Here is a 72,089-nt window from a genome sequence, read left to right as displayed (position 1 = left end):
CCAGGCAGAAATAGCAGACAAGCAGGAGGAGATGCGAGAGGGTATGAGAGGGTCGGAAGAGGGAAAAGACAGGAGGATCTGGGCATCATCAGCGTAGAAGTGGTAGGAGAAACCATGGGATGCGATGAGGGGGCCCAGGGAGCGAGTGTAGAGAGAGAACAGGAGCGGGCCCAGGATGGAGCCTTGGGGAACGCCTGTGAGGAGAGGTTGTGGGGTGGATGAGGAGCCTCGCCATGTCACTTGGTAGGACCGGTCACTGAGGTAGGAGGAGAACCAGTTGAGAGCAGTCCCAGAGATCCCAAGGTCAGCGAGGCAGGAGATGAGGATGGAGTGATCAATGGTGTCAAATGCTGCGGAGAGGTCAAGGAGGATGAGGACTGAGGAGAGGGAGGCCGCTCGAGCACAGCTGAGGGAATCAGTGACTGCCAGGAGAGCCGTCTCAGTGGAGTGAGCTGTGCGGAAGCTGGATTGCAGAGGATCAAGGAGTGAGTGTTGGGACAGAAAGTCAGAGAGCTGACGGTGGACCGCCCGCTCGAGAGTCTTGGAGAGGAAGTGGAGTAGGGAGACAGGGCGTAGTTCTGAGGAGAGATGGCGTCAAGGGTTGGTTTCTTGAGCAGAGGGATGACATCAGCTTGTTTAAATGCAGAGGGGAAACAGCCAGAGAGGAGGGAGGAGATGAAGGGGAGAAGATCAGGAGCGGTTGCTTGGAAGAGGTGAGAAGGGAGAGGATCCAGGGCACACATTGTAGGTTTGTGACGTGGGAGGAGAGCAGAAACTTCAGCATCTGAGAGAGGTGAGAACGAAGAAAAGGAAGCTTGATCGGTGGGAGGTTTGGGTGAGATGGTAGATGAGGGTGGAGTATTGAAGACCCTGAGGATGTCTGCAATCTTGGAGGAGAAGGAGGCGAAATCATCAGCAGTGAGAGATGGGGGAGGAGGAGGAATATATATACTTTGGGAGGAATTTTCTGAAACTTACACTAACACACTCAAACACAAGGTGTGGTATAAAGTCAACCCACTGTGTGTGCATTCTGTAAAAGATGTGCAGAAAGGATACAAGATTGATATGCTAATACAAATATTAATAAAGACAAGTAAATAATTATCTTTAGTCCTCTTGTCCAATATAAATGTCTGTCATTAAAACAATTCACAAAAACATATCTACTGATACTATTCATGTTTTATTTCTTGTGTTACAGAAACTATAGTAAAACTGTAGGAAGAGCTACAGTAATTGTAATTTAAACTATATTCTTAGAACAGGTAGAATAATATTAAAACTATGTTGATGGCTCCTTTTTAGTGTGCTTTCTCTCACAACTACACGTATTGTGTTGGTAATCCCACCATGCTGCATATTTAGTGACTATAGATAGAGAGATTTAGATAGATGGATTGTTTCACAGTGTCTGAAATACAAAGTATGCCAAGCAGTTTTCTTCTATGTCTGTGTCATTGGCAGACCTATCACAGGGTTTTCTTCTGTTCCAAAGAGATGTGCTCTCATCCTTAGATCTTCCCAAGCCCACATTGACAGCAGCACCACAGGTTTTAAGATTGCAAGAACAAACCCAGCTGACCTGCCAGGTGCCCCGGATCCCTGCCACAGTGAAATGTCATTTTGATGCAGATGGAAGTCAGCTGTCTGTGCAGGTCCCAACCTGTGGGACCACGGTGACTGGGGCAATGTTGCTTGGAGGGAGAGATACCAGTTTGGACAACACAGTCCATCTGTTCTGCACTTACACCCCGAACGATATGGGGCATGAGTTGTGCTCTGCATGTAGTGAGATTGTGACAGTACGAGTGAAGGGTAAGAAGTTCAGAAAGCTCCCTGGCCTGAAAATAATGCTTGCACCACTTTCATTCATAATTAATCTCATCAGCATTTACAATTGTGAAGTCATGAGGTGGACACCAATATGTATTTGTGGTTAGAGGCTGGATTGAGGATCTATATAATTGTTCCTCAAATGTCATCAGGTATTGTTTAGTGTTCCATGTGAGCTAATTGAATGTATAGTCTACTTAATTGAACTAATGTTCATCTGAGATCTAATAGTGTTGATTATATCAATACATCTACAAGATCAATGTTCTCTCTCCTAAAGGAAAGGTTCCAAAGCCCAGAATATCTGTGAGCCCGAATGTCACCAGTCTTGTCGGATTGCTGACCCTGACCTGTGAAGTGTCCAGACAGCACTCTGATGTGACGTGTATTTTCTATGGAGAACACAGTCACAACTCAGGGGGGAGACAGCAAGTGGGCACAACACAGGGGAGGTTGTGCAAAATGTACATTGAGGGGAAGAAGCTGCTGGGTAAACCAACCACTGAGATCCTCACAACAACTGGACTGAGCTGTGAGTACAAAGTGTTGGTGGAAGGAATACATCTCCAGAGCAGTCCCAGTGACCTTGTGGATTTGCGTCTGTGGGGTGAGTTGCAACACACTTCTATATATTCTTTGCTATTCCAAAGATGGAAAAATGTGGAAAGTAAATTAACATAATTTGGTCCTAATAGACCTGTGTCATCTGCTTAAAACACCAAATGTGCACTAACTTAGGTATTTCATACAACAGCTCTTCAGTTATCTACCCTATTGACTTCAGTTCTTGGAGCAACACTTTTATGAATACCCACATTCAAGGATCAATTAAGATCCTCCTGCACCAGGAATCTCCTCCACTGACCAAAGAGGACAATTAAGATTTTTAATGCAACTGGTCTCTCAGTCAAAGCACAGCGAAGTACCTCAGACAAGTTAATGCCATTGGACCAAATATGAATCTTTGCATGTCATTCGTCTCTGTGAACATGCTGTGTTTCAGACCTGAGGAAGCCAGCCATCTCCTTCTCCCAAGGGTCTGGAGTCTCTATTGTCTGTGAAGCCCCTCCCGAATGCCCTGGATCCAGGTTTGTGCTTTTTGAGGGAGTGGACAAGTACATCCAGCACAAAGGAGTGGCAGCAGGGAAGACGACAGCCACTTTTCAAGTGGATCTACCGGGGAATAAAGAACCAAATACCTACTTCTGCCAATATTGGTTTATGGGAATTAACTCACCCAGCAGTGATACTCTCATTGTTCCAGGTAAGAAGCATCACTGAAGGTCTAGAAGGTGATTGGCTCTAGATCACCTGTGAGGCAAGGGAAACCTGACAGAAACTAAAACAACATCTCTTGCAGCCCTTCAGCATGTGACAGAGAGCTACCTGTGGCGTCACATTCTCAGTGCCCTGCTGTGTTTCGCCATGGTGGGATTTGTGGCAGAGTATTTCTACTCTAAGAAAGGTTAATCCGGTGAGTGGTCAGTCTTTAAACTTTCTCACATGTAGGACATAATCTGTAGTTCTTGCTTCTAAATGTACCATGAGTATGAACATTCCCTGGCCAATACCATGGGGTTAGAACATATACTGCACATCCAACCGAATTAGTTGTGAATTGTTTATTTTTTGTAGATTTTTTTTGTAATGAATCATAAGCAAATTGTGACAAGAGTACAACAGTTGAGAACAACAGCGCAGCCAAAGAGATGGGTCACTTTTGGGTCATGTTGCAGATCAGCTTAGAAGTAATCAGGATGTAGTTGACGAAGTCAAGTTATTTGATGTCACCGCCCTCTGCATAGCATTTTAATAGGCAGTATGTGGGGTTTGTGAATTCATGTGCACACACATGCACATCCAGAACACATTAAGGTGCATACCCACACCCTCAATCCATCAGTTCCACAAATATTGTATCAAAAGCACTTATACAGAAAATGCCATGAATATATTGTGTTAGATCTATCATCTATGTCCTGATTTAGACCAATGAAATGTTGAATTGTGCTTTAATAAACATTTTGGAGCTGATGGGTTTAAAAGTGTGTTTATTCAAGGGCATAACTTTATTTTGGGTGGTACAGCCAACTAGCCGTCCTCGTGGGGGAAGGTTGCATCTGGAAGAGTATTACTAGTATTATAGAGTTATGTAAGAAATACAATAGTATTACAGAATAAGTATTACGTAATTAAAAAGGTTTAATCATATGCAGATGCCATGTGTTATGACTTATGAGTAAAACCCATATAGGAACTCTACTAACAAAATATAGTAAACCAAACATAAAATACTTCTGCTATACTATAAAAATAACCATTTCAATGTTCTGAAACCCCAAACGTGACATGTTAAAAGTGATAAATGGATATGTCATGGGTGTGCTTTAAAACACTACTTTTGTCCAAGTTAATTTTTAATTATGTAAGGAACAGGAGGTTGCCAATATATATCCATATAATGTTATAATAGGCACATGTCCCTGCATGCATTGCAACAACTGAAATGCCTAATGTCTTTGTTGGGAGTTTAAATGGGTACAGGTAAAGTCATGTTGTATTTGTATCCCTGTGAACTATAACTCACTCCAATCTCTCTGTATAGTCTCTATACATTCTCTTTCCAAATGAGCTGTCCCACTGTTCCCCAAAATCAGCTCCTCCCCTTGTTCTGTTTTACCTCCATAATACTGATCTCAATTTTATTCTATTTACCAACATATTTACATAAAACAGCATTATGGAGTATGGCTCTCACAAAAGCAATAACTACACTGTTTTGGGCTGTCTGAGGTTGAAAGTGAGCAAACTAACGAATGTACAGATTATGGACAAATGAAGAAAAACTACAAAATTATTCATTTTCTCACTGTGTGAGAGTCCTAAACTGCTTTCACACTAGACAGTCCAGTGCTGCTCCGGGTCCTCATTAGATGGTGTGAAAGCTGAATGTGCTGAACTGTGTTGGCTATGTTAGAAGTCATACCTATTTTGTTACTCACTTTTTTCTTTTCTCCTCTCCTTAGTCTCTTGCTCAGCCCCGCCTCCAAACACATCCTTCGTTCTGAACCAATATTCTGGTTGCATTCTTGTAGCGCAGATTCTGTAGTTATGTGCATATCTGCAGAATCCCAGTGATCCCATTGGTGGAGCAGGGCAGATCTGCGCAGAACTACGGAAAACTGTGCAGCAAGAATGTAGCCAATTTTCCTCTCTGTTCCTTAATTTACACACTTTATCGAGGGATGGCTGGTGCTCCTTTATGTCCCTCACATAAATTACACACGTGTGTTGAATACATACATTAAAAATGTCATTCAAAATATCAGGAAATGTGCTTGCAGTTCAGTGCTCGTATAACTCATTAGCAGCATTGTTACAAATCAGTGTAATGTAAGTGCATGTATTATTATTAATACTACTACTAAAATGTATAGTGTCACTGCACTAACAATATATTATAAAGTACATCTACCACATTTGTTATGTTCCTGATTTGGTTTTGTTTGTGGTTTCTTCTTTCCAGGTGGAGAAAGTTCAGAGTATGAACAAATAACAGGATCCACAGGAAGATTCTAAGCCTTTAGCTTTTCCACATAAAACCTGATATCAAAAAATATTAATACATCAAAATATTATGCAATTTTGTATGAAAGGCTGCCCAGATATTTACAATTGTATTCATAGAAATATGTTCTATGCTATGCTGCTACCCTTATATAGAAGCTATGCAAATCTAAACTTTAAGATGACCTTCTACTTGGTGTATACTTACACACACATATACATATATACAGTCCCTATAAAATGTCTATCCCCCTTTTCAAAATGTTCACCTTGTGTTGCAATTAAAATGCATTAAAATATTACTACACATTCTACTCCACAACTTCCAAATGAAAAAAAATATTCTAGAAGTGTGTAGGAAATGTATTACTAATAAAAACTGAACTAGGTAGGTTGGATAAGAGTCCACCCTCTAGATCAAGATCAAGACCCTGGCGCATGAACAGATCAAGGCTTTTTATTTTCATGAACAGCATCATACATGTGCATGTAAATTCAGTACAACGCAGAGCAAAGTTGAGTTAATATAGTAAAGTGAAATTGAAAAAAGATCAGTTGGGCACAATCTGGTGCTTCTCCAGATTAGTCTAGTTCATTCTCAGTGTATTGGAGCCCCTTAATTAGTCACTGAGATTCATATTGAAAGGAGATTGACAACAGGTTCAGGATGAACCCAGGATCAGATTACATCAATACTTCAAACGCCTCTCCCCTCCATCTGCCAATCACACACTCCTGCACCAGTACTTTATGCTGTTTTTCCATTGGACAGCAGGAGGAGATTCTGTCCAATAGGAAGTGAGCAGTCAGGGTCTGTGATTGGTTGGTGGAAGTTTTATTTTTTTCTATTTCATCCTTCAGAGTTGAGTGCAGACAAGATGTTAGGTCACAGTCAAGGGAAAGGGAGCATAGGGGAAATCAAAATAACAATACAAGTACTAGTAACACAAGGCAAGTAGTATGATAAAACATTGTAAAGTGCTATCTTACAGGAGACTAAAGGACTTAATTACAAGTACTGTCTGAAAAATGCTTAGACGTCATCAATAAGAGATAAGAGAAATAGGTTCAGAACAGAATTAGAAATGTTTATTTCTCAGTACTTTGATAAACATTTGCTTTCTACGTCACCCATTTAAACACTTTGTAACAAAATGCCCTCCCCATTGTAAAATGATTGATGCCACAGTAAGGATAATCTGCTGCACAAGAGACTGTGTAGGGAATGGCCTCCTCTGCACAGGGGAGCTACAGTGAAGTTTGTGCAGCAGGTTAGACTGGGAGAGTGACACTCTGGGACAGAGATGTGTGGATTAATATGTACAGGATGTGTTGCATCTTGGGTCTCTGTCTGTCTGTCTGTCTGTCTGTCTGTCTGTCTGTCTGTCTGTCTGTCTGTCTGAGATATTTAGGCAGTATAGTGCATTGCCAAACCCCTGTGTGTCCCTCAGAATGTAGTGACAGTATGACTCCCAGTGTCTGTATTCTCTGTCATCTCCTGCTCAGCTCTGGGTGTCCAGCAGATGGTCAGTGTGAACAGCCTCTGAAAGCAGGGGAGACAGCACAGTGTGCGTCTGAAGTCTGACGATGTACAGCACAGGGTCCACAAGGATATTTAGCCTAAAAATATTGAATGTGAACAAATGTAATTTGTATGAAAATAACATGTTGTGAGAGATTAATATTTTTCCATCAACAACACCATTCTGAATGGGAGGAAGAGCACAGTGTAGGAGCCCAGGACGAGGGCCAGTATGTGCAGAATCCTCCTCTTTTCTGCGTCTTGTACAGAGGTGGCACCAGCAATGGCAATATTTTTCCATCAACAACACCATTCTGAATGGGAGTAAGAGCACAGTGTAGGAGCCCAGGACGAGGGCCATTATGTGCAGAATCCTCCTCTTTTCTGCATCTCGTACAGAGGTGGCACCAGCAATGGTTCTCCATGTGCCAATAAAGAAGAAAAAAAGAAGGGGGAACGGCAGGAGGAAGAAGACAGGAATTTGAATCAGAGATGCTGTTATAGGGCGAACACTTGTAATTACAAGAGCGTTGAGGACAGCAATTACCAAAGATAGCACCCATCCTGCTGCAGACATCAGTGCGGTGTGCCTGGCGCTGTGGTGGTTACGGTACCACACAGGATGGGCAACCACCAGGTATCTCTCCAGGGCGATGCACACCATGAACTACACACTGGCACTCACACCAGGAAACAACAGCACAAAATTAAATATCTGATCAATTAAATCCTATTCGAAAAGCCCTAAAAATATTGCAACCAACTGCAGGAGGTCGGCGACAAGGAGGTTGATGATATAGATGGGCACCAGCACGTTGGACCTGATCATGCGGTTCAAGCCGTAGATGGCCAGGAGGTTTGCCGGCAGCCCGATGCACACAATGAAAGTGTTAAGTAAGATCACAAAGGTTGTCAAAGGACCATAAGTGTCTGAATTATCAAGGATGTCTGTAGAGTTCATGGTGTTGTTTTGAATCATGCTAGTGGAGTACATGATGGGCCCATTATCGTTGCTGTTGTAGTCCATGCTGTCCTGATCTGGTCAGTGGGAGGTGTGTGGTCCCTGTCCTGTCCTTGTCAATGGGGAGGTGCCTGGGGTTTAGAGAACAGAAACCCAATAGAGATCAGAGAGTGTGTAGACCAATACAACTTTAAAATATCATATGTATGAACAATAATCATGGTAAATATATGTGATACTGTGAAAAATGTTCCCAGCTTCATTATTTGAACTGCTCTTATTTGAGACCATAATGAGAAAAGGCGTCTCCTCAGATGACGTCAGACCGAAGAGCCCACTGGAAAGTAAGTTCACTTTCACGACTTCTTAAAATATTTAAATTTACTGTTGTTTAAATGTTCTGAAAAGTAGAATGTTTCATTGTCTGAAGTACCCGGTTGTATGTATGACACATTAACTGTGGTTGTTTTCAAAATAACATTTTTAAAATATTGTAATGGACTTTGAACCCCTTTTATTATTATTATTTTTATTTCTTGGCAGACGCCCTTATCCAGGCCAGTGTGTGCAGGACTTACAACATAAGTGCAAAACAAAGTGCAAAAATACTGTTAAGTAAAAGGCATCAATCATTACAAATTAAATTTAACTAAAACATAGCAATTCAAAATATAATACATTTTACAAATTCCAATTTACAATTTACACAGGCAAGTACAGTAAGTGAGGTCCTACATCCTGGACGGTGAAAGTGCAGTCAAGATGAAGGGTCACAGTCAAGGGCTACGGGAAAGGGAGCAAGGAGGAAAACAATCAAGAACGCAAGAAGCATAATAAAACTGTGAAGTGCTATCTAGCAGGGATAGAGGACTAATATTACAAGTACTGTCAGAAAAGATGCGTCTTGAGTAAACGCCGTAAGGAGGTCAAGGACTCTGCTGTTTTGACTTCGGTGGGCAGGTCGTTCCACCATTTAGGGGCCTTTAAGTGCTTGATTGACATTGGGACAGCTGGACACAATTACTGATGTACACTTTAAAAGGACGTGCAAACGGTGAAGCCGGAGGACTGCAGGCGCTTGCTTTGAGATATTGATAAAGGGATTGATAGCGAGGGAGACGCTAGGGAAGCGTTTCCCTTTTAAAATTATTATATGGTAACCAGCATATTTTATATTCTTTATTTGTATTGTCTATTTTAAAACTTCTACTATTTAAGTGTATTGAGTTGTGCGCCGATCAGGAAGGAGCAGACCCATCCAGACTGTGGTGGGGTTTGTTTTTATATTGTTTTGTTGTGGCTTTTTATTTTCTGTATATTACATATTGATATTCTCTGTGCATATGGTTTGTTTGTATGGGTGATTTATTGCACTTGTTTTATTCTGCATCTGTTGGATGACATTTTGATTTAATACACTTTTCTTGGTTTGGGAATGTACTGGGGTGATTGTCTTCTCCTTCCTGAACTGATATCTTTGCATCGGTCCAGATGCTTTGCTTGGATTTTAATATTTGACTTCTCAAGATAATGCATACCTAATACGGCTTGATGCTCTTAGTGTCCTTTTGTGGTGTGAAATTCCCCTCCTCTCATTCAACTATTTTATTCCGGACCCGCCGGGTGAACAAAGGTGGTGGCCCCCAGTAACAAAGGTTTGTTACAATATCAAGGGTAGTCTTTTAATTTTCTGTATCGCGGAATGGCTTAGTCAATGCAAATTACAATATACAGCCAAATTGGGTAATTTATGTAGGGAATGTATTTCAATTTGTAACTATTTCTCAGCAGTGAAAAACAGAAGTGTTCACATTTTCTTCGCATTGTATTTTTCTTCAGTGAGCCGGTTTCATTAAGTACAGGCTTTGTGTGCGAAGAAACTAGTTTGTTTGTATTTCAAGAGGCCACTGAATTAACCACAAATGTAACTTAATGGCTACAGGACAGAAGGGAACAGTCGCATAACGGTTTTAAAAGTGGTCAATACTGGCAATTAAAATTAGTTATCAGAATTAATGCGGCTTGAATTGAATGTAGTTTAGTTATTTTGTTTCTCTGTCTATCTAGAATTGAGCCAAATGTGCCCAGATGATTCAGTAACTCGATCACTGAGAAGCAAGATCAGTATGGCAAGCCAAATTATCATTTAGAGAGATCTTCAAATATTTAAAGATATCTCTAAATCATCTCTAAATGATTTGTAAATATCTCTGAATGAACAGGAAGTCATTTGCAGATATCTCTAAATGTACTTTAATGATTTGCAGATATCTTTAAATGATTTAGAGATCTCTAAATGATAATTTGGCTTGCCATAGATCAGACGTGTGTCGTTTGTTTCATCTATTATTTGTGAATAAAATTGGTGCTTGTTATTCCTTAATAATGGCTCTGATTTGAATATACGATCTTGCATGTCTTACTGTTGTGTTTTGATCTGGGGATCTGTGGCTACTGCACATTTATTTATTACATTCATTATTTAATTAAACTTTCTGTTGAGCGTTTATAAGACGTCAGCTTTTTAAATAACTGTATTGGATAATACAATTCTTAGAAATACTGTGTCAAGCTTCCCGCATCCATACCTTACGGGGAGAGAGAATGAAACCGCATTGACACAGTGTGACTGCAGTTCTGCTCTCCTGCAATATATTTCTACAAGATCAAGAGCGGCTCTGAAACACTGAGGCTACAGGACGAGCACAGCGAAGCAACGAGCAACACTGGATACAGGAGAAGAGCAAAGGATACTTTTGGGGATGAACATTTGCAGGTCAAAACACGGATGAACCGACATCGTCGTGTTGCTCGTCGGGCCACTCATCATCCGTCGGGCCAATCACTGCTGTGCTCTGGGGTAGTTTGGATCAAAAAGTGGACTTGTGATGTGTGATTTTTCACTGGATGTGTCCCATAGTGATGTGTGGTTGTGAAACAAATCTGCCTGATTTCAAAGGCGCTCAGACCCCATGCGAATTCCTGATTACGCCACTTATAATAATATACCGAAACATAATGCTGACACAAACTCTGAACTGTAGAAGGGAGTCTTTTTATTATAGTTAACCCAAATGTTAAGGTTACTGTGTGCCGGTGTCTTGAGTATTTACTACTTTCAATATAGTTGTCTTTTTTTTTAATGTTTCTGAACATTTCCCTTTGTCCCTAGTCCTGCCCCCTGCAGCTGAGTGAACAACCAATAAAGTACACACACAAACCGAGGCGATTCAAGGGTATGTGGGGGACCCCAGGCAAAATAATTCCTGACGGTGATGGTATTTTCTCCTGTAGGGGCGGGGGGTGTGGCCAAGTTTTTCCAATTTGTTACCCCCCCCCCAGCCTGGGGCCCCAGGCAATTGCCTGGGATACCTACCCCCTTGCGACGCCCCTGCACACAAACCAATATAGTCTGCACGCAAACCGATATAGTACAAACACAATAATTCATGTATTTGTCCTTCTTTGGATCTCATAGGCTGCTTAAACACATACATTGCCCCTAAGCCATCGATTAGTAAGTCTTTAATTCTCAGTTACATAAAGCATAGCAGCTGCCTTACCTGGGTCAGACGGTAGGAGGTGTGGAGACTGTGCTGTAGGTGAGTCTGTGGGTCCCTGAAGGTGGACATGGAAAAACAAAATAGTCTCTGTGTCCGTATGTCTCTGTGTCTGTGAATGTTTTTATGTGTGTGTTTCTATGAGTGTGTGCTTACTTTACCACAAGATCTATGCCCTGGTAGAGTTAGTGATGCTTTCTTAATCAAATGATGGTTTTCATGAAGAAGGTGTTGGTGACCACAAAATAGAAATGTTAAATAAAGTCCTTGATTGTGATCATTTTTTCTGGAACATACAGCTGGTGTCAGAGGACAGATGAGCAGGAGAGACAAACCCATCAAAGCTTTATCGTTTTATAAACAGCGTTATATATGTGCTTGTAGAATCAGTCCAAAAAAATAGTTAATATCATAAAGTGAAATTGAAATAAGTTGGTGCTTCTCCAGACAATGGGACTCATTCTCACACAGTGCATTGGAGTTTCTTCATCAACCACTCAAACCTTATATTGAAAGGAGATGTACAGGATTGACACAGGAGCAAAATAAACCCAGGACCAAATTACATCAATACATCAAACTCCCCCTCCATCTGCCAATCGCACACTCCCACCCAACAGGAAGTGAGGGGGTATAAGACAACAGAGAAATAAACTTTGACAGTTCAGAACAAAATGATAAATGTTTATTTCTAAGTACTTTTATAAACATTTGCTAATTTTACCTCTTATTAACAAAATAACAAAATGCTCTCCCTTTTATTTCAGATGTGATTATTTCACTATATTTCTGATGTGACCATGAAGACATCTGACACTTATGTAACTAATAATTATGAGTGTTTCGATAATATGAAATGAACATCATAAACCTGAATGGAGGAAGCGCACAGTGTAGGTGCACAGGACAAGGGCCAGTGTGTGCAGAATCCTCCTCTTCTCCAAGGTGGTGCCAATGTTGGAATTTGCAAACATTATCTTAACAGGCGATTGGCTGTATTCTGGACTGCAGCCAGATGTCTTTGATGGCCAGATTAAAGCCTGTGAAAATAAGCATTGAAATAACATTAGGACACATTAAAATATAACAATACACCTCTCCACAGATAGAGTTTCTAGGGATCTGTGTCACTAAATAATCAGGGCAAACAAGATGCGAGAAGATTCTAGAACAAGTAAGACCAGCAGTTTGGGCATCAGGTAGTCAGGTAAAACACAGATACATTGATACTCCTGTTGGTTGTGCAGCTGTAACACATCTGTAAGAAAGGGTTTATCCTATCCCTGATGCCTTTGGTGCAATAAAGTTATTTTTTTAAATGAAAATATCCCCCTCACAATGTTTTAACTACACTATTCCCACAGCAACACTTATCGTCAAAAACTCAAAGAGGATTTAATTCAACTAAATGATGGGGATAAAGTTATAAATTAAATAGAGAAACTAGTGTATTATATACACAAACCTTACAAGGAATATTTAATTATTTTCTGCATCGCCTACAGTGTAGAGGAACGGACCCCTTGCTCAGTAGCGCAGCCGCAGAGAGGGTCTGTCGCACTGTCAATGCATGGCAGCAGCAGGCAGTTACTGATGTGGGGTCCTAATAAATCAACCAAATAAATAATTCCTTGCCAACCGAAACTGTAATGCTCAAAGAAATAATCTGTAGCGTAAGCTACACTTATACATTTCAATTAAAGCAGTGAATTTATAGTATCACATTATCACGAATCCTGGAATCTTGTAGAACTCAATTTAATAATTGGACGCAGACACCAATTCCAAAGATATAAATTGTCAAATTTATTCAAAAACAAAGACTAAATGTAGCACTACACTAATTATACAAAAGGGAAAAAAACTAATTAAAATTCAACTCTAGATCAACAAATCAAAGACAAATCACTTCCGTGACCAAATCAAAGACCATGGGATCGCATATGATAACACAAATCGTTAAACAAAAGGTTATAAACACATTGACTACAATACCGGTTAGTAAGACGAAGGTGAGTCTCGCATTAGTATTATTAGTCAGACATTAAATAACTACGCAGGTTAGTATTTATATTTGGTAACTTCTCGTTATATATATATATATATATATATATATATATATATATATCAGTCTCATTTACGTTTAGGTGCCGAGAAAGATCCTATCATTACTTGTTACCACAATTTCCCTTAACTGATTATTATTCAATGATTAAGGATAGGCAGGGCCACCAATCTAATGTCTATTAACTTGTGTCAATTTCAGACTAAACAGTTAAACAGGAATGAGAAGATATTTCTCAGCGTTGACAGATTTTATTTCTAAATTTATCAACAAAACAGTTTAATGCAACACACATTTATATTGAAGAAAACTAAATGATATTACACATTCTAGAGTTATGAATCACAGATTAACATTTCTAATTGATTTCTCAAATGTCATGAATCACAAACTCCAAACTGTTAAACTTATCTGAACTTCGTCGCAGAGAGGCCTCTCTGACTTCGGGCTCAGATAACAGCACATGGCACGAGGTCCGTGTGGTTTGGAACAAAGGCAGTCCGGTTCGGCTTTGTCCAAGAACTTCCACTCAGTCGATGCACCTGGAAGTTGGGGTTTTGCGAAAGTAGAGTCGTTTCCAAACAGATTTTCAGGTTTGAAGGCTCCAAGGTTGTGCACAAAATCTTCTTGGCAAGCAGGGTCTCTCACCATACTTATTTGAAGACAAAGTCTTTGAGGAAAGCAGGGCCCTGTTTGGTTCCAAGGCTCAAGTTTCTTCAGACTCAAATAGCTATTTAAATGACTGACACTTTCGTATTCAGTCGACAATTGTCCAGCTGTAAAACTCCACTGATCAGGTGGGCACAGGCGGGCAGTGCAGTCTGTAAAGTTCTTTATTTAATAAAGTCCTTTAAAAGAATTCTTCGTACGGCTCAATCTCCTTCTCCCAGTTTAACTCTTCTGTTGCCAGCAAGGACTTGGTTGGTTTCTGGTTCCGGTTCGGGCAACAGAGCTACAGGTTGAGCTGTGGCAACGAGTTTCTGGTTCAGGTGAGAGAGAGAGAGAGAGAGAGAGAGATCATGCGCTGTTCTTTATACACCTGTCAGATCAATAGGTGATTGGTTCTTGAGTTTGTGAGACTGGATTTCGGTTTCAGCCCCCAGTGTCCTATTAGAGGGGGGCTTGATTTATGACTGATGTCAATCCATGCCATCTTTTGGAAATGCCGGTTGGCCCGGGTTCGTAGCTCTGTGTCTGGATTTTGGCTCTCGTCCATTTCAAAGAGTTTTTATTACCTACAGGCCCCCTTCCCCAGACATTTCACAGCAGGATTCCAAACTATTTGGCCTCTTCTCGGTGCCATCCTCCCAGACTGTCACTTTGATGTAAACCAGTCCCACGCTTTAAGGAAATCTGATAACTTTGTGGGGAGAGGTCTTCTTTGGATCAGTGCTTCAGCTCAGAGCTAAAATGCTCTTATCAAAATAACCCATCATAACGCTACACATCTATTAATTAATTCTCGCCGAAAAGCTTAACATTAAAAAACATTGCTCCCACCACTACTGGATCTGCTAGGAATGGCGCGATCATCGTTGGGGGTGTGTCCGCTGTCATTTCATTGGGAAGATTAAATATATTCAGATATGACAAATATATGACAAACAAGGCCATGCTGTCTGTAGAAGCACATGATCAGTTTGCGTTGAGTATTGGGTTGTATATAAAGAAGCAAAAACCCCCTTACTTTGTGGGTTGTCATTGGTTGGTTGTTGCAAAGGCTGAGTGCCATTGTTGAAGATATTTCAGTTTTTTGGAGGAGTGTTGTTTGTAGTATATTTTTGGAGGAAATAATTCAGAATCAGACACTAGAATTTGTCTTGGTGCAGGTGTCACCAATAAAAACAATAAACAAAACACAATTATAAATACCAGAAGGATCAAATGAAAGATATGTGCAATGGACATGATATGTACAGCCAGAGTGCAAATTCAGTGTTATGTACAGTTAGATATAAATATCTTATATGTACATGTAGCCGGTATGGGTGGGAGCTCCCCGCTCAGGATTTGAACCACACACCACAGTGTTAAGCCCACTACCCTCCAACAGAGGAGGCTTAACACTGTACTGATTTAGAGGGGATTTGTCACTTTGATTTGTAACAGGCTCATTCATTTTTACTTTATGTGGGAATTCACCTTATTTGTGAGGGTTATGGCCTGGGGAAAAAAGCTGAGCAAGTGGCGTTTAGTCTTAGTATATTACTCATTACTTACAACAACAACAACAAACCTAGCCAAATTATAATTATTACTATAGGTTATGAGATTATGATGAAGTGATATCACAAGAATCCTTATTGGTTACTGCAGTAGTACAAGGCTACTACATGTCAGTAATGTTTAATCTATAATGATTTGGCTGTGCCAACTTATTTTTTTTTTACAAGCATGTGTCACTAGTTCAATACAATACAAACCTCTCCTCTCCCTGGCAGCTGAGGCTCCTTAAAAAGGGTGTTATGCTGGCCTAGTGAATAATTGACTGATTGGCCAGCATGAGAATGCAGCAAATTGCAGTAAATTAAGTCTCCCAGCCCCAACAGGCTTTGAGCAGAAGCCAGTCTCTTAAAGTGGCAGGGTGCTCTCTCCTGCCACATAATCTTAACCTTGTAAACATAATTGAACTAATAATTGGCCAAATCAGGGCCCATATTAATTTGTCCGGATCAGATATAATGTAGATTAGAAAAAGCACAGGCTCTAGTACTGATCCCTGTGGAACTCCATTAACAACCTCACTCCAGTTAGAAGCGACTCCTCTAATCGACACCCTCTGTTTCCTAGACATCAACTAGTTCATAATCCATCTACTTACACCGATCAGCCATAACATTATGACCACCTGTCTAATATTATGTAGGTCCCCCTTTTGCCGCCAAAACAGCCCTGACCCGTCGAGGCATGGACTCCACTAGACCTCTGAAGGTGTGCTGTGGTTTCTGGCACCAAGACGTTAGCAGGGGATCCTTTAAGTCCTGTAAGTTGCCAGGTGGGGCCTCCATGGATCGGACTTGTTTGTCCAGCACATCCCACAGATGCTCGATTGGATTGAGATCTGGGGAATTTGGAGGCCAAGTCAACACTTTGAACTCGTGATTCATCAGACCAGGCCACCTTCTTCCATTGCTCCATGGTCCAGATCTGATGCTCACGTGCCCAATGTAGGCACTTTCGGCAGTGGACAGGGGTCAGCATGGGCACCCTGCCGCCCATGACCCTGTCGCCGGTTCACCGCTTTTCCTTCCTTGGACCACTTTTGATAGGTACTGACCACTGCAGACCGGGAACACCCCACAAGAGCTGCAGTTTTGCACATGCTCTGACCCAGTCGTCTAGCCATCACAATTTGGCCCTTGTCAAAGTCGCTCAGATCCTTACGCTTGCCCATTTTTCCTGCTTCTAACACATCAACTTTGAGGACAAAATGTTCACTTCCTGCCTAATATATCCCACCCACTGACAGGTGCCATGATAACGAGATTATCAGTGTTATTCACTTCACCTGTCAGTGCTCATAATGTTATGGCTGATGTACATTACCCTGAATACCTACAGCTTTCAATTTCAATCAGTCTTTGGTGTGGAACCTTATCAAAAGCTTTTTGAAAATCTAAGTATATCATATCATATGCTTTCACATGATCTACAGCTGCAGTTGCATGTTCAAAAAATTATAATAAATTAGTAAGACATGATCTGCCTCATCTAAACCCGTGTTGACTATCTCCAAGAATATGGTTTTCATTAAGATGCTCCTCTATTTTCTGTCTAACATTTTCCAGGTGATGCAGGTAAGACTGATTGGTCTGTAATTTCCTGGCTCAGTTTTGTCCCCTTTCTTGTGGATTGGTATGACATTTGCTGTCTTCCACTCAGTTGGCACATCCCCTGTTCTAAGTGTCATTTGGAAAATTTGAGTTAGCGGCCTATAAATAATTTCCCTCATTTCTTTAAGTACTGTTGGAAATATACCATCTGACCCGGGTGATTTGTTTGTTTTTAATTCTGCTAGTCCCTTTAGTACCTCCTCCTCATTTATCCTGATCTTTCTTAGGGTTTGACTGGACTGATTGTTAACCTGTGGCATGTCATCTGTTTTTTCTTTTTTAAAAACCTGTGTGAAATACTCATTTAGAACATTTGCCACATCTTATTCATTTTCCAAGATGCTTCCATTTTTGCCCTTTATCTGTTTCACTTCCTTCTTTATTGACCTCTTGCTGTTGTAGTATTGAAAAAAGCTCATAGTATTAGTTTTAGCTCCAAGAGCTATGTTTCTTTCTATTTCCCTCTTTGCTTTCCTGATCCCTTTCTATAGATCTCTTTGCCTCACGGCACCCTTCCCCAACACAGGTTCAATATATATCCCAGAGCACACCATGGACAACAATCAGGTTAACAATCTTTCATTTGCACAAAACTATTGAGGCACAAAGTCAATAAAACATCACAAAAACATTTCTAGGTTTTCAGCATCCAGTTTTGAACATTAAATCTCAGAATGCCGAGTGTCCCAAAATGCATTTTGATCTTTCTTGTCTCATATTCACTTCCTGGGACAGCTGTACCTAAGGGAAGTGCAATGGAAACACAGGCAGCAGTGCTTAGGTGTGCGTATACGGCACACACAGTGAAAATGAGGTCTGAGTCTCCCTAATCATCTCCACAGGCCTCTGTCTCTGCAGGCAGCACTGAGGAGCAGGGTGGCTAGTGGATCACGACTTGTCAGGTGCACAGAAGTATCATGCTCACAATTAGGTTGGCTCTGGCCCATTCCCTCCTGTCCAATGTCAATGCATCACACCTAGGTTTCAGCATGTCAAACGTTTATTTTTCAATGAGGAAAAAGGATGAAGAGGGAGGTTTCTTAATAGGAAGTGCTAGTTTAGGTTTTTATCAGTCATCTGTTAATCTCTATGAAAGATCTGTATCAAGGAAGACAGGACTTTGAGAAACATCTTGTTTTTAGTAAGAGATCAGAAAAGTTGGCTTTAGCTCTTTGATATAACATGACCATATACAGTGTGAGTGATGAGTTTTCTGGGAAAATATATTTAACAGATTTTTGTTTATTGGCGAGGTCGCAGATTCCCTCTGCCGGTAATCCCACTCTCTAATTTGCGTTCTTTGACTAATACATTGAATGAACTCTCGTTAGAAATTGAATACTATTGCGAATTCAGGAGAAACAACCTTACTTGTTTTAGAGAGACCTGGCTTAAAGAGCAAGCTAGCCCCACTTTGAGAGGGTACAGCATGATTAAAGCAGACAGGGACAAACGCAGAGCTCAGAAATTTAAAGGAGGTAGACTTTTTTTTTTTTGTCGGTGACACGTGCTAAACAATTCTGTGTATGAGAACAAGTGTGTACCCCAGACTTCAATATATTTATTATGTCATTTACACCATTTTACCTTGGACGTGAAATCGGGCAGGACACTCATTTTTACTTATGTCTCACCCGGACAATGTAAAGGCAGTGGCAAGGTTATTGGAGAGTAATAATGCTCTCTCTTGCTTCCCACCTGTTTTTATTCTTGGTGATTTTAATGTTTGTGATTTGTCCAGTCATTTGCCCACCCTCCAGCAGTATGTGGAATGCCCTACATGTTCTACCCAGAAATATCACAGACGCATACAAGGCAGTATGTCGGCTGCCTCTGGGGAGATCAGATCATAACGTCTGTAGAGAGATACAGGAGCTCAGTGACTGTTGAGGATGCTCTTTGGGATATGTTTGAGGATGGTCATGAACTCACAGACACTATAACCTCGTGTATTACATTATGTGAATGCACTGTAACTGAAACTAAAACCACCAGACAATGTATTTTCTTCCCAAACAATACAAGCGGTGTCTCAATGAAAAGATAATTGCTTTTCATTAGGGTGACTCTAGAAGGGTTCATGAAAAAATAAGGGAAATCAGGGGGAAGATAAAGAAAGCTAACTTGGATTACAAGGACAAGATGGAGGAGAGGAAATGTTGTACAGGTCATATTAGGCAGGCCTGGGATGGTCTTAATGTAATGATGGGTAGGAGGAAAGAATGTACAATAATTAGTAATTCCACCTTTTCAAATGAATTGAATCTTTTTACTGTACATCTGACACACATGATTTTAGCGTTGATGAAGGTAATGAAGGGGGTTTTAACTAACTTACTTCAGTATCTGCTGGACAAATGTATTGTACCCAGAGTATGGAAACTTTTTAATATTAAGCCTGTGCCCAAAAAGCCTGGGTCTAGCTTAATGGAGGAATTTAGACCAGGTGCACTTACTTCCAATCTGTGTAATACCATGGAAAGAGTCTTGGCCAAACAGTTGTTCTGTGGCAAGCTGTCTTGACCAATGTCAGTTTGCATATACAGGTAATAGGGGGTACAGATGATGCAACACTTTTTAACAATGTAGACAAACCCTTACTAGAGCCTTGTTTTTAGATTTCAGTTCAGCTTTTAGTACAATGAATTCGCACATTCTTTTGCAAAGGTTATATGATCTTGGGGTCAACAGTGGCCTTATTTTTTTGGATCATTTGCATTAAAGGGAATGTGTGTGAGCAGGTCATCATAAATACAGGGGTCCCCTAGTGCTGTGTTTTATCACCTGTTTTATCTTCTGTGTACACAAATGAATTTAGGATCCAAGATCAATGTAACAGCTCATATGAATATTCTGATGAAATGGTCCAAGTTGGCCTTTAAAGGACTGGAGATATATTCAATGAAAGCGAGTGCTTGAACCATGCAAAAGCGTTACAAACATGGTGCCAAGAAAGTGCAGTAGAGATAAATGGGGGGGAATAAAAAAGAGCTAGTAATTTGTGCTAAACAAGACCCTGTGGTAAAGCCAGCGATGATTAATGTTTATTTTGTAATGTGCTTTATGTATAATGTATTCATTGACTGTATGTTGTATTATAATTGAGTGAGACCAGCGGCAAATGTCCACCTTGTGTTGACAATAAAGTATTATTCTATTATATTGTATATGAGCAGGTGTCTGTTTAGTGTCTTGCTTTAAGGCCACTGTGTTGGATATCTACAGTAACGATGTCTTCTATTTTTCTTTGAATCGATATTTTGTTTTTTTAAGTATTTTTAAGTTAGAAAATGTGCTGATATGAATCTATCAGATAATCCAGTTGAGTCAATTTCATCAGCTATCTGTCCCAGGAAATATAATCGGGTGAGATTATTTAAAATGTGCATTTTGTGGTCACAAACACCCTCTTCTTGAAAGCCATTGGTTAACCTGATGATTAGATAATGACAGCAATGCTTCCTCTACTAGCTCACAGTGATGGTACAAAACACACACACACATACACATTGCACACAAAGTCTCACAGATACTCAGATCTTCTCTGACCACTATCTCCACAGCCCCTCCAGTCTAACCCAGGTAAGGCAGCTGTTGTGCATTACTGAGAACCAATTCAAGACTTACTAATCAAAAGCTCAGGGGTAATGTGTGTGATTCAGCAGCCTATGAGACATGAATTAATCAATCATCTGTATATACAGTATAGACAGGACAGAGAGAAGGAGAGAGAGAGATTCAATATTCTGTTACAGATGTTCTCTGATCAGTGTAAACCATTGAAGAATTATAAGAAGATGCAGCCAAAGTGGACAAGTGCAAATCCAGTATCTCCCAGGCTTGACAAATGGCTTTATGAAACACAAACAAGATAAACTCCTCAGAGTCTCTAGTGATCTGTGTGGCTAAATAATCAGGGGAAACAAATAGACACGAGAAGATTCCAGAACAAGTAAGACCAGCAGTTTGGGCATCAGGGTGGTCATATAGAACACAGATACACTGATAGTGCTGTTGGGTGCCCAACTGTAACACATCTGTAAGAAAGGGTCTAAACTGGCATATTGACCAGAGCCAAGACCAGGTGTCTTGAGACACAGAGCAAGACCAAGACCAAGACCTAGATCAACATAATTTTATGCAACCAGCCTTATAATCTAAATAACATCTAGAGCTTTAATTATAATAATTCTAAGTTTACTTTTTAACCCTTTTTTACACAAATGCAAAAATTTAAACTTTTTTTTTTATCAAACTGTTGGTGCATTAGCAAGGCAGGTGTCTACAAGCAATAATATGTTGAAGAAGAGACTAAAAGCTGATGATGAATTTAATGAAAACTGAACTAGTCCATGTGGGGGAATCTTTAAGTGAAATGCTTTGTTTTCCACATGGTTTAGGTAAAATTAGATCAATTAACGTAGATCAATGAAGGGATTCATTAAGCATTGTTTAAACCTGATGGGTGAATGAGGATTAGTTGAATGCACTTTCACTCAAAATGAATATAAAAGAGATTAGTCCATTTGGAAAGAGAACTAAACTATTACAGAGAATATTGAGTTGTGTCGGAGGGGTCTGTTAGTCTGTTCAAAGGGAAAGCCGAGAGCTGGTGCCTACTAAGCGCGTCATAGGGTTAGTAATTGTGGGGTGCCAAATGTAAAATAATGCCAATTTTTTTACACAGATTTATTTATTTTCACATTTGAAAAATAATCAAGCCTTTTTATTTATAAATATTCAGATTTTATAACATATAAAATCAATATTAAAATGAATGCCAAATCTCTATTTTGAGATATAAATATGTACTATTTGAAAAAATATTTAACAATCCTACATCTACATGCTGACTTCAAACAATTTCCTCGCAAGATGTGTGCCTCGCAAAAAAATGTGATTTCCAAAAGAAGAGAGATATTCTAACATGGCGCGAAGTCTTGCACGACATAGGAATATAGCATTTTTGTCCTGTGCCTGGCTAACCCGCCTGCACGCTCCACAGTGGACTGTTATTCCCATAGTTTGATCCAGTTTTGCACAGTTATTGGATGAATGCGCCTTGCAAATACAATATAGTGTTGTTATGGTCCCTGTCTAGCACATCCACTGTTCCCCACCTGAGGTCGCCATAGCCTCTTCCTTACCAGTCTCTTCTCCCAATTACAATAATTTAATCATCACAGCAATCACCCAGTTTACTTACCACGCACCTGCTTCCCATTATCCAGTTCCTCTGCTTCCCTATTTGTGAAATGTTGCTGTTAGCTACAACTCGGAGCAGTTGCCTTGTTCATGATCTCTAGTGCCTACAAGCTCTTTTTGTTCTTTGTTACCTTGACTTCTGGATTTGCCTGATATTCTGAGCCATTTACCTTATCTTTGTTTTCCCTGTCTTGCCCGTACATTGACCCCAGCCTGTTTCTGACCTCTACTACACTGCGCACCCGAGCTCCACAGCTGTGACAGCCTGTGACAAGTGTACATGTCTGTGCCATTGACCTGAACACACACAACAGATACTCCCCATACAAGAGACAAATTCCCTGAAACCATGACATTGGTACTCAGACCTGTTTAGTCAGACAATACTGTGGATGCAGTACATATTACACGATACCCAGAATTGTCTGTATGTATGTATCCTATTGCAGGATAATACGCAAACACAGAATCAAACATAATGCTATTATGTACTGTAGTGGCATTAGTAAATCCCAGGATACACCGATGAAGAAGTAGGAAGTTGGACAGAATAAATATCAATACAGGTTAACCCAGAGCCCTCCTCTCGCATGAACTCAAGAAAAGAACCGAGGCTACGAATTGGAGAAGCCTTTTTGTATCTTCAGATAGACAATGGGTTACAGTCTTATCTATCAGAAGAAATCACATCTCATAAAAATACACTTGTACAAAATAGATTACCACATGGAAGTAACATGGGCCTGGGTTTGTTACTGTTGTTGAAGTGTTTGATGAGTTGATGGTGATTGGTGCTATTGAGTGTAAGTTGTAAAATTCGTTTTTATAAGCATTATTTTACCTATTTAAATTATAAAGAAAATAATGTACTGTAACCCAAATGAAAAACAAACTTTTCATAAACATATCTACATTTATCATTGCTTCACCTTTAACACAACCAAAACCACCTCCTTATAACACCTTCAGTACATTGCAGGCATACCTTAGTATAACACTTAATAATATTAAGCGCAATAGCCACTCCGTCACAAACACTAACAAGTAAAGCGACATTAAGTATGGGAAACAATTGTATCACTGTACCAAGAAGCTTGATTAATACGGTACCTTAATTCTGATGCTATGTACTCTCTTCAATTTTTAATATCTCATTGCTCCTTCAAGGAAGCTGAGTATATATGATTCAAATATCAGTCTATTAATTTGCATATACAATGACTGCAGTATATTAATCTCTGCAGCACAGCCTCTCCGTCCCCACAAGGCTCTGCAAGGGGCAGGGAGAGAGCAGCTTGGTGGACCCGTCTGAAGCCCCCAGGAGCAGTGAGGAGCCGCAGAGAGCAGAGCAGACGAATGCCAGGCAGCCGCCACTGACCAGGACAGCATGGAAAACTCACACGTGTCTACAGACTTGGACAGCTCAAACACCACTGAACATTACACCACTGAAAATGAAACAGATAGTGACAGATTCGGAGATTTCTGGATGGATTACATTACATTTCCACTTGACATATTTATCTTGGTCATCGGGGTTCCTGCCATCTGCCTGGCCATCTACAGTCTGTACCGCATGATCAGGGCCAACACGGTGGTGCCCTTCTACATCATCAACCTGCTCATCTCCGACCTCCTGCAGCTCACCATGAAATCAGCCGAGTTAGCTTGGCTTAGCACTATTCACAAGTCACATTTTCATAGACTGATAGCATATTTCATTCTTTTTAGAGTACTCTTTTACTTTGGCCTGAGCGCAAGCGTGTTGTTCATGCTGTGCATTGCCCTGGAGAGATACCTGCTTGTCGCCCATCCTCTGTGGTACCGGTGCCGCCGCAGAGTCAGGCCCACCATGCTGGTCTGTGCTGGCATTTGGCTGCTGGCTTTGACATTTACCACAGTACTCTATACCACAGAAACATATCATGATGCATATATTAGTCTTGTACATGACATTTTATTTTTCATCTTCTTCCTCCTGCCATTTCCCCTTCTCATTTTCTTCTTTATCAGCACAAGGAGAGCCATTGCCGGTGCCACCTGTTTACGAGACACGGAGAAGAGGAGGATTGTGTGCATGCTGGCCCTGGTCCTGTGCATCTACACTATGCTATTCCTCCCGTACTGCATAGTGCACTTAATGATCAATTATTCATTATATGATATTACTCCTAGTACCGCTTTAATTACAATGCAAATTATGCATTTCAGTGTCCTTGTGGACCCAGTGCTGTACATCCTCCTCAGGCCTGATGTCAGGAACACACTGTGCTCTCTCCCCTGCTGTCAGAGGCTGTTCACACTGACCACCTGCTGGACACCCAGAGCTGAGCAGGAGACAGGGAATACAGTTACTGTGTGTCCTACTGAAACCAGTGTCTGAGAGAGTCAAGGGTTTAAGAGCTCTGCTGTCTATAGAGTCAGTCCAAGACAATGTAGTTGTGAATGGTGCAGAAACCTCATTGTGATCTCTGCCATGTAGACAAGTCTTTTGAGAGGCACAGGGGTTTGGCAATTCAAAACTTCCACACATCAATCAATCAATCAATCAATCAGTTCAGGACTTATGGGCAGGGCCGGCTCTGGCACTTTTGCCACAGTAGGCGAGATTTGGAGATGGCGCCCCCCTCGAGAAAATTATTTAAATATTACATGTATTTCTTATATTTACAACAATTTGCTTTGTTTATTGCTAGTAAATAGTGTTTTTGTGCTTCATATACTACAGAATGAAGGCAGAATTTGTTATATATATCTTCAAAAAGAATGCAATGGAAATCACTTTTTGTAAGATTGTACTTAAACTGACTTTCAGATTATACCTATTATTTGTATTTCATCATCGTCAACTTTATTGAAATAAGACCTTTCATTTAGGCCTACATACAAAGATACAAAACAGGTTAATGAAATATTCACTAAATACAGTCAATACATCAGTTATAAGCATGAATATATGTTTATAAATGCAGCACACAATTAAGAATGTTATCACCAATTAACACTCAGATAATTCTACTATTTTCTTCCATTGAAGATGAACAAAAACTATGATGGAAAACATTAAAAAAAAGCTTGTATCTCCATTAAAATTTAAGATAATTGAATGAAACCAGAAAACCAGGTTTAAAGCATCCTGGGGCGTCATTCAGCTAAATGTTTTGGGGGGCACAGTCAGAAAATAAGTGACGATTGTTACAAATGTTTGGTATTTGTTGCTGTAGGGAATCTCAAGTTATTTGAAATGTGTATACTTGAATGTACTGCTCTACATACATATTCAATAGTATTGCTCCGCTGTTTTTGTTGTATTATAGCCACTGGTATTTCTGATACCAGTTACCGTGAAAACATCTTCACTTTCAAACAAAGTGTAAGGATAGAGTGGGACCTTCTCATGATCTTTTGTTATGATTAAACTTGTCCGTTTCTGATTGAAAATTCCTTAATAATTGTGTGCATATTGTATTGTACAAAAAGAACAATCAGGTAAATAAATATTATTGCAACTGAGCTTTTTAGTCCCACTTCAAAGTATTAGTAGAGCATATATTTGGTCTTGTTGTACAATTTCAGATTTATTCTGAGGTGGATGTGTGTGATTGGCAGATGGAGGGGGAGGGGTGTGAAGTATTGATTTAGTCTAGCCCTGTGTTTATACTAAGGCAACCCAGGTCTACAATGGCCCTACTCACCCCCTTAATTCATCATTTCAGTTGTTACCATCTGGCAGGAGACTCAAGGTCTGGAAGAATGGGTACAAAAAATCATTTGTGCCCTCTGCGGTGGCTATTTTGAACAATGATATATGATAAAAGCCTTCCCCCTTCAGACCATGAGCTCTGTTGCTATTGGAAATGTATTTGTATGTATTTTATGTATTTTAGTTGTTTTTTATTGTTGTCCTGTGTTGTGCTGCCAGAATGCCGAAGGCACATTTCCATTTTATGTAAATGTAATGGACAATAAAGTTGTCTAATCTAATGTAAACTTTTAATTCAAAATAAGTACTTACGTTTCATTTTCAGAATAAAGCTGTAAAGCTTTCATCATCACCTTTTCTCTGCTGTGTGCTTGTCCTCTAGCTGATGAACATTCATTCAGTACAGCAAATTCTTTATTGTGTCATCAAGGACCTCCATCCAGCCACTGCCTTCATTCCTGTCTTCATTCCTTGGCCTTGGAGAGACACGGTCCTGAGGGTCTTCAAGGTGACTAAACAGACCATAAGCACAGACCTGGAAAACATGTCAGAGTCTGCCAGTCCCACAGGTTCAGCAGGACTGAAACCCATGAGTCTGTGTGCTGATGCTCTCCAAGACCCGGGCTGTGGACCCCTTACTTAGAGCTCAGACCTTGAGTATCCAACACCTCCCTGTTCCCTCTTGTTCCTGAATGCATAACCTGACTTTGCCGTGTTTGCTCTTGTTCCTGGGACAAACAAAATGTTGTTCCAGGGTTAACAACTCCTCAACCAATCAATGCTGAGATTACTAAAACCTTGTGATTGTGATGTCACATTATATCTGAGACTCTTCCTCATTTTCCAAAAATGCAGTCATTTATTTTTGTGAAATACATAAAAAGTTCCCCTGAGACTAAGCAACACATTACATTAAATGTTTATTTATTAAATGTAAACTGAAGCTATTCAACAAATCTCTCATAAACTAAACAAATCCCATAATACTACAATTTCACTGTGGTAAAATACTGAATATACGCGACATTTTGCAAGAATGGAGGTAATACAATCAGAAAATCATAATGTGCAAAGGCTTGTTTTTATGTGTGTGTGTGTTTTATTCAAGATGATAATTAATACCGTGTTAATGTTACAAGCTTGGGAAGTCATATAGTGCGTGTTTTTTTAAGTTATTACAAAGCTAACAGTACCTAGCCAGCAGATTAGTTTAATCATAGTTTAAATCTCATGCTTTTGCTAGCTAGGGAGATTTAACAAGGGTGTGTACAAGGGGAATATACAAATAAAATACTGTGTTGGCTACACTTTTTTGTTCTCTCCTCTCCGACGATCACCTCAGACTCCCTTGTTGCTAGTGATGTCAGGCTCGAAGCAGGCTTCACGAAGCACACTTCCTTCATTCTGATTGGCTGAGCACAAACACTATGGTCACATTGTAGTAGCGCAGAGGTATGCGGTTCTTAGAATATCTGTAGAATCAAGGCCATCCCATTGGTGGAGCAGTGCAGAACTTCACACAACTATGGAAAACTGCACAACACAAACGCAATCTCTTTTCTTCCCTGTTTCTTAATTTAAAGCAGTGGTTTTCAAACCGGTCCTGGAGTACCCCCTGCCCTGCTGGTTTGTGCTGAAGACTTAATTGACCTAACAAAGTAATATACCATTCAATTAAGTAATTAAGACCTAGGTTGGAACGAAAACCAGCAGGGCACGGGATACTCCAGGACCGGTTTGAAAACCACTGATTTAAAGTAACTGTCACACACATTATTGTGGAGGACAGATTGAGCTCCTTTAAATATTAGGCGACCACCGCACCCCAAGTAAATTACGCCCGTGTGTTGATTACATACATCCTCGTTCAAAATATCAGGAAATGTACTTGTAGCTCTCATCCTCTTCAAAAAATACAAAACAATTGTGCTCATATAACCCATTATCAGCATTGTTATAAATCACTATAATGTAAATTAATGTATTATGAATACTACTACAACAATTAACAATAAAAGCTGGTAAGTAGGTACATTTGAAGAAATTCACTGCACTATAGAATCTTAAGATAAGTGAATATTAACATAAATAAGAAATTGTAGAAATATAAAATTTAGAAAATAATAAAATATAGCACTGAGCTTTGGCTCTGCTGCCTGGTAATTAGTACAGTCCTTACAATATCATACAATTAACTTTGCCTATACAATGTAAACATAAGCCTATAGGCTATGGCTGCCGCTATACATCTTAAAATAGTAAAATAAAACCTATACAGCTGTGTGATTAGCTTTGGCTATACAATGTAAACATATGCCTATGCATGTTTCAGAACATTTAAAAATAGATTGGATCTGGATAAAATGGACTTGGATCACTTAGTTATTAATGGACACCAAACGCACACAATGGGTCGAATGGCCTCCTCTCGATTGTCAACTGTCTTATGCTCTTATATAACGTTGTAAGTCAAGTGAATGCAACTGAAGAAAAAGACAAACCTACCGCTTTACATAAATCTCTCCATGTTTATTGTCTTTCAACAAATCACACAGCACTAGAACGTCCACTTAAGACCACAGCCCAAGACAACCTCACTGGGTTCCCTCATTCATTTCATCCTGGGCTTAAATAGGACCGGTTTAGGTATTAGGGATCAATCGTACTGCAGCTCTCCAGCAAATAAATAATAAATAACTCTTGCAAATCAAAGGACGTTATTGTCTTCATCAACCTCGATTCCAGTGCTAAGCCAACCTGTTTTTCACCCTTGGTGCAACGTTGACAGAGATGCATCACTTTGTCCACTGGGCCGACGCAGGACCAATGTCTCAGTGCAGCCTCTTTTTCAAGGTTCAAGGTTGCACCTTTGCAATGCTGTTTTTTTTATTTGGCAACTGAAAGCAAACAGTCTTCAGACAGCTGGTAAGGGCGCTGTGTTGGCCCAGAGATGCCCGTGGTTGTCTGTCAAAAGAAGTGGCCATGGATGAAATGACGCAGAGCCACCGTGGCTGATCCGCACCAATTAGCATCCTGCCTGGGCCGTAAGGTTGTGGGACAATCCCACTCTTTCAATTCCAAATTCCCTGTTTTAGACTCCATCCCACATTCAAATGCCCAATGACATCACAGGCACCACGGGAACTGGAATGGACTTGGGAAAAGGCCTAACAAAGGGAACTGGAATGGAAGAACCGAACGTGCCCCCAAGCCCCACCTGCCCCCTTCAGCTAAAGATACTCTTCGAAGTGGACCTGCTGGTGAGTCTTCAGGCTGTTGGAATAGCGGAAGCGCTTGCCGCACACCGCGCAGCCGTAGGGTCGCTCCCCCGTGTGGATGCGGAAGTGCGTCCGCAAGGCTCCCGCCTCTTTGAAGCTCTTCCCACACTGGGGACAGGCGTGGGGCTTCTCCCCGGTGTGGATCAGCTGGTGCTTCTTCAGGTGGCCCAGCTCCCGGAAGCAGTTGCCGCACTGCACACAGCGGTAGGGCTTCTCGCCCGTGTGGATGCGCTGGTGCTTCTTTAGGCTGTCGAAGTGGCGGAAGCTCTTGCCGCAGTCCAGGCAGGGGTAGGGCTTCTCCCCCGTGTGGATACGCTGGTGGGTCTTCAGGCTGTAGATGCGCCGGAAGACCCGGCCACACACATTGCAGCTGTGGACCTTGTCGGCACCGCCCGGGTTCTTCCGTCCCCCGGGCTCCACCTCCAGCCCCGTTTCATCCGCCGGCCCGAGCGAGGCCTGCAGGGGGCGGGGGGAGGTTTCATAGCAGTCCTCCAAGGCCGGGGCGGCTTCCAGCTCGGGGTCTTCGTTTTTGACCTCGATGGAATCCAGCTGGTTGTCCTCGATGACCTGGATGCGGCCTAGTTCGCTCACGTGGCCAGCAGGGAGCTCAAAGTCCATTTCCTCCCTGTAGAGGACCGCGTCCTGGCTCCCGTCTAGATGTTTTTCATAATCAGGTGCATCTAAGTGGACTGTGTCTGCGGATGAAAAACAAACGGTGTTCCATTAAATTCCATCTGATTCTGGCCTGTGACATCAGTCAATCGTGCAACTTTTGAGTTCAGAAATGACTGATGTAAAGTATGAAATATATAAGGTATATTATGCCTTGGATGGGTCTTTTGTAGCAGTAATAATGATGTGTGTTGATTTTGAAAAACATTTTTTTCAATTCCAATTGAAAACCCCCATTCTAAATTCCAATTCCAGTTATTTTTGCCATTGACATAGCAGGCTCTTTTTGATCCTGAATTTAGATGAAAAGTAAATACTACAACTACTTTGACTTCTAACTAATTCTAAACCAATGTATGCAATCAATTTGAACTAGGTGTTACTTTACCCAAATGATACGGAAAGTAATTCAAAACAAGACATCTACAAAAAAAAAAAAAGTCATACCACAATCAACTGTATTACCGATATTAAAGTGACTGTGAAAATACTAGTTATAAGCCGTTTGCTGTAATGCCAGTAATTTGCCTATATACCCCCCTTGGCACAGCTGCGCAAACACTTTCATTTGAATATAATAATGGTAACTGTTGAATAACAGCGCAGATACCAATACATGTCTCAGCAAATCTAATAATAGTAGAGCTACGTTCATAATAGTGATTATTACTATAATAAATTGCACGATTACCCTTTTCTGTGCCGTCTTGCAACCCGCTGTACGGCGAGGTGTCACTGTCCGGCTCGTCCGGGAAAACTTCATCCTCTTGGACCTGCTGCTCCTTCTCAGCCACGGGGTGCACCGGAGCCCGGCCGGCGCTGTCCCTCCTGCCCGGCCCGCAGTCCCTCATCACGTTGGGCGCACAGAAAGCCACGCAGGGGGCGGCCGGGCCAGTCCTGCCGGACGGCCTGAGCGCCCTCCCTCCCCCCGGGTCCACAGCGTGGATGCCGGGAAGACAGGCTGCCACGGCGGAGCTGGGTCTCGGCCCAGGGTCCTCCTTGGCCTCGGACAGGTCCAGGGAGAGCTTCTGCAGGCGCTCCTCGTTGCAGTTGGCGTTCAGCAGGCACTGCTTGATGTTCATCTCGGCGGCGTTCAGGTAGTACCGCACCGCCTTCAGTTCGCCCTCGGAGATCTCCAGCCGCAGCCGCAGGGTCTCCACCTCCCGCTCCCGCTCGGCGGCCGCCGCCTGCAGGTCGCTCAGCCTGCCGCCCACCACCCGCGCCGTCTCGGCCAGCACGGTGTCCACGGCGCGCTGCACGGCTTGCTCCACGGTGGCGGCGAGCTCGTATCGCAGGACGGACGCGGAGAAGCTGTGGTCCATCGTCGCCGGCGCCGAGTGGGGGGTCGGGGGTCTCCAGTGCCGTCAGCTGCCGGTGTTTCGGTCACTCGGTGTGGCTCAGTATCGATGCGTGGAGCTGATCGGGTTGAAGACCAATAATCAATGACGGAAACGAGCCGATCATAACAGCTGGCCCCGCACTTCACAGCGAATCGCCGCCATTAGGAGATCGCGCCTGTGTTTCACTTCATCCCCAGTTCGGAGCTGCGCACGTCATGTCGGGGTGTCGGTGTTGGGTCTCTACCTGTTAAAGGGGAGGTTAAAGAGCGGGTTTTAAGAAATGGTTCTCAGGGACGCATTTCACCCCAAAGCGTTGTTGTCATCGGCAGCTTCCTGCGTCGCGTCGCTATGACGTCATCGTCGTCGTGTCCCTGTGACGCGCACATCTGCCGGACTCGAGCAAAGGGAGCTGTGGGATGCTGCAAATCTGCGCTGAACTGCAGACATCTGCGACCGATGTTTTTTTTTTTTTTTTTTTTTTTCTTGGGAGTTGTAGTTCACTGAAAACAAGGACATAATGCCTTAAACCAGCGGTTTTCAAACCGGTCCTTGAGTACACCCTGCCCTGCTGGTTTTTGTTCCAACTGAGGTCTTAATTGCTTAATTGAATCCTTAATTTACCTAAAAAAGCAATATACCATTCAATTAAGTAATTAAGACCTAGGTTGGAACAAACACCAGCAGTGCAGGGGGCACTCCGGGACCGGTTTGAACATCCTTGGCTGAAACCAACAACTGCTCAATCTCGGTGAAAGAGTTTTATTTTTTTTTTACACTGAATTACACTTTTATGAATTAGTTTTATTATTGAGTGTAGGTGATTAGTCTTGATGCAGCAAAAAACAAATACTTTAAATATCAGTAGCCTAACTTAATTTTAAATTACAGCATTTGAGTGGGTGTATTCATTTAAGTTTGAGCAGACAGTATCTTATCTGTGGCCCAACATAAGCATGTGGTATCATTTGTTTTATCTGTTGTCTATTAACATTGCATAAACGAATGCACATTATCATAGTCAGGTCTGAAACCGCTTGACTACAGTCAACCCTAGAATAGCAGTAATTTACACTAATTACTTATTCACCTAATTAGGTACTGAAGCAAATATGGTAATGTGTTTTTTGTAGCCCATTTGTATATGAATATTATCAATTTAAAATATTCACAGCAATTGTTAGGCAAAAGTTAGGCAACTGAATGTATTTATTTAATGGAAATGAAGGCGCCAGGCAAATTATGTATGCATTTATTTATTGTAATTAATAACCTACATATTTGTATTGGCTCACATAAAAGGCAAATCACAAGCACAATATACTAATGCATTTTTATCGTAGAACAGCAATATCCCTAAGTCTGAAACTTCCCGCCAACAAAGTGCAATTATTACCATTATATTATCCAGACTCAAATCTAATTAATTGTGAGGTGCCAACAGGTGTGAAACTTGAGAATGCCCTTGTTTTTTTGTTTGTTTTTTTCAGTTTCCAATCCATTTTCTCTGCCCCGTCTCTCCTTTTTTTTCCCCTTTTCTTCTATGTACCTTTAACTATCTATAAAACTTCACAAAACTCCAACTAATGCATGGTTTTCTCATAGTTCATTCATCTTTTTTGACAGATCCTCCCATTGTCTCCTCCGCTTCCCGTAGTTTCTCACCGTCACCCTCCTCCACGCTTCTGCCCGGTTGCCCTCCTCATCCTCGGCTCTGCTCCTGCCAATGGTGTACTTGTTGTCTTCCAGGACCACGGGGCCGGACACATTGAAGAGCGCTGCGAAGGGAAGTACCTCTCCTGCATGAACCCACTGATCTCGTAGGTGGGCAACTCGTAATCCCACATGTGGACGTCGGACACCTGGCCCTCAAAGTTCCCCAGTGTGAGCAGCAGGGTCCCCTCGCTCCACAGGCCTGGTCGCGCCGCCTTCCGCATGCTGCCGTGCCCGTTGATCAACAGCTGCGCCATGCCGCCCACCGACTCCCACGTAGCACAGACATCAGTCCAGGACGGGTAAACGTCCAATGGGACTTTTAAACTCATCCATAGTGACTAGCCACCGACGATAAACTGATGCCGTTCACTCTCAGACCTCAGCCAGAACTCACAGTGACTCATGTAGACATCGAACAGATCTTGCTATTCTTCAGATAGGTGTCGCAGGCAGATGATGAGGGCGCTGATATTGGTGTTGGGGTCTGAGCGGAGCGTCACAGAGCTCCCAGGACCATAATAATCTCTTTTCATCAAACTGAACATTTGTCCTGTCAAATCTGTGGAAGACAGAAGAAGAATACATTTACAGAATGATATTAAGAACATAAGAAAGTTTACAAACAAAAGGAGGCCATTTAACCCATCGTGCTTGTTTTGGTGTTCATTAATAACTATGTGATCCAAGGACCCTACCCAGTCTGATTTTAAATGTTCCCAAATGTTCAGTTTTAACCACATCACTAGGGAGTTTGTTCCAGATTGTGATGACTCTCTGTGAGAAGAAGTGTCTCCTGTTCCATCTTGAATGCCTTGAAGCCCAATTTCCATTTGTGTCCCCGGCTGTGTGTGTCCCTGCTGATCTGGAAAAGCTCCTCTAGTTTGATGTGGTCAATGCCTTTCATGATTTTGAAGACTTGAATCAAGTCCCCACGTAGTCTCTTCTGTTCCAGGGTGAAAAGGTTCAGTTCCCTCAGTCTCTCAGTAGGACATTCCCTTCAGACCTGGAATAAGTCTGGTTGCTCTCCTCTGAACTGTCTCTGGAGCAGCGATATCTTTCTTGATGTGTGGAGCCCAGAACTGTCCACAGTATCCAGATGAGCTCTAACTAGTGCATTGTACAGTCTGAACATTACTGCCCTTGTTCTCAATTCTACACTTTTGACAATATACCCTAGCATTCTGTTTGCCTTTTTAATTGCTTCCCCACATTGCTTGGATGGAGAAAGTGAGGAGTCCACATAGACTCCTAGGTCTTTCTCATGCGTTACTTCATCTAGTTCTATTCCTCCCATAGTGTAATTATAGTGGACATTTTTGTTACCTGCATGTAATACCTTGCACTTGTCCACATTGAATTTCATCTGCCAGGTGTCAGCCCACAACTGAATATTATCCAAGTCCATTTGAATAACTTGTGCTGCCGAGATTGTATCTGCTGAGCCACCTATTTTAGTATCAAGCCACCTATTTTAGTATCATAGTAAAACAGCACACCAAGTTACTGTTATATAGGCTCTAATTTAGGTTGGCAAACCTTATAGATAGATTACCCATGTATACAGCTAAGTTATAACTGGAGCATTGTAGGTACATTGCCTGTCTCAAGGGTACAACAGCAGCATCCCCCACCGGGGATTGAAGCCACAACCCTCTGGAAGCTACTCCACACTAGGGTTGGCAGTGCTCCAGGTTTGCTGGCTCCGGCTCCGGAGTGGCTCCAGAGGTTCAGCTCCAGCTCCAGCTCCAGAGCGGCTACAGCGCAGCTCCACACTGCTGCTCCGGCTCCAGCTGCTTTTAACCAGCTCCAGCTCTGGAGCCACAAAAAACAGTGCAAACTAGGATGCAAACATTATAAATAATTATTCCTTTTTTACTTCCTTTATGTAAATAACTGTTTAACAAAACCAAATATTAATAACAAACATCTGTTTAACCATTCAAACATGAAAAAGTAGAAAATTGTAAAGATGTCTGTGGCAATTAGGGTTGCCAGCCGGCCAGTATTTTAGCGGACTGTCTGGTATTTGTACACTACATGACCAACAGTATGTGGACACCCCTTCTAATTAGTGTATGTGGCATGTGGGAGACTCTGAGTCCAAGTAGAGGAAGATTCTATGATCTGATGAGACCAAAATAGAGCTTTCTGGCCTCAACACTAAGCACTACATTTGGTGCAAGCCTAACACCGCACATCATCCTAAGAACACCATCCCTACTGTGAAGCATGGTGGTGGCAGCATTACGTAAAATGGATGCAGCAAAGTACAGAGAAATCCTGTAAAAAAAAAACCTGCTGAAGTCTGCAAGAGACCTGGGACTTTGGAGAAGATTAATCTTCCAGCAGGGCAATGACCCCAAACATACAGCCAAAGCCAGACTGGAGTGGCTTAAAAAACAGAAAGGTCAATGTCCTGGAGTGGCCCAGTGGAAAGAGTTGAACATTGCTGTTCACCAAAGGTCCCCATCCAACTTGATGGAGCTTGAGCAATTTTGCAAAGAAGAATGGACAAACATTGCTGTGTCCAGATGTGCACAGCTGGTAGAGACTCATGGCTGTAATTGCTGCCAAAGGTGCCTAAATATTGACTGAAGGTGTGATTACTTATGCATTCAATTATTTTCTGTTTTGTATTTGTAATTAATTTAGAAAAAAATGCATATCATATTTTTCACTTTGAAATTATGGAAATTGTTGATCAGTGGCAAAAACTCCTGATTAAATCCATTCTGATTTCATGTTGTAACACAATTACATGTGGAAAAGACCAAGGGGTGAATACTTTTGAGAGCCACTGTAAAATCAAGCCACACAGCAATCTCCTCAGACAAGCATTGGCAGTAGAATGAACTTTACTGAGAGCTCAATGACTTTCAGTGTGGCACCGTCATAGGATGCCACCTTTCCAACAAGTCAGTTTGTCAAATTTCTGCCCTGCTAGAGCTGCCCTGGTGAGCTGTAAGTGCTGTTATTGTAAGAGGAAACATCTAGGAGCAACAACAGCTCAGTCACGAAGTGGTCGGCCACACAAGCTCACATAACGGGACTGTTGAGTGCTGAAGTACGTAGTGCATAAAAATAGTCTTTCGTTGGTTGCAACAATCACTTCTGAGTGTCAAACTGCCTCTGGAAGCAACGTCAGCAGAAGAACTGTTTGTCAGGCGCTTCATGAAATTGGTTTCCATGGCCGAGCAGCCGCACAAGCCTATAATCTTCATGCGCGATGCCAAGCATTGGCTGGAGTGGTGTTAAGCTCGCCACCATTTGACCCGGGAGCAGTGGAAATGCCGTCTCTGGAGTGATGAATCACACTTCATCATCTGGCAGTCCGACGGAGGAATCTGGGTTTGGCGGATGCCAGGAGAACGCTACCTGCACGAATGCATACACCAACTGTAAAGTTTGGAGGAGGAATAATGGTCTCAGGGCTCGGCCCCTTAGTCCCACTGAAGGGAAATCTTAATGCTACAGCCTACAATGACATTCTAGGTGATTTTGCAATTTGTGGAAACAGTTTGGGGAAGGCCCATTCCTGTTTCAGCATGACAACCCGTGCACAAAGTTAGGTCCATACAGCAATAGTTTGTCAAGATTTTGGTGTGGAAGAACTTGACTGGCCTGCACAGAGCCTTGACCTCAACCCCATCCCACCATGGAAAAGCTGACTGTGAGCCAGGCCTGATCACCCAATATCAGAGCCCGACCTCACTAATGCACTAATCCCCTCAACAATGTTCCAACATCTAGTGGAAAGCCTTCCCAGAAGAGTGGAGGCTGTTATTGCATCAAAGGGGGACCAACTCCATATTAATGCCCATGATTTTGGATTAGATGTTTGACGAGCAGGTGTCCACATACTTTTGGCAATGTAGTGTATGTACTTTGACCCCCTGTCCAGTATTTTTTGAAGTTGTCTGGTTATTGTAAGTACCGTAATCTATTGAATATGTCGTTACAAATGTTACCAGTTTACAAATGTTACAATTTGCCCTCAACCCCCCCCCCCCCCACACACACACATCGTTGTCTAATTGTCAGCACAACCTCTAGGTTGACAGTTCGCAACCCCCCCCCCCACCAAGGGCCCGTTATTTTCATATCTCAAAAGTGGCAAACAAGGTGCAGGGGTAACTCCAGCATGTGACCTTAACTCCCTGGCAACCAACTTTTGGACAAATTAGTCAGGACAATTTGGTGAAATACTTGAAACTTTAAAATGGACTTTACTTCTTTTGCAAGTGGTTTATGAGAGATGCCCTGAGATTACAGAATCCCTTCTAGAACGTGAGTGGTGTGAGAAAGTGAAGGTGTCATATAATCACAATATAAATAATAAAAAATAATGTATTATGTACTAATAGCTGGAGTGAGAACTGAACTTATTTTATAACCCCCAACACACAACAATACCTATGAAGTTACATATTTTGTTAATTTAAGAAAACTGGGCTTAATAACTGGGTGAGTTTAATGAAGGGGAAAAGAGTGGAGCAGCTCCATGAACTCAGCTGGCTCCGGAGCCGGTGCACGGCCATCCCTACTCCACAATGCTGCTGCTGTAACATAATCTACCGATCACCCACTCGAGTATGTGTATTAACAGCAGAGCTAATGGGCTAATATTAGCCCACTACATTTGCAAATTGATAAATATAATTCTGACCATTTGTTTTCATATGTCTAAAAGAAAACCTAAATTGTTGTTTTTATGTATCAATGTATTTCATTTCTAAATAAAACAAACCATGATACACCCATGCTGTCATAGATGCGTGAATCCGTGTCCTGCGGCGCTGCGGGCCAGGCGCACAGCAGCACAAGGACAAACAGCATTGACATGATGGGGGTTCACAAGGAGGTGGTAAGCTTGAAAAACACACAAATAAACTAATCACGAACTCCTGTTAATAACCGATCTGAGTCACTTGTCGCCTGTTTTCTATTAATAACTGCGTTAGCAGCGTGCAGCAGCGACCCCGCAGTAATATGAGCTCCGCGCATGCGCACAGACACACTACAAGTTAGTTTCAAGACCAGACCGTTTATGGTAAATCGATGGTTTAAATACTCTTGCTGTGATGCATTTCATTTCTGCTATGACTTGGACAATTTAATGAATGGTGATAGCTAAGCTACACTATGGTTACCATACATCCAGTTTTAACCGGACTTTTCCTGATTATCTGCCTGCTCGTCCTTTTTCCAGCACTGAGCTACAGTCCCGGGTGCGAGTTTAACTCTTCCGCTCCGGCAGCGCTGCAGATCCATCAGACAATATTGATGTGTGAGTGACAAGCCTTTTTCAACAACTAGTGGTTGTTAATAAATGACTGACGGCTGTAAAGCTTTCAACAACCAATCAGGAAGGTTTTATTTCGTTGGGGTGTTAACAATCAATTAATCAAGTTAGGTTGAGACCAGAAGGCAGAGTGTGAGTGAGGGGATTGAATTGACAGGGCAAACACATGACTGCGAGGGGGCCATTAATAACAGAAATCAACAGGATGTTTTAGACATTTTCTTTGGAGAAACAGTGACAGCAGTGACAGGGGCGGGTCACAGCAGACTGAGCATATTCTCAGACCTTCTCAAATCAAATCAATAGTGTTCAGTTGTTGTTACTGTTTCTTCATAGTTTTATATTTGTACTATATTACCTTGTTATAGTGTAAAAATATATTTTCATATAACCGCATTTTGTTAGTGAAAAGTAAATACTAAACTAAAACAAACATGCAAACATGCTGGCAAAAGGGTTAGCTGTTTTCTTATTTGGTTTACCTTTGAATTGCATTGAACTTCCAAATGGTGTGTTTGCTCATAGTGATGGAATGTATTTTTGAGGTTTCATCTATGATGTAATAAGTCTTGTACCTTCATTCTCATCTGTGGTATTAACACCCTGAATTTGTCCTATATGTCAAATATTCATGTTCCTAAAAATTAAGGTGTTGAATTTAAAAAATTTGCATTTTACATTGTTAATCTTATTACATTTCTCAGATAAAGATAGAAATCTGTTTATAGTTATTGAATACAGTGGAAAGCCTTATGCCTTCATTCTCAAGTACTTTTAGCTTTACTTTACACTGGAAAACCCTGTTAAATGTTGCCATTACGCAGGTTTCCTGGCAATTGCAGGTCTTGCTGATGGATTCCTCTCTTTTAAATTGCTAATGGAACAAATACATTTAAAGTTTTTGTAATTTTGAAATATATTTAAATGGATCTGGCAATAAAAGTTTTCAGATCTGTTTGTGTTGCTTTGTGACTTATTACAAGAGTTAGAATCACCCATTTGAATTGCATTATCTTTATGTATAATACTTGAAAAAGGACATTGTTTATGTAGAAGTTCCCCTGAACTTTATATGTAGTAATTGAATAAACACAAGGTTTATGTAAAAGTTTGCATTAATTAAATTTAATCAAATCTGACAAGGTTATTTAATTTATTCACACAAACTCAACATGATAGAAAAACATTGCATTGCATGTGACCCTTTACATTTAACTTATGTAATAAAATTAAATGAAAAAATTACATGTCATTGAAATACTTAAAGTTAACGTTTTAGGCATATTTTTGTTGTTGTTGTTGAAATGGGGGATTTAATGTTCGATGTAATTAGGTTATTATAGGTTTTTAAATCTGTAGAAGACATATATATATATATATATATATATATATATATAGTAGGAAACATTATACAGTTGCCTCAGAAATGTGTTACAAACAACATCAGGTGAGAATTTGTGATCGTCTTAAAATGAGCCATTAATAATATTGTAACAGGGGTTTGTTAACACTGTTCTATCGAGAATAATTTACTAGGTGAAGGTCGTGTGAGTTGCGGGGGAAATGATAAGGCCCTGCTCAGTGTAATGTTTTAATACAGCCAAAGACATCAAGAAACGAAAGTAAAACCCTGTGAAACAGAAAGGGATACTAGTGAGGATGAGGGGCATACACTCCTTGCTCACTCGATTAATTGAAATTTCATGCAGGAACTTAAAAACTTTTTTTCTCCCTCCTGTATTATATTTATTTTGGAATATATTGTCTTTGCCTACAGGGTGGTTGTGAGAGACCCCCCCCCTTACAATTTAATTAACGGAGATCGCATAGTTTTGTTGATACTGACCGAGACACCTGCCATACACAATCAATCACAAGAAAGAAAAAACGAGAATGCAGTCCTCACAGTCATATTTTCACATCTGTTTTCAAACTATTTTGTTTCACATCTTAATTATAAATGATAAAGCATATTATAATGGTTTATTGACCGTCACTCAAACCTGCTGGACCAATGGAGACCCATGATCCACGCCTCCATGTAAATCCCGCCCTCACGACAAAACAGCGCCAAAACTCGTAAACGAACAAAAATAAAACGAAAGCAAAGAAACTGGCGGCGAAAACAAAAGTTGCAGCATCGCAAGCAAAGACATGGGCTGCAGGCGATTTTTTAATCGTTTTTTTTGTTTTGTTTACAATATATATATATATAGAATGCGATACTTATGGCGCTAATTTGAGCCCATATGTTATCAAAATCTGAATAATTTAAAGATCAATATCAAAATGTTTCTACAAAATGTGTACTATAGGTAAAACTGGGAATAGAAGCATTATCACAGAATGCCAGAGATCCACCAATGATTAACTTTGTTAAATCGCTGATATTGACAATCCTGAGATGATAACCATATTTCATTTCTTTAATCTTTCTCACATCTATTTTTCACATCCCTTTGCTCTCCCTTTCTTCCTCCTCCTTCTCTTCCCCTCCCCTGTCATTCTCTCTGTCCCCAGTTCCCATCCTTCGTCTCTGGCTCTTCTCCGCACGTCGTTAGACCTCCTGTCCTCCAGGACCACGTCTCCGGACGCGCTGTACCGGGCCGACGTCCAGCTCACCACAGTCCCTTGTCTGAAGGACATTCCTGCCATGAACGCACGGATCTTGTTGGTGGAGAGTTCATAGTCCCACATGTGGACGTCGGTCACCTGACCCTCAAAGTCCCCCAACGTGAGGAACACCTGGCCTCCAAAGATGCCACCTCTCCATGCTGCTTTACGCACGCTGCCAAGTCCATTCGCCCACACCTGCGCCATGCCGCCGAATGACTCCCAGGTGGCGCAGACGTCAGTCCAGTATGGGTAATGGTTGTATGGTACGTTTAAACTACTCCGCAACATCTGTCCACCAATGTCAAATGCGTACCTCGGGTAAACAGACTGACTCCTCAGACTGAACCGGGCTGAGGAATTGATGTTCATCGTGAATAAAGTCTGATCTGTTTCCGAGAGGTGCCGCAGACACACGGTGAAGGCGCTGATATTGGTGTTGGGAGATGATCGGAAGACCACAGTGCCGGAATTGCTTTTCATTAAACTGAACATTTTCCCCGTCAGATCTGCGGGACACCGGAGTGGTAAAAGGTCACAATAGACATGAAAGAAGTGTGTTAAGACAGAGGGTAGAATAATGTGTGTTCTTATAGTGCAATGAGGAACATACATTTGAGCAGTTGTTTACATATTTCTAAGAAACGCTGAAATCAATTATTTGTATTGGTATATCAATGTATTTATCAATTAATAAAACAAAGCGATACATCAATAAAGCTCCGTTATTGTACCTGTGCGTGACGCCTCGGTCTGTGACTCCGTGTCCTGCGGCGCTGCGGGCCAGACGCACAGCAGCACCAGGACAAACAGCACCGCCATGGTGGGGGGTCACACGGGAAGGTAAGCTTTAGAAACAACAAATACACTTATCAGTAACTTTTTTGTATAACCTGTAGTGTGTTTTCTTTTAAAAAATGCGTCAACAACGTGCAGCAGCGACCCGGAGTGAAAGTAGAACAAGAATTAATTTATTAATCTGTTAATTTATTACTGAGATTGCATGCAGGATGTTGTTTTATCTTGAAATATGACATGCACTGCCTTCAAAAACAGCAATGGTATTGAACTAGGGAGGTGTATGTGTGAAAGAAGAGGAGGGCTCTCCCTCTCTCTCTCTCTCACACACACACACACACACACACACTGCTTTAGAAAGTTGAAAGGTTTCACATGTTTTTTCATGCAGATAATCCTGTTTTGTAACCCCTATGCATCTACATGCTCTAGAAGAGGGCAACATAAATACCAGCATCATTTACAAGGTGTCATTTTCACAAGGCTAGCTTTGAGCTAATGTCTTAACAAGTAAGCAAACCACAAATTTTATTCACATGAGATGTTGCATTCGCTGGATTAGCCTACTCTTGTGGTTAGCAAGTCTCATCTTTTTGAGAGCCAGCAGACTCAATGTAAGTTATTGTTTGTTTGTTGTTTGGAATTTGTATAACTACTTTTGATCACTTTTCATCCCAACACCATTACATTTAAAGTGTGTATTTCTCTCTCCCTCCCTCTCTCTCTCTCGCTCTCTCTCTCACACACACACACCCACACTATGTTGTCTGTTTTGTTGCCACCTTAATTCTTTATTTGACTCTCATGTAAGCTGTTTTGAGCCAAGCTGTTTAACTTTTTAATAATATTAATGAAGAAGAAGAAAATACTCCTAGGGCCACAAAAGCAGGTATACTATGGTCATATTTCTAAAGTAAAACTTTCCCAAGTACAGATACAGAATGCCTTTCACGGTTTGCTGTTTCAAGTTAATTCCTGAACATGTGGAAATTATAAACATACATTGAGCTGCCGCAGTACTTTGCCCTTGTCAACACTGCTCTGTGTTTACCCAATCCTGAACAGTGTTCAAGTCTGTGTGGTCTTTTCTTTGCTGCAGCTGTGTTGTTTGATACTCCCTCTACTGTTGCACAGCCTAATTCACCAAGTAAACTGGACCAGAGACCAGATTATTAAACGACTCATAACAGCCTCTCAGTGTTACACAAAATATCTTGGTTTACTGTTCCTCCAGAGATGGAAACTTGCTCTTCCTGAAAGTCCCAAAGGCACCATAAAACATGACTTTATGGCCTTTAGCACAGACCAATCATTGTGATCATATAACCCTTAAGAAAACACATTGAGAAAAAAAATCCAAGCATGCAATTGATTACCATGGTGTTTATGAACCGGAACAAATAAGCATTTGCCAAGAACATAAGATGCATTTCTGTTTTCCTTCACCATAAAGGACAAATGACCCTGCTTTGCACCTTGGGTCCTCCAGGTCTGTCCCCAGCTCACCGTCACTGTACAGGATGCAGCAGCTATTCAAAAAGGATGTAAGGATGGAAAATGGTAACACACAGCCACTAAACTGCACTGGGGTGCAACTTTCTGTTGCCCTTCCCCCTTAGAGAGCACACGGGGAAATCTGAATAGGAAATACTGTTCTGTACGCTTGCAGTAAAAAACAACATGACCAAAAAGACTGGATTTGAAGAGCACTGCTATATAACTATTCATTAATGAAGAATCAGTTGGTCAAACTTCCCACAAACGTCTGGCACATTAAAACAAACTCTAAATAAGGAAGTGGGGCTGTGAATTATAACTTGTGGCAAAACAAGCCAAACTTGAAAAGCTGTTTATTTAAACTACATTTAGATTTTTAGATCTACAACCTGGGGAAGTTGCCAGCAGTGTGCTTCCACAATCCACCACCTGACTGTGTGTGTGTGTATTTGAAGGAGGGGCATCTTTTGGGAGTAGTTCCCTCCCTCTAGTCACGAGTGCTTCTTTATTGTGGGCTGTGAAGACAGTCCACTGCAGACAGATTCAAATTCTCAGTGAACTTCCCCATTTTGGGGGAAAGATTATTTTATATATTATTTTATATTAATATACTAAGTATTTCAATCCTGGTAGAGTGAGCCTCTCTCGAAGTGTTAATATTATTAAAAACCCTGAGTCAGACAAACACAGACTGAATTCTGAATCAGAAGTTCCTTTTGCATGACAAATATCTAAGTCAGCAGTGTTTTTTGTTCCAACAGGAGCTCCCAATTATTTAATTAATGTCATTACTTGCCCAGGTAGGCTTACCTAAAACTTTAATATTTTATTTTTATAGCCGATACTGTCCAATATATTGATTACCCAAAACACTGAACATTTCAAGGTCTGGCCAGAGAAGTGTTCAATTCATTCAGTTAATTGTTTAATTAGACCAGTTAAGGAGCCAAGACCTGGGCTGGAACTAAAACCTGCAGCCCCCCAGGACTGGAATCTGACACCCCTGGTCTAAGTCTTTTGCCGCACTGTGATGCTTCAGGAAGCTGAAATTTGTTGTTCAATCCAAAAAAAGAACATTAGGAAACAGAAAGTCTTATTTCCAATAACAAAGCACCACGGATTCAAATGTGTGTGTACCTGGCTGCTGTCACATCCATTTGTAGCAGAAGGACCGGTGCCTTCAGACTTGGATCAAACCTCCATCTTGCTTAACTGTTGTTATAAATTGCACCCTTGTGCCTTGTTGTGGTTTGATGTATTGGCTGAAGCTCAGGTCTACTATTTATACATAAAAACACGACAGGATGCAGGCTTAAAGTTTATGATTCATGGGTAGGTCAAAGTTTTGATTGGGTCTAGGCTATAACATCAGCACAGAATTTCTGTATCATCCCATGGAACAGTTTCTACATGCACAACACCCACAAGAAAACAAACACATAGGTTCATATTATTACTCCATACAAAGAACTAAAAACATCTTATTACTCAAAGTATATTATTACTCTTACTCAAAGATAACTTCATCATTCAAACTGCCTGTTGTGACTTGAGCTCCATAACAAATGATTAGGGTTCTAACGTCAACCAAAGTGGCATTTACATTTTTCAGGTCAAATTGTGGGGTATTGAGGATCACTTAAATCTATCATAAGCAATTTAAAATGATTATCGGATTATTCAGTTGAGACACTTTTTCTGAGCTACTGAACGTGAATATCAAGCCTTTCTCAAACTGTTTGTTCCTGAGTGAGATATCAAAGTCTATATCTCCCCACCAGTCATTAGACCACAGAAACACTGTGCTGAGCAGTATGTGCTCTGTCAGCTCAGAAAACCGGAATAGCTGCCGATTTGTTTGGGATAATCAATCTGCATTGCTAGTTTCCACAGTTCTGGACGATTTCCTTCCTCATGCGTGCATTTCGCAAATAATCGCTACAGAAATGAAAGTATTTTGGAAAACGGCTCCCTGCTGTTGTGTCACAACCTCTGTGGACAGCAGCATTTTGCATAGGGGGTTAATGGGAAATCATAAGCGGTATGTGACTCAATTCCCACCATTGCTGACTAATACTGCTCAGTCATAAGGGTTCTCTTAGCTCTGTTCCTGAAACAAAAGCAAGTTAAAAATCATAAGTATTGAAAGATCAGTTTTGGGTTTGGCCCAAGTTTTTTTTCCCCTCTTCCTCCATTTTCAATGCCTGTAGCTCCTTTATCCGTTTTCACATGGCCTGGCAAGGTTTTATTAAGTTACCCAGTTCTTCATGACTCAATTCCACCTGACACATTTAATCTTTAGTTTAATGGACACCTCCTCACTAGACCAACTGAATAGACTGCATCATTCCTTTGTCTTTGTGGCCAAAATGTCACTGAAAACTTTGCTTGTTTGTTCATTTGTTTTTCTAAAGGATTTCAAGGCTTCAAGGCTGGGGGGTTGATTTCAGACTTTTGATTATCATGATTAGGTATTTATTAGCAGACGCCTGTATCTAGGGCGACTGACAGTTTACATAAGGAACAATTTAAAGCAGTACAAATGTTTCAATAAGCACACACCCTAGTACAAGGAGATAACATAAACAGACATAACACAGTTAAGTACTAGGTGATGGGCTTCTTTTGGAAACTCACAAGTGATGTACAAACATGGGAAAGTGTAGAGGAAGTACACTTTCAATAAAAAAAAAAAACTATTCTCTGAGTTTGCCATTCAGTTCAAACCAGAGCTGTGCAACATATTTAAGGCCCTGTGTCAGGAACTGCAGTTCTTCAGCCCCTCGTTAGATCTAAACCACAGGGGTGTGAAAAGCAGCCGGAAGTTCTCAGAAAGACAAAGAGAGATACTTAAACCATTGCATCCCATACTATATATAGGCATGTTTCAGGTCCAGCACATACATTAAACCTGTATGTGCTGTTTGAAGTTGAGAGAGAAGGCCAGTGACATTTGCAGATCTACAACAAAATAAGTTTACATCAAAAAACAGATTTCACAACTGGCTTTATTTTCCATTTGGTGCCTAGTAGGTAATTGATCCCTGGAGGCAATACGGAAGTAAACAAGAGTTATATTCAAGTACATGACTATGTACCTTGTTTGAGTCCCCCTATCATTCTTTAAATAAAAAATGTTATCCTAACCTCATCCTTGTGACATGTGGCACATTTTTAATTGCTGGTAAGGCACTAAAGGCCAGCAGGTTTTTGGATACCCAAAGAATGTTCAAGAATCTTCATAAAGGCCCATTTGGTCACAATAAAAAGCGTAACTGTAACATCATATCAGGATTGTTTTCACAAAGCAAACTATATATATATATATATATATATATATATATATATATATATATATATATATATATATATATACACAAAATTGTGTTTTCACAGAACATGGGTTCACAGGGATACATCTGGTTATTTCAGACACACACAGAGAAATCTACAATATATATATTCATAGTCATAAGAAATGTCTGGTGAAAAACTCATGGACGGCATATGTGGCCACAGATGGATTTCAAAATATTTTTTTTGACTCAGCATAGTGTTTAATTTGTCTTATGTTCAGCACAGCTCTATCTGGTACTTGTCTCATGATCATTTCAGACAGTGACAAGAATCATGTGCCCACAGACAGCAGTTGCACAATGTGCAAACCTCATCTACAATTTCCAATTGACACAAAATACATAAAAGTATAGGGAAATATAGAAAATCCATCAAAGTGAAACTTATACAGAGATGTTTTGGCAGCAGCAACATAAGTTTAATATTTTAAGCAAAATGAATAGACGCTGTGCACTGTGTAAGACAAGATGAATGTTTTAAAAGCAACAACAATCATAATGATTTACATATACCCTTTCTCCTTTTAAATGTTCACAGATTTTTAAAAGTGCAGGTTTTGCAAGATTCCACAATCTACAGTATACAGAAAACAAATCTAAAGCCACAATTTGACTGAGGCTCCTGCAAATCACAAATATGACACGTCGATCATATTAACCCATTACACTCCGCATTGTTTTCAACCCACCGGTGGGTTGAGATAAATCCATTCAAAACTCTGGCGATGTGTGGAGATATTGGTATGGATTAAATCAAAACTTTGACCCATCCGCTGATAGCAAACTACAAACTTGTACATCATAGCAGTTACATTTATGATTAGAAGAAAGTGTCATCTTACTAAAAATATTTTTCTATTAGTGAATGGGTCAAATTTGATTTAATCCCAGTCATTGACTTGCAAAGTAGAGGGCAAATAGTATGGTTGTGTTGTAATATAGTGTTTCTAATCATGATCAACAATGATAAAACTGATTCAGTAGTTTGTATGCTTTCATTTGAGTGGTCCCACATGCTTGTGGCCCTTACAATAGAGAAATGGCCCTTTTGTGTGTATTTTGTGGTACAAATTTTCTCTAAACTTTTCCGCATAGGCTAGATTCTTTCAAATGCACATTATTGCTTCATGTTTCTTATGCTATTTACACTCAATAACTTCTAAAGTTTCAATTTGAGTGGTATTTCAACTTACCAATTTCATATAAAGATTTCCCATTGACTTTAATGGAGGAAAAGGATCAACATTTCAAAAACACACTTTTGTTTTTGTGAATAAACGTGGTAGTATTGCATATTTGATCTAATTGTGATCAATATATGCAGAATATTATAGTACAGGTTGTCTAGTTTCATTTGATAGGTTCCACATACCTGTAGGCTAATCCTTATAATATACTCCGATCAGCCATAACATTATGACCACTGACTGGTGAAGTGAATAACACTGATAATCTCGTGATCATGGCACCTGTCAGTGGGTGGGATATATTAGGCAGCAAGTGAACATTTTGTCCTCAAAGTTGATGTGTTAGAAGCAGGAAAAATGGGCAAGAGTAAGGATCTGAGCGACTTTGACAAGAGCCACATTGTGATGGCTAGGTCAGAGCATCTCCAAAACTGCAGCTCTTGTGGGGTGTTCCCGGTCTGCAGTGGTCAGTACCTATCAAAAGTGGTCCAAGGAAGGAAAAGCGGTGAAGCAGTGACATGGTCATGGGTGGCCAAGGCTCATTGATGCACGTGGGGAGCAAAGGCTGGCCCGTGTGGTCCGATCCAACAGACGAGCTACTGTAGCTCAAATTGCTGAAAAAGTGAATGCTGGTTCTGATAGAAAGGTGTCAGAACACACAGTGCATCGCAGTTTGTTGCGTATGGGGCTGCGTAGCCGCAGACCAGTCAGGGTGCCCATGCTGACCCCTGTCCACTGCTGAAAGTGCCTACAATGGGCACGTGAGCATCAGAACTGGACCACGGAGCAATGGAAGAAGGTGGCTTGGTCTGATGAATCACGAGTTCAAGGTGTTGACTTGGCCTCCATATTCCCCAGATCTCAATCCAATCGAGCATCTGTGGGATGTGCTGGACAAACAAGTCCGATCCATGGAGGCCCCACCTCGCAACTTACAGGACAGTATCTGCTGCTAACATCTTGGTGCCAGATACCACAGCACACCTTCAGAGGTCTAGTGGAGTCCATGCCTCGACAGGTCAGGGCTGTTTTGGCGGAAAAGGGGGACCTACATAATATTAGGCAGGTGGTCATAATGTTATGGCTGATCAGTGTATGTCCAACATTGTGTGTTAGTTGGAAACCAGGATAAAATGGGGCTCAGTGTAAAGTGTTAAAATACAAATCAAAATGTTGACCCACACACACATATGTCTACCCTATTGCGCTTTCATTTATAGATGATAGAAAAAAAGGCTTCTGGGAATAGGTTTGCAGTTTGTGATTTGGACCAAAGTCAGCTTAAGCAAACAATCCAAAATCAAATCCACAAATGGACACGGTGTAACAACCCGAAAAAGCGTTGCAAACATTAGCATACAAGCCCCACATGTGTTGCAACGCGTGATTAATCTGCAACACACATACCGTCTTTCTTTCACTAGAGAGAGAGAGAGAGAGATCGATCGTCACTGCTGTGGCAAACCTTCATCGTTGGTCAGGAGGAAACTTTGCGTTGAAGTTTCGTTTCCTCAGTCTGGCGCAGCTGCACTGAATCGCAAGCCCCAAAGCGGCGTCAGTTTCAGTGCGTGTGTGAGCGCGTCCGGACCGCACAAGCCCAGGATACCCACCCGAACCAGCACCATGAACACCCTGTTCGCCCTAGTCTGCGTGGCCGTCTTGGGTATGTGCAAAATAACATATACTAGTTCTTATTTTGAAGGAAGAAGAAAAAGAAAAGAACATATTTTTAGCACACGCAGTGGTGTTGTTCTTTGGTGTGGATCAAACAAGTCCTCAATTAGAGGCTTTTAAGAAGATCTTGTAGATCCAAACTCTTGCTAACAACAGGTGATTTATAGCAAGTACGGTGAAAGCATTTCCTGTTTCATGCCTTTCTTTCTTACTTTCTTTCATGCTTTTACTAATTATAGTTGAGCAGACGAATACTGTTCAATTCCAGTGCTCTTGTACATTTGCATGCACATACAATACCTTCACTTTCTGCAGCTTCGGGGTATTTCCACATGTAAAGGGACTATGCAGTTAGTCAGACAGGAGGGATCCACTCTATAGTGTGACCTAGAAGTCGTACATGTCTTTATGTGTGTCAGATATGATTTGTCCTGGGACTCGGGGTGGTCTCTCTATCTTCTCCCCGGCCCGGGAGGCGTTGTCTGGCCGCCCTGCTATCGTTTCCCCATCTCTGTTTTCTGCTTTGTGTGAACTGCATGTAGGCCTGCGCATCTGGACACATTTGTTATTTCCGTTTTTAAGCAGCGCAAATTTAGTTTTGCTGATCAATTATTATATTTTTACTTATAAGAGGTGCTTTTGGATATCATTATTAATACTACCGGGATATGATTGTGTATGAAATGTACTTTAAATGATTAAACATGTAAGCATACAGTCTTTGATTGTTGTTTTTGTCTGTTTAAGCAGCCCATGATAAAATCTTGTTGAATGTGGTTAAACCAGGCTACTCTTACGTTTATATTAAATGTGTTAGAATAGACAGGAAACGCATATTATTATAAACTATATTGCTTTTAACACAATGGCCTGAGCAGCAAGGGTAGTGTAATATTGATTTATATATTTTCCAGATGATGAAAGTGTAACAGAATATATGAGGTAAATATACTTTCTATTAAGTTAAATTAGTAATGTATTAATAATAATAATAATAAATAATAATAATATTTCACTGTAGATGCATTGTCCGTTTAAAAAAAATAAAGTAGAAGGGCTATATGTGTCCAACGTATTTCTGCAATTTTGTTTCTTTAAATACAAGTTTTAACCTCAAGAGAGACGAAACAAAGCGCATGACAGGACGCGGGGCGAGCAGAGGAAAGAGGAGCAAGAGAAATCCCAAAATACTGACAGGGTCGAAAATTAAAAGAAGGGGCAGGATAATAAAACTACCAACAGATTAATTAGTTGTTGCTTTAATGCAGCAGAAATGCAAATATGAAAGCCTTTGCGGGGGGGAGCCTATTTAAATGCAACAAAACTGTAGTGACGACATAAATGCAACTCTTCTATATTGGATCTTACTGGTATACGACTAGTTCCGGTTTCATTAACACTTTCCTCAACGCGCGTCTGAAATAATTTCTAGTGGTTTTTTCGGTTTATGTTTTGGATGAAACACAAGTCACATTGTAGAAGCCACAGCCCTTTCCAAAGAATATTGTATTGCTTGTATGCACACGTTTTTCTAAGCGAGTTCTTTTGAAACGTAATACATGGGCAATTTGATCTTCACTACTGAGTTTTGTGCAAACACAGACACAAAGTATGATCTTTCATTAGTATAATACAGGGGTTTTCAAACCGGTCCTGGAGTGGTTTTTGTTCCAACTGAGGTCTTAATTGCTTAATTGAATCTTTAATTGACCTAACAAAGCAATATACTATTCAATTAAGTAATTAAGACCTAGGTTGGAACAAAAACCAGCAGGGCAGGGGGCACTCCGGGACTGGTTTGAAAACCTCTGGTATAATATAATAATTATATAACCCAGACCCTATACATATAATACATAGGCTATAATTTGTTTGTTTGTGTGTCTCTTATGGCTTTTTATCATTAACAACAGCTGACTAAAGGCAAGCAGAAGTATAGGAATTATCAAGGTCAGCAGAATTGCATGATAATGGGAGGTATTTCAACACCAAGCCTCACTCGTGGAAGAGAAGAGCTTATTCCTTGCCCTAACATAGTATGCCTTTGCACAATACCATCTGGAGTAGCTTCTGATTTTTACAGGGCCTTTTTGTAGAGTCATCAAAATGTAGCAACATGATTGGTGAATTTCAAATGTCCTTGTGACATTTTAGTCAGCCTGCTATTCAAGAATCAGTCTGAGTAATCCGATATGTAGAAAATATTCCAAACGCCTTCATATCTTTAACAAAGCCAGGCCTTGTGTAACAGCCCGGTTTGTTTTGTGTTTGTTGCTGAATCTAGGTTCTTTCCTGTCCTGTTTCAAGTTCAGACCAAGAAAATCTTGGCCTTCGCTAATCAGATTCTAGGAAGGAGTTGCATAATTTACACTTGACACCTAAGACACCTAAAGGAGGTGCACTTAACATTTAGTTTGTAGCTGTCAGTCGTAGTTGTATTGCGCATGCATCTTTCACTTTGCACAAGTGGCTTATTCAAGTAATGTAGTGACTATAGTGAAAACTTTTTCTGTTGAACAATTCCATTAAGTACACCACCAAATGGACCCTCGTCCTGTCAAACAAGGTGGAAGATCGTGCTATGCAACTGCTTGAATTAAATATGAAGTGGGCTGTTATTTTTCCTATTGTTCCAGTTGTTTGGGTACCAAGTCTCATTGTTCCACAGTGCAGTTTTCACACTACAGTCAAGCAGGCCAACTGACTTTATGAAAAGCTTGTACATATAATGCAACCATGAGGTTATCATTATCTGGTGCTGCAATATGTAGCCTCTTCGTTGAGTTTGACAACACAAAACATGGTCTCGATAAGAGATTTTATCTTACGCTTATTCAAGTGATATCGTCTAGCAGTCTGCTATGTGCATTTTATGATGTATATAAATGTGTGTATATAAACACTGCTGGTGACAAATAATCCAATTTAATTTAACTAAGGGAAAACCAATATAATTTACAGACTGACATGGACAATTAATAAACGTATTAGTCATTTTACAGCTTAGTCACAATTAGAAAACACAGCTGCATGTACCTAAAATAACCTTTCACACAAGGTAAACAGTGGCAGAGATTCAATCAAAACTTGACCCCCCCCCTTCCCCGCTAAAAGAAAAATACAAACCTGCACTCATGTGTCAGTCTTTTTTTTTGGTCAGATGTTTTTTTCTTGTAATTATAGATGTACTCGCTATGAAGGAGAGACATTTGACTGCTTTGACAATTTCTGAAGCATGAGTTTTGAATCTGGTCCAGTATAATATTGATTTCTATCATCATCCATAAAGACATATTTTTTTGGAAATGTTAACGGTAGTTGTAAAGTCTCCATAAAGGTGACAAATGCATAGTTCACCATAATTTACATCAAAATGCATAAGCCTACACAACCACAAACTGAATAAAATGTATTCAAATATAAACAGTGTAGTTTGGTCACAAGAAAAGCCAATGCCTGGCCAACTAGGAAGCAGTGCTGTGGTCATAAACAAACTCACACTAATAATATACTCTTCTAATAAACTATTTTCTGACCAAGGAAAATTAACATGTTGACAAGAGGGGTTTTTACTTTGTAAAAACTGTGATTTCTGCATTCTGGATTCACCCCAGAGCCACATGTTCAAAACTGATGATGTGCATTTTGCAGAACAATCCAACGCTACATTTTCCATGGCAGGAAAACAAGCTTTGTGACAGTGGGTGGGTGTCTGAATAAGAAACCTAAAAGCTGTACTGGGTGTACAGTTATTATTAGTAGTTCTAATAATAATAATATAGTTTTATTTTATAGTTATGAAACTGATGTTGGTTCTTAAAATATTAAAAATACATATTCTGTGCTGTTTTGATATTGGAAGCTCCGTACATGCAATGCAAATTCACTGTTTGCATTGTTGTGTAAAGCATGCATCTTCGGTTTTGAACGTGTGACTCTGTAATGCAAGAGGAATGCAAAAATGACAGTTGTGTCTTCCCGAAATCTGTGTCAGGTCGCTGTTTTGATATTTTATTTATTATGTTGAGTGTGTCATCTCAACCAAGAAGCAAGTATGTCTACACAGAAACACCATAGAGAGAATGATACAATATGGGAAATGAGGTGCCACAAGCATGCTGATCTAAACTTTAACAACTTTATGATCTGATCTGCTGCACTAGACAGTATAAACTTGCATCTGTAGTGGTGATAACAATTTACAGGTTGAAAAAGAGAGACACAGAATAGTGTACAGGTGTATTGCTTCCAGATGTTAAAAAATGTAATTTATGAGTTCTGGCTTTATACATTTTCCATGCTGCTGTTATGATTTGTTTATTAGCAGATGCCCTCGTGCAGGGAGACTTACAGTTCACAGAAGAAAGCCTTACAACATGCAGTCAATACAATCAGTGCATAATACAGTAAGCACACACCCTAATTAACGAGTGCCAATGTAATAGACTTCTGTCCCTGGTGTGCGGTAAAGGGTGGGTTGGGCACAGGAGAAGTTACAGTAAAAGACAGAAGTGCTAGAAATACAGAAGTCATCAGGAGCCCGAGGGAGAATTGTTTAATAAGAAAATGAAAGAGAGCCGAGCAGCCCAGGAACATAGATTGTATTACAGGTTAAATCTGAACAGGTGTGTCTTGAGGGAAGAAGGCACTCAGGGCTGTTGAAACCATTGGCTCAGAAAGACACGTTTCCTCTTTTTTTCGTTCCTAAGACGTTTTTGGTTTTAATCGCAAAGGAAGGGGGAAGAATGTATGTGTTCTCCATGTACTTTCAGTCATGTGCTTTTTAGCTCACACACAGTCCATGGTTCAGGCACTGCCTTTTTTGTAGTTCTCCGTCGTTTGCATAGCATCTTCCTCTCACCGTTCTGTTTTCTGTTTAATAAAGAGATTGCTGCGATTACGGTCAAATTGGATGTGGGAACTCGCATTCAGTTAAAGACGGGAAAGAGGCCCTGCTTCTAGTCCTGGAGAGCATAAACGTGTCCCGGTTGTCATGCCTCCTGAGATAACGATGTTGTATCACTGGTTGGGGCGATTTGATTCTGTCCTTAGCAATCTTTTCAATTAAATTGTTTGGTTCAAATGGTAAACGTTTCTCCTTAAAGTACTGTCCCGTCTGGGGTGCCATTATGTAGAGAACATTTGATTGTCCGCACAGATAAACATACACTAATCAGCCATAACATTATGACCACTGACAGGTGAAGTGAATAACACTGATAATCTCGTTATCATGGCACCTGTCAGTGGGTGGGATATATTAGGCAGCAAGTGAACATTTTGTCCTCAAAGTTGATGTGTTAGAAGCAGGAAAAATGGGCAAGCGTAAGGATCTGAGCGACTTTGACAAGAGCCACATTGTGATGGCTAGACGACTGGGTCAGAGCATCTCCAAAACTTCAGCTCTTGTGGGGTGTTCCCGGTCTACAGTGGTCAGTACCTATCAAAAGTGGTCCAAGGAAGGATAAGCGGTGAACCGGCGACAGGGTCATGGGCGGCCAAGGCTCATTGATGCACGTGGGGAGCGAAGACTGGCCCGTGTGGTCCGATCCAACAGACAAGCTACTGTAGGTCAAATTGTTGAAAAAGTGAATGCTGGTTCTGATAGAAAGGTGTCAGAACACACAGTGCATCGCAGTTTGTTGCGTATGGGGCTGCGTAGCCGCAGACCAGTCAGGGTGCCCATGCTGACCCCTGTCCACTGCCGAAAGCGCCTACAATGGGCACGTGAGCATCAGAACTGGACCACAGAGCAATGGAAGAAGGTGGCTTGGTCTGATGAATCACAAGTTCAAGGTGTTGACTTGGCCTCCAAATTCCCCAGATCCCAATCCAATCGAGCATCTGTGGGATGTGCTGGACAAACAAGTCCAATCCATGGAGGCCCCACCTCGCAACTTACAGGACTTAAAGGATCTGCTGCTAACGTCGTGGTGCCAGATACCACAATACACAATACACAAGGACCTACACAATATTAGGCAGGTGGTCATAATATTATGGCTGATCTGTGTATATTTTAATGATTCCAGGATAGATATTACAAGTATTGTATCAATTGCATACACAATTGCACACAACAAAGGAGCCGACAGTATTTGCAGTTGCACAAGTAACCCGTTTAATTTAAACTACTGGGAGAAACATGTTAATCTTGAAGACCTTCCTGTCCTCTCTGATACTCTGTTTTATGAGGGTATGCTCACTTGTTCTCCCAGTATGTTCAGGTAATGTAGCTGTGTGTACTAGTGAAAATGATGGTTAATGCATTTGTTACTATACCAGTAATATCTTTATCCTGGAATCAATGAATGTGACATTGATTTATGTTTCTGTGATTGTTTTAAAATGCAACTCATTAACAAAAAGACAATCAGAATTTCCCTACCCCAGGAAGCAAACCTTGATCAAGACACCCTGGCAAGACACAACACCGCGTTGCCTAGTACTTGGCAAGCCACTACCTTTGGCATGCTTTGTGGACCCACTTCTAAGGTCAAGCAGGTTACAATAACTAGTGGAATGAATGCTTCTCATTGGCCACTATCTCCACTACTTCACTACTAAACATGTACAGTTTAGCTCTCTAGATATTGTTTATTGTGGGGTCTGCAGAGTTCTGTTCTACAAATGAACAAAGTGAGAAACCACTGATCTGGTTTCGTCCAAACAAAAATAGCTTTCTCCGATTTCACACTTGTTACATACGGTCTGAGATGTTTACCGATTTCGGGCACACTGTAATGTGCATTGCGTAACTGTAATTATAGATGAAGCCAACTTCACTCGGCCAAACAATCATATTCCAGTGCTGGGGGTGGAGCCTAAGAGATAGAACTTTCTCCTAATGCACCAATACTTCACAATGCTTCTGCCTTACCTGATTCGGTCCTCTGCAGTGTTCTTATCATGTGGCCTGAAGAGAGGGTTTAATAATGCTAGAGCTTTCTATTTTGTTTTACATTTACTAGCTTATCAACAACATCAAAGGTCTTTCAACTTTCAGGAGATTTCTTGGCATAATTTACACAGGTGCAGGGTACTCTGTTGTTACTTCCTTAAAATATAAATTGGGTAATGTAGACATGGAAGACTGTGTAAGCTGCAATGTGTGCCACAGGAGTAGCAATCTGTGTTGAAGGTATTCAAGATAAATTATCGTATTATCCTGTCCTGCCCGTTTCTTGTAGACCGGAATGCTGAATGAAGAAATACACAAATTAAATCGATGGGCAAAGATCTCAAAATAAGTGACCACAAAAGCAAAAGATGAAATGTTTTTTTAATACATATCTGTATTCAGTGTGGATGGGAGTGAGCGGCCAAACTGTCCACACTGTGCATGCAATGTCACTGGGTATGAACAGTTCATCGAGAAAATGGGTTTCAGTATTGGTGCCTTATAAAAGTCAGTGTCCTGTGAAAAACAGCTCCCCCAAACTTCACACATCTGACTCTAACCCTCATATATGTCTGCCATCCACACGTCAGGATCGACAGACATTTTGGGAAGATCGGGAGAGTGCACTGGACAATTGTACAGTAACCAAGGGACACAGAATTTCATACAATATCAGTAAGCTGTGCGAAAGCCTTGTGAAGCAGTTTCAAATGCAGGGCAGTCTTGAATAAGCCACCATTGAAGCAGTATCCTAAACTGTGTGAAATGTTCCTTTTTCAGCTTTCTCAATGGCGGAAAATTATGACCGGCGACACAAGAAAGCAGGCACTTTGGGTCCCGCTGGCGTCTTCAGCTCTATTGCCACAACCAGTCCGACAACCCATAACACAACCACACCCAAACCATCCACCACAACCCTGCCCCCCACCAATCACACCACAACCCTGCCCCCCACCAATCACACCACAACCCTGCCCCCCACCAATCACACCACAGCCCCGCCCACCAATCACACCACAGCCCCCCCCACCAATCACACCACAACCCTGCCCCCCACCAATCACACCACAGCCCCGCCCACCAATCACACCACAGCCCCGCCCACCAATCACACCACCACACCTACCAATCACACCACAGCCCCACCCACCAATCATACCACCACACCTAGCCCACCCCTGCCAACACCCCCCGGGAATCTGACAGTGGGCAATTACAACATTAAGGACAACAAAGGTGTCACGTGTGTCCTAGTGAATGTGGCACTGCAGCTCAAGGTGCAGTACCAGAACATCACCTCAAAGAACCAGGTATTGAACTCGTCAAAATCGGACCTTTGTAAATTACTTTTGGTCGCCATATTAATACTGATTCTGTATTTCACAGCTGGCGTCTGCTAGCAGACTTTGCATTAAAATACAATTGGACATTTTGTAATACATGAATCATAAAAATGTAACCCCAGAATGTGATGACCCATACAAGCTCAATACTAGAACACTGCACTGTAGATGGATATATACAAATCTCTCGATTTGTTGACTATAGAAAAGATGATTGATAATATTTGTCTTTAAAGTAGACCAGTGCTTACCAACCAGGTTCTAGTAACAGCAGAGATGGAACAAAGTACTACCTGATAATATACCAGATACATGTTGTTTTCAAAACCTGCTTCAGTTTAATGCAAATTTGTTTAATTCTTTGAATTATTTAGACCTGGGGGACCTTCACAGTACAGCCTTCTGAAACCACCACTTCAGGGAACTGTATTGACCCAAAAGCTCAACTAAAACTCACCTTCAAACAAGGATATGTCATGTTCTCCTTCATCAAGGTAAGGCTGGCATGGTACCACCAACAGATGCGTGCTCTCATCTCAACTAGAACACAGAGAGTTGTCACAATCTGGAACAAACTCCCCAGCGATGTGGTTGTGGTTGAAGCTGAAAATTTGAGAATATTTAAATATAGACTGGATAGGATCCTTGGATCAATTGGCTATTAAAGCTGAAGGTTTACTACATGCAATTTTGTGATCTTTTAAATAAACTCTGAAATGATTGGGGGGTGGGGATAGTTAGAATGCAAGTGAATATAATCTTCCCTGATGCAGCAGATTTGTTCAGCAGCTACAATGTGGAGAATGCATCAAATCCGCCATGGAAAATAAAAGGATCATCCAAAGAATGGTGATTTAATTTCCCCTAGACCAGGGCTTCCCAACCTTTTCCATTCCAAGGCCCACTTGATCAACATCATAAATCTTTGAGGCCCACTACCCACAAAATCCATTCAAAAACTCGTTTTTAAATAAATGTAAATAATTAAATACACTTGCATAAATTGTCAATGACGTCACATTAGCTAGTAAGTGTATAGAATTGAATTAAATCCTTTTTTTTTTACAATTAATCAATTTTAACGAAATAAAACATCCCCTTGTAGTTTAAAATGTGTTATGTCGAACAGTAATTGTGTTTTAATTTATTTTTACAAGCACACGGTTTATATATAGGTAGGCTATTGATTTAACCTTCCAGTAAAAGCACTTTACTCTTAATAAACTGTATGTGTGGTAATGTATGCATGTTATCTTTAATTTGTATTTTATTCAATAGAGAAAATAGTGTCAAAAATAACGAATCAGTATTAAAATGGGGTAAAACCCTTGATGAATAAACCCCGGTGTTCAGTAACATTAAAAAAAGACAACTATACTGAAAGTAGTAAATACGAAAGACACTGGAACACAGTAACCTTAATAGTTGGGTTAAAGAAAAAGACTCCCTTCTACAGTTTGTGTCAACATTATATATTTTTCAGTATGTATATAATAATAATAATAATAATAATAATAATAATAATAATGGGTAAATTGCAATGAACTTTCAGTGCGGTGCTTTCAGTTCGTTGCAATTAACCCATTAATCCTAATAAATTATGCATACTAATTTAAATTTACATTGATTAAATGATCCCGGAGATTGGTAGTTCCTCCGTGATATACCACTTGTCAGTTGTACAGCTTACATTCAACTTTTTGGGTGTCTTCTGTGCATTTAGCAAAAAATCCCAAACAGCAGATGTTTTTCGAGACATTTGTTTAGTTGTTTTACGTTTGCATTATATTGCACAACACGTTGCACGATGGCAGATAAAGAAACAATAATGCAGAATAACACAGAGTGGTCCACATGCATGCTGATAGATGGGGAATAGTACTCTTTCAGAAGAAAAAAATAGTTAAATTATCAGTGTAATATTATCAGTAATGTTGGTATGTAGTACGTGTAGTATGGGTAGTATGTGGTTTCGAATACAGCCAATTTCTATCAACAAGAGAAAAAAAATGTATGTGATTGTCACGTGACAAACCTTCAAAACCTCCGAAGGTCTGGAGACCGAACGAACCTTCGAACCTTCCAAGACAGACCATCATTATCATAAAAAAAAAATGAACAAAAAATGTATTCCTATTTTAAAAGCATTTAAACATATGTTTGCGGCCCACAGGTTGGGAATCACTGCCCTAGACATTTGTGAAGTCATCAGATCTCTGTAGTAGCTTGGTACATTTAACATCTCTTGGTTCGGCCCCTTCCAGTAAAACATGCTTAGTTTATTTCCTTGTCAACACACGTAATCAACAATTATTTGTGTTCCTTCTGTACTGAAATGTGGAATTAGCTTCACTAGCAAATTTGTCCCTCCATTAGCCAACAGTGAAGCATACTCCCTGCTAAGATTTCAGATTCCTGCAACACAGTATTTAGGGCGCATCTTGGTTCTAGCAAATATGAAGTGATGCAAGCCACTGCACAGATGCCAATCATTTACTCTGCAGTCTTGCCCAATAGCCTGAAGGATTGATTGTATGTGTAAATCACAACATTGCTTCAGCAGTTCCCAAATGTAATGTTTACTGATGGTTGCACAGTCATGTCGGATGTGCCTTCCCTTGCTCCATCTCTTGCAATTCGCATTTCCGTAGTTTTACGGACAGATATAACTATGGGATTTCACAATGTTTTGAGAAGCCCTTTTGGAGTCTACTTCACAGCCTTTATTTTGTTATAATGGACAGGGTACCGTTCTTTCCCTGTTGTCACAGCGGTATTTGATGAAGTGAGTCAATGGACATTGGAGGTCATGCTCAGTGGTAGAGAAGGTCTATTTAAAACCTTTGCCTGCTTCCAACCTGCATATAATGTTTGGTTTGGGTTAGAAAATAAATGGGAGCGCCTTTTCTGTGCAACCTTCAGTCATTTCATTTTACCTGCCTGTTGAAGAACCTTTCCAAGGAAACAAGGACTGCCCCGATAGCATAGTTTGTATCGCCAGAACAAGTCTCTTGGAAAGTTGTCTGAATGTGATAAAGTCGCATCATATCCATAAACCAAAAAAGTATTAAAAATCTTTTGTTCTAGTTTTGGCTACTTTTTCAGGACAGTTAGCAGTGGCAGTTCACACCTGCTTAATAGCCTGTTATTGTTCTATCACTGTGTATAAGGCTGTGAGGAAATTATTCCTCCTATGTGGGTGTTCACAAGTCAAACCTGTTATGATTGTGTTTTTTTTTAATGTATTTATATTTTATGCTGTGAATTGCACATTTCTCAAGAAGCTTTCTCTAACGAGTGTGACAACTAATATTCAATTCCATAGATTTTGGTTTTGGCTAAACCTTTTTTTTGTCCAAATAGTTCTTAATATTGGTCTTGAACAGTGTCAAGGAAGTGTTGCCTGATTAGCATGCGAAGAAAGGAAAGCTAAACTGTAAATGTCTATTTATACTGTGTGTGGCAACAGAAACCCACAGAGTTACTTAAATTTAGACATGGGAAGATGAAACTCTAACCAAGGGACAGATGTTATGAAAAAACTCCAAATGTAAGTTGAAAATCTATATTGTTGAACAGCTGATCAGGTTTCATGTGTGCTCTTCATTCTCTTCCAGAATACAACCAGTAAATCTGTGTATGTGGACACCGTTGATGTGGAGCTGAGCTATCCGTTCCCTGATGGAGGTAAGCAAAATTGCAGAGTTGTCATTGTAATGGAAGGCCTAGGTTTGTGTTGACTTTGGAGCACACAGCATCACCGTGTTTAAACCAACGCAGTATTTTCAACATTTGTGCTGATCTTCTGATTAAGTAGGGCTATAAATCTTCTACTTAGAAATAGTGTAGTTACTTAAAGGATGCAATTTTAAATGGTCTCAGAAGTACTGGAGTCAGGTCTTGAGAATTGCTGACACACCCAGCTGTGGGGAGTGGGGGGATAAAGGTAAATTGTTCTAAGTTCTATAAATGGTGACATCAAGCTCCAACGCAACAATATTGTCCATAATTACAATTATAATCAATCAAGAATACGTTTGTAAATAACATGTCACCTTTGCACTTTTAACACATCTTCAGTTCCAAGATGAATGACTTCTTAACAACATTTTTGTTTTTTTTGTTTAGATCCAAAACAGATTATCTCTGCCAAAAATGAATCTCTGGAGCTGTTCAAGGCACAGATCGGCCACTCCTACTCCTGCAAGAACACATCTGTTGTCGTTAAGCCTTACTTATACCTTGAGGCCAGCGGCCAGAAACTTCAGGCTTTCAATATCACCAAGAGCAGCTTTGGGCCAGGTACGTCCTCCAACATCAGACATCAACAGATAGATGTTGATGGCTTCCACACACCCTAGAGAAATGTATACTCTCATGGGCATCTGCTTATATTCTCCATGCAAGTGTTACAGTGCAAGGACTACACTGGACTAATATTCTGTCTCAAAAGATCCTGGTGACCAGGATGTCATTTGGTCACCCTATGTACAGTATGTGGATAGGTCACTATATGGTAGATTTACTGTTGCCTTGAACAACAACAAGCAAGTGTGTAAATCTTCAATTGATTGCTCGCTGGGACAGAAAAGAAAACAATGCAACAAAAGAGACAAATAAGAATCAAAAGATGAACTCAAAACTTTGGCCCATCCTCTAATTGAAGCTACAAAACTCTATTCAGTGGTGGCACCAATTTTTGTAAGATGCTTATTTGTTCTACTCATAAGTGTACCTCCTGTGAAAAATAGGTTTTTAGGTTGCAATGAGCAGACCATTGCACTGGCGTGCTTTTTCCGTCTTGGTGTATACATCTGCCTATATAAATATTTGTCTTATTGGTTAACCAACCTGATTGCTGTATGTTTGTTTTATGTCTATATTATTCATCTCGCATTTGAGCAGAGAATGATCTGACTGATTGCTTTCTGTGCACAGAGGAATGCTAATCCAAACTCTGTACTACAATGTAAAACTCACCTGATCTGTTTTTGTCATTGCAGTGGAAAACTGCCAGGCAGACAAGTCTGACTACACGGTGGCCATCGTTGTGGGCATCGTCCTTGCCATCCTCATTATCATCGTGATCATCGTGTACCTGCTCGGCCGACGAAAGAGGACAGATGGATACCAAGCTTTGTGAGGACCGCCAGCAATGATCCCAACCATCCCATCCCAAACCTAACGGCACGGTTGGAGTGATGTTTCTAAACAGGATTGGTCAAACAAAACAAAAAAAAGAAGAAAAAATAAAAATAGAAAAAGCCCATTATGTGCCAAAATCTTTTCCCATCATTCTGTGCAACATCCCTTTATTCAGCAGTGCATGAGAGCGAGAAACTTGATGCTCTCCAGGACCAAGAGTGGGTCCTGTAGATTCTTTTAGCAAGCGTTCCTTATCATTTCTGTACGGGATCACGGCATTTGTGGTCTTGTGACTCTGTCATCAGCTTTTGTTATCTTGGTCATGTGATTCTCTGTTACTGAACCTAATTCTCTGAGCTCCCCAGGAAGTTGACATGACACATTCATGACTAGTCACTGTGGTATAGAGACTAGATATTGTCAGCTGTCACCTCATTTCCTCAGATAAGCTTCTGTTGATCCAGAATTCTCCTTGATAGTCGATTTAGTGATGCCTTTATTTCTTGCTGGAAGAAGTACAGACATTAACCTTTGTGCTTTGCATTTATAACTGAGCTTATTATTGACATGAGTCTGTAGCAGTGATGTCACCTTTTGGAAACCTTACGAAAAAGGGAAAATAAATAAATAAATCGGCAGGGTTATGCGATATCATCCGGATAAGGGAACCTTGTATGCGATGATGGGAAAAAAAATATTCTCTTACGAAACCAGCCACACTGAGAAACAGTCTCAGGTTTCATTTAAAGGCAGTTGTTGTTTCAAGCCCACACTTTTCCAATATGTCTGCTGGCCTGACTGGGCTTCTGGAGAGCGTGAAAGATCAGATGTTTGTGCCCAGCTGTGCTATTGCTGGGTGCAGCCAGGAGTTCCTAACTGGCCAGGCCACACTGGGGCTGGGTGACACAGGCAGAAATTGGTGGGGTAGTGCTCAGTGTATCACACACCAGTGACTCCTTGTGGCTTTTAAGGTGCCTGCAGGCCTTGGTTTGCTAGTAGCTGTATGGAAGCCTCTGATTGGTGTGTTTAGCATGGACAGGGGACCTGGTAGGCTTGCAGTGTAAATCGTACTTCTTAAAACACACCTGTGTCTTATCGCTGATTAAATTAGGAGACAAAAAGTAAAACATAATTGGAGACACCCCCCTCACACACACACACACACACACACACATACACACCACAAAAAGTACCAAAAAATAAAGTTTCCACCATCATACAATTTATACACAATTTCTGCAAAATTGGGAGTTTTCACAAAGGCAGAGTGACAGGCAGGGAATTGTTTTACAGTGAGTCATACATGGGATTTTCTTGGTTTGGGCTACCAATGTGAAAGACCGTTAATCTTTTAACCCATAATCTTGACATAATTAGGGTCTTATGCACTGTGCTAAGAATGAAGGGAAGTGTTGTTTAACCTGTGGCTGCGTGTTATGTGTATCAGCTACGTGTTCCGAACATGTCAGTTTACAGCCATTTAAAGTGTCTTCAACGTTTATGGTTAGTTTTCTGTTACAACGCCCGGCCTCTTTATCAGGACCTGTCGGAACCGTGGGTGGATCATTTGAAGGGATGCGATCTGGGAAGAGTACACCCCCACTATAGACTCCCGGGCGATTTAGGGGCTGGGTTAGATTTTGTGTTGTGCTCAGAAGCCAGCAGGATCAGAGGGGCAGTGCAGGCCGAGACACAAAGAGAGAAAGACAGACGGTAATCAGTCATCGTGGAGTCATAGGCAGCGGTTCAACTACAGATGCTGCGGATGCTAACGCATATAGGCACGGCAGACCCTCTAACCACATTCTTTCTGTGGTGACTACTGAGTGACTAAATGACCACATCTTTTTCCATCAGACAGCAGCTTCAGTGAGGTTTAATAAGGTCTGTGCTGCGTGAATCTGATGCATGTCTGAAAAGGGGCCAGGTGCTGTATCATCAACTCACAAACACTTGGGACTAAAATTGATCAAAAGGGACTAAAAGTTGTGATTGCCTCAAGCTCAGGTGATAAATATTATTTTTATATAATATACATGAAAATTTGCTACAAAATATGTATTTTAATTGTACTATATTCTTTCTTTGCTTTAATAATTACATTTACAGCAAATAACAGCAGAAAGAGTGACAGCTACACATACATAATTAGCTGCACAATGTTACATTAAGGTATAATACAATAAAATACATACATATTTACAGTGTTGCTTCATCTTCAATGTTGATAAGGCAGAAGCCACTCAAAGTAGTGGTGGGAAATTAAAATGTGAAATCTGAAGTTGTCTTGCAAGTGTGGGGAATTATTTTGTTATTTTTCTGGTGGAGGGAACTTCCCCTTTGTGTAATTGTACCCTTTTAATTTCTGTGCTAATAAATGTATTTTAATACATATTTAAGCTGCTCCACAAGTCTTCCTGTTTGATTATGCTTCAGACAACAAAATGACTCTTTGGATATTTATGTATGAGTGAGACTGGGGTTGACCCCTTCCCCTCACTTCAGAGTGCTGGCTCTTCCCAAACTTCATTTTCAAACTATTATCAGACATGCATGATCCCATTGCAGGTGAGTGGCTGCATTAATGGGGCTGATGAGTTAAAAATAACAACAAAAAGGCTAGTGTTGGCTCCCTTAAATCTTTATTTTTAAAAATACCATCTACAATAAAAAGCTGAACATGATTTTGGTCTTCGTTTATTTTGACTACACTTTTCTTACTGACATCCGAGAGTTCCTGCATTTAAAACTAGGTCTTCAGATATCTTGACAAATAAGCTCTGTTTATCTTACTTCCTTTCTCTTACAAGACTCGAACAATTCCATCATTGCTGCAAAGAGTCTTGGGTAGTTTCTCCTTCACACACTCCTTGACACACATCTTGATTTTGTCTCGATGGAGTCTGTTGACCAGTAGAAGATATTGTTAGCTGATACTAGCAGTCAAACCAGATGTTTGGAGTAAAAGAAGCAGAAATTATCCGACCTGACATTTGGCATAACATTTAAATAAAGAAAAAGAAATAAAGAAAAAAAAACTGCTTCTCTGTGCTGAATGCACAACCCTGTGCTTTATTCTCCAAAGCCTAACTGCAATTCTATCCTTAAATGTCAGAAACAACAATACATATTTGTATGTCTGTACTCTGTAACTAAATTTTTTGTATACTAGATTTGTGCCTTTAAGATTTGTAACTATTCAGAAAAAAAAAAAAAAATGAGAGCCAGCTAAAATCCACCCTGCTTTTCAGATAAGGTCCCAGAGGGCGCTGCACCTGAGCTCCTAATTGCTTGATAATCTGCTTCCTTCAGAGGATGGGGGGGATTGATTGAAATAGACCAAGAAATCCTGTTTGATTGGGACCCTCCAGGACTGGATATGAAGAGAACTGCAGTTTTTTTTTTTTTTTAATAGGGAGACCCATAAGGAACAAACATTTATTTTGGAATATATTGGTAGATATTTTTTCTCATACCAAAATTGGCCCTTTTTTGTACATGGAAAACACCAGTGTCAATCCATTTTAGACTAATGCATATATTTATGTGTCCATGTCTGTATAAAACAGGTGAGGATTTCAGACTAAGTTATACTGGACATATATCTCATGTATATTCTATATACAAAGAAAGGGTCACGTTGTGGTCTACGAAACATATAAGGACCATAGATCATCTACCAATATGTTAAAAATGCATTTCCAGCCAAGGCTAGTAGCACACAAACGGACGCGGCACTTCGCAGCAGGTGTCATACCAGCGGTAGCTGCCATTGGACAGGCCAGCCACCCCACACCTCTCATCGAAAGGGTCGCTGGGCTGCCCGTCGGCCCAGAAGGAGTAGTACTGCAGTGGCTGGTCATCAGTCCAGTACCAGTACCCCCAGGCCATGTGCTTCTTCAGGCCCAGCCACACCCAGTCTGGCGATCCGACGCTAAGGAGGAACTGGGTGACCTGGCGCTGTTCCCTGGCGTAGGAGATGCTCACCAGGTCGGTGTAGTTGTCGCGACAGTACTGCAGGGCCGACTTCCACGTTTTCTTTTCCTTCACGAACTGCAGTGTCCTGTTGATGTCTGCATTTGGGGTAAAGAACATGAAGGAACCTGAGCGTACACAGTAGACGGCGCAGGTAGACCCTAGAAATCTTCTCCCATGCACCACTGTGCTGCCCTGCAATTTTTGCTGTTCTCTTAAAAATGTTAGGTTGACCTAAATATTATTATTAATAATAATCATCACGATCATCATCATCATTTTTTTTTAGTTAATTTGTTTACCTCTTTACTCTTCAATTGCCTTCAATTCGTTCTGATCTCAAGCTGGGAAGCAATCACAGGATACAAGTATTTGTAACACAAACCTGATGTTTTATCACGTAGCATCCCGCGGTGAAGGGGGTAACGCTCAAAGCGTCAGTACCGCGGCCGAGCAATGCAAGCCTTGGACATTAAGGAAAACTTTGAGAAGAAGGCTGAGTGAGAATTACAGGGTTCAGGGTCTTTGTGTGATATTCGGTGATGTGCAGTTGCCAAACCCATCTAACATTTGGATTTCACAGCCCCAAAACCCACGGGGAGAGTAAATAGTGACCAATCTATGCACGCCAAGCCAGATTGCACTTCATTTATGGATTCCTCTCCTTCCCAAAACTCTCATGATGGTATGATATGATCAGATATCACAGAGGGCTATAGATTGTGTGAAGGCCAACATCGATCATGCCAATAACCAATGATCCCACATCGGAATCCCAAACCTTGTTTCTGTCTGACAGGCGCGAATGAAAGACTTGGCAAACGATGAGACATAAGCAGATGGTTTGGTTGCCACATAAGACACACATGCACAAGGAAAACATGCTTTCCTGGTCCACACAGGGAACAACATGATCACAGTATCTATGTGAGGAATATAAGGACTTTTTTGTTTGCAGACCAAATGGAAAATATGTAAAAACTAACAGCTAACAGCACAGCTAAGGTGTGATGAGCCTGGAGGTGGAATACAACCAGCAAAGATAGAAGAAGAGAGAATGAATGCTTGGACTTCCTGATGGACCGAGCACATGAAACCACAAGCTAAAACGTTTTGGTTTGAAACCGATATTTCGGCCTGATTACATTCCATCACAGCTTTGACACGGCGCAAGAGAACCCTGGTTTCTTGGTACTCACTTAGGCAGACAGCCAGACTCTTGTCATCACAATTTCTCAGCTCCCACATTTCCGTGACCGGGTTCAAGGTCCCACAGTAGTCCATGGTGCTGTTGGAGGTCTCCCAGGGCAGGCAGGTAAACCTCATGGTCTCGTTCGTCACCCATCCAAACTGGTTTTTACTGTAGACGCCCCCGATCCACACCTTTTCATTTGTCTGGTTCGCTAAGTCCAACACTACTTGAGCCTCTTGCACGGTCTGGAAGATAGCTAGGTCATCGAAGGTCTCTCTGCAGAAATTGCGGGCGTCTTCAAAGCTAAGGCGTTGGTTCAGCAAGTGAAACGTCCGGTTTTCCATGGCAACAGTGTGGGCGACACAAGCTACTGAGAGAAGAAATGTGAGAGGGAGGATAGCTGTTATGGTATGTCGAACGAGAGAGGGTCATTGCACAATTGCACAGTACTTTGGATCCAGTGTAAATTCAATCTGTGCTACCATATCAGGTTGTCCTAATATAACTGTATAACCCCAGATTTTGCTCCCTGTGCTACAATATTGTCTCAGAGATGGAGAACATTAAAAAAAAATGTATCTTGAAAAGTCCATGCACCTACTTTCCTATACGTAACCATAAACAAACAGGTAAGGAAATCATATCAGGAAGAAAGAAAGGTCATTCTAGTGCATACTAATGTTTGGTGCTTTTGTTTTTTGTTGTGTGCTTGAATTTGAGTTAATTGTACCCGTTTGTTTGAAAATTAAAGCTTTGGGCAATGCAGTTCACCGAGTAACGAAACATTACGTTACATCACGAAACATTTGGTTTATGTAAATGTAGGAAATGCATATACATGTTCTGGACAATCCTGATACCAAAGTCCTGTAGGAGGTATTGTCTCTAATGGTAAACATTTACAATGAGTGTACCTTATTCACCACTATTCACTTAGTAAGTACATGTGCACTAATTAATAATTACAATAGGATTATGCATAGATGCAGTGTAATACTCTTAAAAAGTATTGTGTCACTGTGTTGAGCTTTTTGTGATACAGTTGTGTTGCATATGCAAGAATGTAAACTGTCTATAGAAAGTCTGCTCCCCCTTGAACTTTTCCACATTTTGTTGTGTCAGTGCCTCAAAGTTTCATGTATTTAAATGATGATTTTCTTCCCACTTATCTAACCACCATACTCCACATTTAATTTTGAAACATATACAGCTCTGGACAAAAATTAAGAGACCACTTAACATTGATTTGTGAACTTGGAGTGGTCTCTTTTTTCCAGAGCTATATATATATATATATATATATATATATATATATATATATATAATTATATATTAATATATTAATTCATTGTTACACAGGGATAGGTCAAAGTTTTGATTTAATCCCAGCCATAACCTAAACAAATAACTTGCGAAATCAGAGGCAAGCATTAGACATGTATTGATGAGCCAATTCAACATACTCATAAAACCAAGTAAGTTAAATTAAATCAGAGCTGATAAGACCAACACTCACCCAGGAGAAGGAAGGCAATACAGAGACTCTTCTTTCCTCTCATCCTCTCTTTTGCCTATTGCAGGAAAGAAATCATGGTTGTTGGTTTTGCTCTTTCAAATGACATTTTCTTTCAAATATTGAGTGGTTTCCATGTATACTGACAACAGGTTATTGACGTTCTGTACCGTATAGTATGTCTATCCCTCTGTATTCCATTAAAAGTTACCTTTCCCGGTATAAGTCCCCTTCAGATGCCTGCGTCTTCCTCCAGGTTGAAATCAGCGCCTGGAATGGGACAGAATCGCATTGCTTGCCCCTTTCCCTGTAGTAGAGGTGTTTCTGAGAGGGGCTTATCTTTGCTAGCCAGCGACTTTGTAATACTCCACCAGCCTATGCAGATACCATTCAAATCATGTACAGGAATCGGCCTATTCAAATAACCTGGACTCTGACGCACTTGGCTGTTCCAGATGATTGAACCTAGATGCTATCATTCTCCTTCAATTTAATAAGATGTCATGTTTTTGATTCAAGAGGCGATGTGTCCCTTTGGCAGTGGGCCGGACACATCGCAAAAAGAACCGATCAAAGTTGGACGAAAGAAGCTATCGAATGGATCACAAGAGATGAAAAGAGGAGAAGATGACTTAAAAGATGGAAAGATGAAATAAGAACATCTGCAGGCATGGCACCTGAAAGGGAAGCTGTAGATCGAAGGACATGGAAACATCCAGCAGAGGCCTTCATCCAGCAGTGGATCGGTTTCTGTATGTTTTCTTTACTTACTTTCATTCATTGTTCCCTGGTGTTCTTTATTTTATTCTTTACCTTTCAGTATATCTCCTCACGGGGACTGACAGTCTAAAAGTCAGATCCTCCAACCACCCCCGCAGCTGCACAGCCACACAGCTGAGCAAATGACATGGAAAGAAAACCTACCACTTGCAAAGAGAAAGAGAAATTACCCTTCAGCCTGGCTGCAGGTCCCATAACCGCACTGTCATAACAGAGGGACTGCCCTTGTGTGTTGTTTTTCTATTTCTCTACACCACAGTGTCTGATCTGTAACTTGAGATTGTTATCCACTGGGTTTGAATATTGCGGTTTGAAAACTGATTGGTTCTGTATGCCCTCCTATGTCAGTAGGACTGTTTACATGGAGTATCGCCGATTTCCCTGTTCAACTGGATCATTTTTTCTTCTTTTCTCACAGGGGCAACCAAATTAGCTGAGCCTCCTGTCTGTAGCTGTGCCTTTTTATGTCTGAAGTACAGGGGGTCATCGTGCTTTTCTCTGTTGTCTGTGGTAGCAGACGGGGCAGAGCATTATTCAAGAGCAGGTGACCTGCGACATGGTAATGCCTTTTAGATGCGGTTGACAACATTCAAATCATCTGCAAGACAGGGGCTATTCAAATCACCTGCACTCCACTGCAGGCCTGTACAATTCAAATTTCTTTCCTTCTCGTTTTTGCCTAGCTCATTCAAATCCGTGAGGTGACATTGCTGTAGCTCAGAGCTCAAGGGATGATATCTGTATATGATATCTCTGCGTCTCCATCTGTCGAATCACAACTTTCACACGCCCATTGCAAATTCAGGTCGTCATGATTGATAGTGACCATTTTAGCTTGAGGGAGGATTCTTACTTCTGCTGAATGCAAACCTACTCTCAAGTATTATGGATTTAATTGATCAATCTATCCTTTAGTTGATCAATCAGTCTCTCAATTACACTTTCTATTTTAGTATGTTTATTATTATTTTTTCTCATCTTTTGCAAATGCTTTACATTTACCCTTGAATTGAATTTATTTTTACACTAAGTTCTATATTTAGATGCTTCAATGTAATAGAAAATTATTTACAACTTCAGCAAAATACACTGAAGTTCTCATCATGTCTTTCTCTATTTATTTAAAGGTTTATCAACAAACAAAACTGCTATTTAACCCCAGAAAACAAAAACCCAGATTTTCAGTTTGTTGACATATTGATGTTGAAAGTCTGTCGTAATTTATTGTGTAAATAAAGTCTTGTACCAAAACTTAACAAATTGAGGACCAAAAAACACTGGCCAAAATGGTTTAATAGAAGTAGGCATGAAAATATCAAAAGAAAGAACATATTGTATGCACTATATAACAGGGATAGAGACTAAACAAATAATATATAGATCTACAAAATAAATGTTAAAAGGAAAGCAAAGAAATAGAAATAGAAAGAAACATAGCTCTTGGAGCTAAAACTAATGCAAAGAGCTTTTTTCAATACTACAACAGCAAGAGGTAAATAAAGGAGGAAGTGAAACAGGTCAAACCCTAAGAGAGATCAGGATAAATGAGGAGGAGGTA

The 72,089-nt window shown here is 40.7% G+C and overlaps 4 protein-coding genes across 5 annotated transcripts; 1 reads left to right on the top strand and 3 right to left on the bottom strand.

The window, feature by feature from the left end:
• Positions 1-28,760: 28,760 nt before the first annotated feature.
• LOC136768497 (zinc finger protein 287) lies at positions 28,761-31,928 on the bottom strand. Its single transcript, XM_066722731.1, has 2 exons — positions 30,894-31,928; positions 28,761-30,225 (listed from the first exon to the last, which is right to left on the bottom strand). Exons 1-2 carry the CDS (start codon positions 31,522-31,524, stop codon positions 29,483-29,485), a joined length of 1,374 nt encoding a protein of 457 aa, XP_066578828.1. The 5' UTR covers positions 31,525-31,928; the 3' UTR covers positions 28,761-29,482.
• Positions 31,929-40,807: 8,879 nt separating this feature from the next.
• LOC136768502 (C-reactive protein) lies at positions 40,808-50,509 on the bottom strand. The gene is made up of 3 exons (XM_066722736.1): positions 49,983-50,509; positions 41,905-42,018; positions 40,808-41,679 (listed from the first exon to the last, which is right to left on the bottom strand). The coding sequence occupies exons 2-3, from the start codon at positions 41,990-41,992 to the stop codon at positions 41,000-41,002; spliced, it is 768 nt and encodes a 255-aa protein (XP_066578833.1). The 5' UTR covers positions 41,993-42,018; positions 49,983-50,509; the 3' UTR covers positions 40,808-40,999.
• Positions 49,431-65,465, top strand: LOC136768499 (macrosialin). The gene is made up of 6 exons (XM_066722732.1): positions 49,431-49,671; positions 57,364-57,893; positions 58,301-58,420; positions 61,544-61,613; positions 62,055-62,228; positions 62,930-65,465. The coding sequence occupies exons 1-6, from the start codon at positions 49,632-49,634 to the stop codon at positions 63,067-63,069; spliced, it is 1,074 nt and encodes a 357-aa protein (XP_066578829.1). The 5' UTR covers positions 49,431-49,631; the 3' UTR covers positions 63,070-65,465.
• A 209-nt stretch (positions 65,466-65,674) lies between these two features.
• Positions 65,675-70,051, bottom strand: LOC136768503 (C-type lectin domain family 4 member D-like). 2 transcript variants are annotated; one of them, XM_066722737.1, is made up of 4 exons: positions 69,963-70,051; positions 69,755-69,809; positions 68,246-68,608; positions 65,675-67,144 (listed from the first exon to the last, which is right to left on the bottom strand). In XM_066722737.1, the coding sequence occupies exons 2-4, from the start codon at positions 69,795-69,797 to the stop codon at positions 66,783-66,785; spliced, it is 768 nt and encodes a 255-aa protein (XP_066578834.1). In that variant the 5' UTR covers positions 69,798-69,809; positions 69,963-70,051; the 3' UTR covers positions 65,675-66,782. The 2 variants fall into 2 exon arrangements, with proteins under 2 accessions (XP_066578834.1, XP_066578835.1); XM_066722738.1 differs by having other exon boundaries at positions 68,246-68,605.
• Positions 70,052-72,089: the final 2,038 nt, after the last annotated feature.

The sequence above is a fragment of the Amia ocellicauda genome, chromosome 14, assembly GCF_036373705.1.
Source record: "Amia ocellicauda isolate fAmiCal2 chromosome 14, fAmiCal2.hap1, whole genome shotgun sequence".
In the NCBI taxonomy this organism is placed as follows: domain Eukaryota; kingdom Metazoa; phylum Chordata; class Actinopteri; order Amiiformes; family Amiidae; genus Amia; species Amia ocellicauda.
This window is presented reverse-complemented; position numbering and strand designations above follow the sequence as displayed.

Excerpts from the sequence above, each read along its gene's own strand:
- LOC136768499 (XM_066722732.1), top strand. The coding sequence starts at position 49,632 with ATGAACACCCTGTTCGCCCTAGTCTGCGTGGCCGTCTTGG. Across the intron at positions 61,614-62,054 it reads CTATCCGTTCCCTGATGGAG|ATCCAAAACAGATTATCTCT; the intron begins GTAAGCAAAATT and ends TTTTTTGTTTAG. Across the intron at positions 62,229-62,929 it reads CAAGAGCAGCTTTGGGCCAG|TGGAAAACTGCCAGGCAGAC; the intron begins GTACGTCCTCCA and ends TTGTCATTGCAG.
- LOC136768497 (XM_066722731.1), bottom strand. The coding sequence starts at position 31,524 with ATGGACCACAGCTTCTCCGCGTCCGTCCTGCGATACGAGCTCGCCGCC. Across the intron at positions 30,226-30,893 it reads GCAAGACGGCACAGAAAAGG|ACACAGTCCACTTAGATGCA; the intron begins GTAATCGTGCAA and ends TTTCATCCGCAG.
- LOC136768502 (XM_066722736.1), bottom strand. The coding sequence starts at position 41,992 with ATGGCGGTGCTGTTTGTCCTGGTGCTGCTGTGCGTCTGGCCCGCAGCG. Across the intron at positions 41,680-41,904 it reads GACCGAGGCGTCACGCACAG|ATCTGACGGGGAAAATGTTC; the intron begins GTACAATAACGG and ends GGTGTCCCGCAG.
- LOC136768503 (XM_066722737.1), bottom strand. The coding sequence starts at position 69,797 with ATGAGAGGAAAGAAGAGTCTCTGTATTGCCTTCCTTCTCCTGG. Across the intron at positions 68,609-69,754 it reads TATTGCCTTCCTTCTCCTGG|TAGCTTGTGTCGCCCACACT; the intron begins GTGAGTGTTGGT and ends TTCTTCTCTCAG. Across the intron at positions 67,145-68,245 it reads GAGTCTGGCTGTCTGCCTAA|ACATCAACAGGACACTGCAG; the intron begins GTGAGTACCAAG and ends CCCCAAATGCAG.